This window comes from Streptopelia decaocto (genome assembly GCF_964273445.1).
Source record: "Streptopelia decaocto genome assembly, chromosome: 2".
Taxonomy (NCBI): Eukaryota; Metazoa; Chordata; class Aves; order Columbiformes; family Columbidae; genus Streptopelia; species Streptopelia decaocto.
This window is the reverse complement of record NC_138655.1, coordinates 58707950-58775195: the sequence shown is the minus strand read 5'-3', so window position 1 is coordinate 58775195 and position 67246 is coordinate 58707950. Positions and strand designations below refer to the sequence as shown.

Here is a 67246-nt window from a genome sequence, read left to right as displayed (position 1 = left end):
TTTCATCATTGTACCTTGATACCTGGCTGTGGCTTCACACCTGCATTTAGGGAAAAGAAATTCAAAGCTAGACTTTGAATAGATCATACTTGTACTGAATCCAGTATCTTAAAGCATTTATGCTATGCTCTTTTGCCCATTTTTCCCATGCCTGACTTTGAGGGTTTTTTTCCACTGCCTTCTTGGCTTTTGTACCAGCACTTTTCTCAGTAACTTCTCTCATTAATTGCTGTATGACCCTCTGCTGTGGGGTTCAGCCATCTGAGATCCACAGCCCTAGTTTGCACAGCCTTTCTACCCGCCCTTGGCTCCAGTACACTTAACAACCCTCTTGTTTAGGTTTGAGAAAGCAGGCGAGCCAAAATTAAGCAAGATAAGGAAAGTAAAAACAGATGGAAGTGCAACCATTGAAGCGGGAACAGTTAACAGCTCCAGGACTCTAAGGGAAAAGTACTGACGTAAAACTGTGAGACCTTTCCCTCCTGCCAGCTCCAGGGAGCTGAAAGACAGCAACTCAGCAGCAGCAGCAGGCCATGTCAGCCCATTTGGAGGAGCCTGGACTTTCCCCAGCTGACCAACAGCTTGTCTGGCCTGTGAGGACTCAGCCGCTCCCAAAAGGGTGATGAGTACATTAATATCAAACCCAGGAGCTTGCTAGTTCTCGCCCTCCATCACAAGTATTGTCCCTCCGTACCCTTCAGTAGCACGTATCTTGCTACAGAGCCTCTGCTTGTGGTGAAAGCTGACAAAACAAAGTGAAGTAAGAGGACAGTTTACAGGTTCTAAGAAAGGACACTGTGTCCATCATACAGCTAGCAAAACATTTCCCTGTCCTATGAGAATTTAGAAAAAAAAATAAAATATATTATCTAGAAATTTCTAACAATCAACTGGAAAAAACATAGAGGGAAAATTTAGAAATGATAAAATGAGAGCACTTAGTGGCTTTATGCATTCATCTCAAAATTAAGAATTAGTGACTGAAAAATTAAAGCTATTTATTTTCAAAGTAGTGCCATTTTTAGAATTTAACCCCCCAATTTTCCCACACAATTTTCCTTCCTTGAAACTAAGACACTGAGACACATTGATTGTGATTGCTCAGAAAGAAAGTCTCTGGCATAGCAGGTTATTCAATTCTGTCCTTTAAATCCTACATTGGGTTTTACCTGCAGCACCTGCCTCTCACATTTTCCTTGATATTCATGGATATTTCAAATGAATCCATATTGTATTATGAAGTTTAATGATAAAACTATTCTTATAAAGACAGATGCTACTGCAAATACAAAAAAAAATGTTAAACTATATAAGCAATCACGTCAGGGAAAATTTATACCTGGGATAAAGGAATGACAGAAATTACAAAAGCTGTAATATTTCATGTAATGCATCAACTTCTCCCTTTTCATTGTATAAAAACTTAAAACTACATAATACTTTATTTTTTTCTGTATTGGTATAATGCAGGGAATATTTATGAATCATATGTAATATTGACTTATTTAACTTGAAGTCAAAGTAAATCTTCCCACAGTGAAATTTTTAATTATATGTGTAGTTTATATGTTTATGTTATTCAGAACTAATATTCTGAACAATATGAATTTTCTCTCATGAGACTTCTGAATGGAAGTGATTATAGTGTGCTTTACAAATATTAGATCCCACAACACCCTTATGATAATAATATTTTTATGCATCTTTGCAGATGAAGTAAATGCATACCATGTATGTCACACAGGAAGTAAATGACACAGATGACATGGAATTCAGACTCCTAGACTCTGTCAGATTAGAATCTTTAAAAAAAATGTGCACAAACTCAATTCTTAGATAAGGAGAAAAAGAGAGTGCCAAAACAAGCAAATAAATTTGAAAGACTATAAATAAAAATGTTGGGAGGTTGTGGTCTGGGTTTTTTTTTTTATTCAAACAAGATTGTAAATTTTCTACCAGAACATAATGTTTTCAGATCAATAAGAGCAGAATAATTTCTTGCATGGATGGAGGAATCAGAATGGAATAACAGCAAACTCCCAAAATATTTTTACCAGATATCTCAGTCCCTTATTATATTAGCTCTTCCAGTTTCTGCTGCTGCTAATAATCGCAGGATGCTGACATGTGTACAGCTAGTTTCTACCAGTCCCAGCAAACTGTAGTGAGCATGCTGTAATTTACAGTTCCAAGATGTTGACAGACTGGTTCACATGCCAACAAAACATTACTTTCTTTCATAGCTTCAAAGCCTGAAAGGAGGACATAGAGTTCTGCAAAAATCAGTGGGATGCTGGAAAGCTGAGGCACAAGCTTAGCTGTTTGTTACAAAGATGCTGGCCATCATTCCAGGGGAGATATCACAGATCTGACTTCAACAAAGCATCTGGCAACAGGGTTGCTCTCTACACAGGCTGTAAAAAATAGGCTGAGAAAGTTTTTCTTAGGGGCCTCAGCCTGGCATCCAGCTGTGTATCATTTTTGTGCACTACCAGTTATTTAAAACAGTTATATTTTATACATATTTGAATTAATTTTGTATTGTGTATCTAATTTGCTACTTTGTGCAGGTATTTTTTCTGATAAGTGTGTCCTTTGAAAATTTTGGTATTTCGGGACAGCTTTTAGATAACTGGTCTGTCATTATACTTCTGTCAATTACATGAGGCTGGAATCCTGAAAATCTCTCCAGTTGCTATTGAAACTCTTGTCTGGCAAATATTCAATTTTTGCATGTGCAATTGTGTTTCAAAATCCAAAAAGGAAGGATAATATGTTAATACTTTCAGAGATTAAAGAATAATAAATGTTACTTTTGAACCATGTGAAAATATTAGCCTTAATTCTAAGCCTCTGACCTCCAGACAATAGGAGATTATAAAGTCAGGACAGAGCAAAGGTAATCACAGTGCAGCACTGGATGTCGAGTGACAGAAAATGTCTGGCTCTAGAAGAAAACTTGCAGCATTGTTATGTTCACTTGGATGTTTAAAATACCAAGAATAATCTTTGTAGGTTCTGCTGTATCCTTCTACCCAAACAGAACAATCCCATTTGCACTCTGCAGCCGTCAGCCTCCGCCTCAGTGACACCCCAGCAGGGCTAGTCTCCAGATCCCACAGCCCTGCCCTGACCACCCATGGGCCCAGGGAGGTGCCCAAGGCCTGAGGTTGCTGCACTATCCCCTTGCTACCCTGCTCCTGGCTGGGGGATGGGATGGGCTCTGGCTGCCAGACCCTGCCCTGAGAGACCCTCATGGGGAGTCCCTGCTACTTTCCCTGCTCCCCAGGAGCACCAGCCCTGGCAGTGGCCCTGAAGGTTTCTCCCTTCATGTTGCGCAGTCTCAGAGGCTCAGGATGCTGATGGACACCCTGGTGGTGCTGTCTTCAGCTCTTCTGCAACCAAGGGCAAACATCCTGCATGAAAGATTGTGAATTTTTACATTTACATTTAAGTTCTGCATAACATACTACAGTGTCTCTCTTCCAAAAGAAGACAACTTTTCTTATGCGGAAACTATACGGGTACAATACGGAAATCGTAATAGTTACCAAATAGAGAGATTGGTTTTCTTTAATACAGTGTCTGTTTTTTATCACAGCTATTACATTAACACCACACAATCTGCTTGCATCCTGTTGGCTCTACAAATAGAGCTCTGCAGATGTTTGCTATTATCTATAATTTAGAAACTATTACACCAAAGAAAAAAACCCTGAGAATTAATCACCCTCTTTGTCAAAGGGCCCTTGAAGAAGCAAAAATGTCAGAATCATTGCAAACAAATAAAAAAGTGCTTGCATGTCTGTTTAAAACAATATAACATTGTTCTTAATAAGCAAAAGTTAAATTTTTTTTTTTAATATTTTTTTTCACCACGAAAGCATATTACAGCCCATGCTACACCACATCTATAAAAACCCTCTATGAGAAGAGGGAGAAAGAAAATCCTTAGGTGATACATGGACATGTGCAGATCAACAGTAACAAATTAACTTATTCAAATTCAAGAAGGGTAGTGGTCATCATATGCATAGTGACACACAACTTATGTAAACTAAATAGGATTATGTTTGTGTGGTTAATGAGATACTAAAATTACAGTGATCAGTATTAAGAAGTTATTTTATATTTAATCTTATATGGCACCTTAACCTGAAATTGTAAAGTAATTTTTTATTTTACTGTAGAAAATTTTAACCATGGAGTTTCCAGAGAAACAATAAAGAAGCTACAGAACAACTTATAACTTTGTTTTGTCCCAATTCCTCCTGCAGATGTTGTATAGTGTCTCGTTGACAATACATTTTCCACATATGTGAAATACGGCCTAGTGATGGGTGAAATCAGATTTTTCACAATATCAGGGTAATAATTTATAGTACACCATTTAAATAAAATATTTTTTTCTTTTTCTTTTTTTTTTTTTTTTTGCTTTTGTGTACAGTTGTTTCCTTCAAAATATTTTAGTCTATTTATCCTTTACATAACTGGAAAATTATATCTATGCAATTTCTAGTCTGCATTCTGAGCATACAGTTAACTGTGAATAGTAACTGACTGCTTTGGCTGGTAGGATCAAATAAAATAAAAATCCAAGTTCTAATACAAATGCTTTTTTATTACATTTCATGTCAATAGCTGTGGTATTTATGTAGAGTTGCTTACTGATGACTAGTTATGAAAATTAAATTGGGCACATAAAGCAATTCAAAATTGGTAGAAGTATATTTTAACCAAATTGATTAAAAATGAAAAATATTAGCATCTCATTATTGACCCTACAGTGAATACAATGTTTAGCAACTAAATAATTAGAAAGTTCTGCTAGCTACTGAGCTGTAGAACTAAAGCTCTCTCCTTCATTGCACAGGCAAAAGTTATTTCTTCAGACGCAAATTATATAAAATAACATTATTGGCTGGACACTTCACAAGTGAAATGTCCGTGTTACAGAGTAGATGCAATAAGAGTGAAGCTGTGTATGGCAAACTGTAGTATTTCACACTAGAAAATGGAGTCTTTGTATTTCAAATGTATTTGTCACTAGCCCTAGCACTTGGGAGCATCTCTATGGGTTCTACAGACTTTGTGTCTGGTGTGCCAGCTACTGGAAGGATCAATCAGGGCAGGCAGGGCCATCAACTGGAGTCAGACTGAGGGTGCAGGCACCTCTGGCATGTGGTGTCAGCAGCTGGAATGAATGGGGGTCTCTGCTCAAGCCACTGCGATGAGACTGGTGGGTGTGTTAGGTGCAGCTGCTGCGGTGACTGGGGAGAGCAAAGCAAGTGAGAAGCTCAGTGACAAAAGCTGGAGCAGGACTGTGGGTCACAGTTTGTGTACCTGTTGCTGGCTCCTGGGGGTTGCTGAAGTGTTTGGTATCTAACCCAAACCTGATGTGCATGGGAGCAAACCTCTAGCTGGACCAGCCAGTGGGTAGGAGGCCCCAGGTTTGGACAGAGGGTCTGTACTGGTCTTTGGGGATGACCCACAAGTGTGGGATGTCTGAGATGCCTCTGTGAGTGCATGCACATTTGCTAGTCAGCGTAGAGCTGGACTTCCTGGAAAGTAGGAAACCTCTGGAGTAAGAAAGAGAAGCTGGGATCCAGGCAGTGGTATCGGACAAACTGAGGGGCAGTGCTGATGCTTCAGGGACCTGTGACTGTACATGTGGTTCTGAATCTAGAGTGGTGTGTCCTCTCATTAATGAACTTCCAGCAGCCAAAGAAGAAGAATTGACCTCTATACTCATGTTTTATGAGTCCTGTATGTAGGTGCTGTTGAAGGCAGCACTTTGCTTGTGGCAGTTTGTGTATCTGGCCACGTCAGTGTCCTTTGTGCACCTGTGCATGTTCGTGTGACCCACATTCAGCTTTGCTGCTGGTTTAACATGCAAATTGGAATGTAGTAACTACATTCATTGGCCTGAGATGGAGATCCCTGGCTGTCTAGCACACTGGGCTGGGCTCTGGTGACCAGGCTCAGGAACCCCTGCACCCAGAGCTGATTGAGGTGATGGTCACTTTTAACATCACTTAACAACTGGATCTTCTCCAAGACCCTGCAACTTCAGGAGCCTGAACCTTCAACAGTAATGAAGGGGGTGCAGGTAGAGCCTGTGCTTATCAGGTCGGAAAACGGAGCATCCCATGAACGTGAAGGCTGGAAGGTGACTTCTGGCACTCAGAGGATGGCTCCTGCTCTACCTGCAGACCTGCAACTGTTTTGATATGCATTATACTTACAAGACACTACCCAAACATTGTTTATCAGCAAGGAACCATTGAGTTAGTAACTCTATTATGTCAAATACTGACAGAAAGAAAAGCCTTGAAATGGAAAAGATAACTCTACTTACTAGTGCTAAGAAAATTTTTTTTTTTTTTTTAACTCATAAAACCTAATGGGAAAGTGTATTCTAGTTTAACTTTACATCTTGTGTGAGTGTGTGGGATATTGTCAGTGTCAATAATTGAAGCTTGCTCTTAGATCCTGGATTCTGCAGAGTTCCATCAAGCTAAAGAATAAATTCTTGCCAAACAAGTAAGTGGAAATTCCCAAAGCATTATTTCTTTGGGTGCAACTGTCTTTCTCTGTTAAACAAAACTTGCAAATACCGGCATTTAGTTTTCTAGACCATCGGAAAATCATCAAGATGTACAAGTAATCTTTTAGCTCCTCTGAATTGTGTCCTTAAGAATTCACTAATACCTTTGCTCATGTGTCACTTCAACTTTTTGCCTGTCTCCTGATTCAAACCACAAGGTTCCTATCTGCCAGGCAGCATCTGCTGCACATCAAGAATACTTCTAAATTTATCTGACCATGCTATTTCTAACATGTTTTGACTCAAAAGACATCACCAGCCATGTTAACTACCATTAATTTAAAATATATTTTCTTTTGTTTTCTTGTTCTTTCCTCCTATATACTGAATAGTTTTGCTAGAAAATGACGAGGCTAAGTTGGGAAGAAAATACTGTTGAACAACTCCTTGCCTTTCCTCTAGATCTCCCAAAAATACCACAAATCTGCTCTCATTCCTATAGTCAGATTGATGGGCAACTTCTCTGGCAGCCAGCAGAAGAGTAAATATTAAAGCATAATAAAGCTAAATACAAAGCTTGCATAGGACAGCTCCACAGAGCTTCATGCATTTATTTTGCATGATTTAGTCTCTTGGAATTTCAAACAATATCAAATAAGTGTTGCGACATACAGAAAAATCACTATACTGAGCATAACAAAAATTCAGATGTGAAAATTACTCTTCAGCTGACATGCAATTGAAAGTTTTGCAAAACATCACTTTAATGTGTCTGTAAACTTTTCTTTGGAAAAAAAAAAGACTCAGTTAACTAGCCCTTAAAGACTGTCAAACGACACCATAGGCATAGGTCTAACAACTGCAAAATGAAAAAAAAAGAGAGAAACAAAAAACCCAAACAAACAAATAAAACCCAAACAAAATAAAAACAACCCACAAAGATAATTTCCACTAAAAATACCCACAATGACAATTTTGTTTCACCAAGGTAAAACCGCATTCAAAATTTGGATAAGAATGTTCCTATGTTACTTGTATTCCTTGATGTGAATAGTGTTCATTTTAGCCGCAAAAACCTCAGTTTGACTCCCACCCACCCCCACCCTGACTAAAATACAGATACCTAGCATTTAAAACTTACTTAGCAGTACTTTCCCATGCGGAAAGAGTGGACAGGGATGGTTTCGCCTAAAAGCCAAACCTAGTTGCTTGTTAAGAAGGCCATGGCTGGATGACAGTGCCTGACTGCCTGCCTGCAGCTGCTTATAGCTGTGCCCAGCTGTATTCTGAGGAGGTGATGAATAAACAGGTCCCTAGTGTGGGTGGGTGTCAGGAGCTGCTGTGGCAGGATGGCTACAGGGGTGGGAACTGGAAGAAGCTGTTGCAAGACCAGAGGCATCGTTCCAGGATCTGATTGACTCTGCCTGACAGTCTGGGTGTGGTGTGAGAAGAGATCTAATGTTAATAACCCCTGCAATTACCAATTATGCTGTGTAATTAGCTATAATTGCCTATTATTTATAAAATGCTATATACATAGAGTATTATTAAAACTTTTCTATGGTAGCATAGTGCTGCTCTTGTCAGTGTTTTCAGTGTAGAAAGCACTTCCTTTATGTACTAACAGGTCTATCTGGACATTAAACTGGTTCTGACATAACTTTCTGGTCATCATGTCAATCTCTTATAACAGACAAACCTGAAACAAAACACACAAACTGAATGCTGAAAACATGAAAACTGAATACTGATTACTCTGACATCAAATTTTGGAACAAATGCATTTTTACTCTAATTAGCCTATAATATGCCCAAATCCCTCCTCCATATATTTCTGACAGGGAAGACGTAAGAAAAACACCCGTGATCAACCATGAGAATCAATATTCAGTACATACTGGATACTATGTAAATGTTCTCAATTTAATTTTCAAATTATATAGTACCATAATATAGGATGTTCTAAATATTGTAAGTTATAAAGCAAACTTTAAAGTAAACCCAGACAAAAAAAGGAAAATGATACTTTTATAAATACACTCAAAGACCACCAGGTGTCTCTGTAATAAAAGGAATCTAAAAATGTAATGCTAAAAAAAAAAAAAAAAAAAAAAAATCAATCTCCAATACCACCCCCCCTGAAAACCACATGAAAATAACAACCAAAAAAACCCCTAAGGATCAGTTCAATCTAGTCTAAAAACCTAAAGTTATACAGAAAGGTGAAATGTTAATACAGGATGAGCAAAATTCTACTCCCAGTGTCAACAGTATTAATGTCATCACAATTATGTTTTTTATTCAGATTCTACTTTATGTTGTGCCTTGCAAAAACTGCTAGCATTCTCATGCAAAGCATACATAAAAATCCTCAAAGTGTACCAGAACATGTGTAATTATCTCTTCTTCTAATTAAACATGACATTAGTTCATTGCAAGTTTATCACTACTTCGAATTTAACTTTGATTAATGACAACTCTATTAGTGGTTTAATTCATTTTATGAAACAGATTTAGGCTATTTCTAAAGGGCAGTACTGACACAGGTACAGCGGTACAAACCCACTATAATAGACGCAGTTACTATAGGAAAATACTATGTATCTGTACAGATTATTCCTGTAGTGGAAAAGAATGAACACCACTAATACAAACTATTTACAGCAGCATAACTTTGCATATTGTCTATAATGAAATTCAGTACTGAATGATACAGTTACTGATATTCCTGTTTATAATAGTGCCTACATTACACATGAAGACAAATACTTCTGCAGCTGGCATGTAGTTGTAAGAGTGCATAGATGTGTTTTGTAAAAATGTAACTCCACAAGAAGCATTTGTTCACAAATGTGCACATAACACTTTCAAATTCCCTTTACTTTGTTGTTACAGTCTACCTGGTTTATGTGAAAAGCTACTTGAGTAGTATTTAGATTTTTGTTTTGCTTAACATGTCTTTGACAGCAGTTCTTAACTGTGAGCACTGTAATCTTAACTGTTTGATAAAAAGGTCATTATCAAGGAGATGAACATTCTTAAAGAACAAAACTTCTATACCTTATTAAGTAATAAGAAACACATTTTTCTATATTTTCAAAAACAAGTCTTTTTTAATTTTGAAATTACTAAGTTCATTCTGGGACTACTTCTATTAAAATTAAAATATACATTTTTCCAAACATTCTCAGATTTCACATACGAGCAAGGAAAACATGAATAGCTGTAAACCATTTTGTATAAAATCTTTGTGTATATGTTCAGAAACATCATTTTTTTCATACCTTCTGCTCAGTTCATTTACCAGTCATCCCTTTTCTTCTCTAATTGTCCTTCTTACACTAAACTCCAGTGACTTTAGTAATGTATTAATCCTGTATTTTTTTTCTCAAATGAAATGTTCACAGTAGAAAACAAACTCAAAACCCGCTTGAGATTTCTCTAGACCACATCTATTTCCTTTGCATGTCACATTATTTTACCACAATACTTTGTTACTTGGCTTCAGTGCAAGAGCTTATATATGCATATCACAAATGGCTTTATTCAAATCTACACAAAATTATGTAAAATGTTCCTTGCACTTTAAAAGTTATTTAAAGCCAACCATAAAATAAGTCAGAGAACAGGATTATACTCATTTAACAGTTACTATGCTATTCCCATTTTCCACTGTATGGATTTTCCACTAAGGGATTGATGGGGTAAATTGTTTTCATTATCTCAGTCTAGACAGCAGCTAGATTAGGATCAAAACAGATGCCAACTCTCATTTGGTCAGGCATACAGACACCACTTAGCTAACTGTGGTATACAGAAAGTGAAATGCTGTGGAACAGAAATTATATGTATTCAGTGAATAATTTTCATAGTTTATCCAATACTTACTAGTTTCCCTATTGATGGGGGTGGGAGAAGAAGAAGAAAAAAAAAAAGTGAAATAATCTTATCAAGATGTGTAATGCTACATAATCCTTCAGTGAAACACAAGAAAGAAAAAGATGCATCTCCCATAGGACAATCATATACTTTTGAATTCTTGACCTATTTCTCAACCAAAAAACCTATGCTACAGTATTCGGCTTTTCCAAAGGGCTGGACAACTCTGCAGATTACTTGATGAATTCAACATATTCAGAAAGCATTAAGTGAAGGGGAGGTCCTCACCAGGGCAGGTATGGCCTAGTGATGAAGGTAATGAGTAGCCAGTTCATTTTCACGCTAGAGAAGGAGAACATGTATCTACATACATGTAGATACCCGCAAATGTACATACACACAGAGCAGCCCCAAAGTGAGGCAACTGCAAGGTTAGCTTGTAGACCCCATCATTAAAAGAAGAGACTTGAACACCTAAGTCAGAGGAACTGAATTGTCATTGGAACAATCTATCCTTCTCCAACAAAGACCCCAAACATTTGCAGGTACAGCTTAGGAAAGTAACTCCAGTATAGAAGGGTGTGTCTAAGAACTTATACTGAAGGAGTCAACACTGAAGAGGTCAAGGAATCACACAGTGGTTGAGGTTAGAAGGGACCTCTGGAGGTCATCTGGTGCAAGCCACTGGCTCAAGCAGGGTCACCTAGAGCTGTTCAGGACCATGTCCAGAAGGCTTTTGAATATCTGCGAGGCAGGACTGGTGGACAGTGCCCAGGCACCCTCACAGTCAAAAAGTGCTTTCAACACCCTCACAGTGTTTCCCGGTATTCAGAGAGAACCTCCTGCGTTTCAGGTTGTGCCCATTGCTTCTGGTCCTGTCACTGGGCAGCACTGGAAAGAGCCTGGCTCTGTCCTTTTTGCACCATCCCTTCAGATACTTAAAGACATTGATAAAATCCCCCTGAGCCTTCTCTTCTCCAGGCTCAATAGTCTCAACCTGCTTTAACTGAAGAGGTGTTTCGGCTGGATTAATTGCTCTTCCAGGACCTGCAGAGCGGTACTGGAAAAGACAAGTTAGTTGAAGATAGGGAAGACTATAACAGGCTTGAAGGAATGAGGAGACCTAAAGATAATGACACGGTCATTAAGAAGCAGGTAGCAAGCCGCGACCCGGCACCGCGCCAGTGTGTCACGATCCCTCCCCCCGCCCTCCAACAGCGCCTTTCGGCGGCGCGGAAGACTCGGGAGTCGGCAGGAGAGACGTCGCCCGCGGGCCGGGCCGTCGCTGCCGTTAGTCCCCTCCGCCGAAACCGCCTCCTCACGCAGACCCCGCATGAGCTCGCGCGAAACGGCCTGCATCGGCCACCGCACCCACCCCGCGCGGCCCGCACCGCCCTCCGCGCCTGCGCAGTGAGTAGGAAAGGTCGCCGCCGCCGCGCGCCGCTTCCCCTTCCGGCCGCGCCGGAGCTCCTGTCAACATGGCAGCGGCGGGCGGGCGGTGGCAGTGGCTGGTCTGGGCAGCAGGTAGAACCCGAGCAGCTGCGCCGGGCTGGTGGCTCTGGTCTGGCGGCAGGAGGAGGAGGGGGGAAAGCGGTGGACTCCGGAGACGGGGGAAGGGCCGAGGGCAGCGGCGAGCAGCGCTGCGGCGGCGGACAGCGCGGAGCGCTGGGGCTGTGGGAAAGCACTGAAGGCGTGAGGGGAGAGGAGAGAGTGAGCACAGGGGTGAGCCTGTCAGCTGGCGTGGGTGGGCACCCCCGGTTTTGTTCGGAGATCACTCACGGTGCGCTTTTCCTTTTCTCGCAGTGGTTGCACATGTGGTGGCATCAGGTGCGGGGTTTGTGGAGGATCTAGATGAGTCGTAAGTACTGGGTTGCCTTGCTTGATTATTTAGATGTCGTTTGCCTTTTTGCGGAGGTGGGGGGGTGACCTCAGACTGACAGCTGTGTGTGGAGGGTGGTTGTCAAGAAAGCTACACTGAAAAAGTTTGTACTTAGCAGGAATAGCAGAAGGATTGTGGCCTGTATTCACTAGATGCAATTCATGAAGCTGAAGATCACCATTGTTTCACAATGATATTTAAAGCTGTCATCATGAGTGCTGTTACCAAAAATGTTCTCAGGCTGCCTTGCTCATTCTTTCTTTTTGGTAGAGTAGATGTATTGGTGGACTGATGCCTGCCCTAAATAAAAGCTGGTTGTGTTTAACCGCATTCTTCATTAGAGTTTGCTGCGTAGCTGCTGTAGGGAGTTGAGAGAATGAGTAAAAGTGCATTCATGCATGGCCAGAAACAGTAGAGAAAGGAAGGCCTGCGGGACTAGTTCATGGCTGCTGGGTCTCCCAATTATATTCCAGTGTGAAAATGTGCTTTTACAACAGATTTAGTCCTAAGCTCGTGGAGGTGTTGAAATGGATATTCTTGCCCTTAACTTGGTTGCGTACTGTCATTGTTCTTGTACTGCTTTGCTCTAGCAGTTTGATGGCCATGTACTTGCTGTTCCCAATAAAAACTAGCTTTCCAAAAATTAAAGTAACTTTTTGTTGGTCAGATAAGGAAGTTAATCTGAAGTGCTACAAAGCAGCATGAGTATTACAATTGAAATATAAGGTATAGAAAACACTAGCTGGTAGAAGAGGAGAAGGTGGAATTAAATGGCTGTTTATCGTAAATTTAAGCCAGTCAAAGGTGATGTTTTTTGAGGGTTCATCCATGATAAATTGCATCATAGAACTAAACAGTCAGAAAACCATTCACCTTTTTACCATATTTCTTATTCAGCTAGAGCAGATAATCATAGGATCAAGTAAGGTTCGGTGAAATTATAGGGGAGAGAATGGGAACATATGGAAGGGGTACAGGAGAGAGAGAGAGACAGCTTTTGCTGTCGCTGAAAACTTTGAGTTTTATTTGAATTTTGGTAGTAGCAAGCTATGCCTTCTAGCACGAGGTGCAGGTGCCTTTTCCAAGCTTGCAGGATGTAGGAAGACAAGTAGCAGTGAAGAGCTAACAGGTGCAAATTACGCAGCATCACCCAACTGATCTGTGGACGGGATACAAAATAAGAGCTATGGTTCCTATCGGTGTATGCTGATCTAAGTGCTGCCTGCCTCAGATCAGTGCTCATTCTGCCATATTTGCTGAGTTGTTTCCAATGTGGTAATGAAGCAGATAAGTAACTTGACTAAAAAAGCAAATATTTTTCTGTCTGTGAGGATGCATTGGTGGCTCAACCCAGGATCATAAATGGTGCAAGAGAGGTGAGACACAGACAAATAGAAGCTGGGTTGGTTTAAGGCCCTCGGAATTGTGGCCTTGTTCTTCAGTTTTGCTTTATGCTGGTGTCTTTTAACCATTAATGATTAAGTAGCGTGCATGGAGGTTGAGGCAGCATTTCGTCCTCTAGTTCCAAATGTTGTGAAGTTGTATGTAATTGAGACAAATAATTTTGATTCAAGGGTGCACAATGCTTGTGTCGTGTTTCTACCAGTATGATTGTGTTTGTTTCAGCTGACAGAAGGAGGATTGCATAGGACAGTTAATAAGAGAAACTGAAGTCTTACACTTGGAAATGTGTTTGCAGGGCCTAGAAACAGCACCTTCAGAAAATGCTTAAAAACTCATTTATACAGAGTATTATGTTTTTCTTCAGCAGTATGTTGAACTTCGTTAATATTGTCAAATAATTTAATCATTGATATTACCAAAACTAGAATAAGTTTAGATAGTTGTTTTTTGTCACACTTCAGATTTTTGTTTCTGTTGAAGTTGATATTTTAATTAAATAGGTGCTTGTAAATGAGTGGTACAACTTGAAATTTATTATTGTAAAAACTACAGTATTTTTAATAATATCTTAGGCCAAAGTTATTAAATTCCACTAGAATGCTCTGCTTCCAGAGGTTTCATTTCTTTCCTGCTTTTCCTTGCTGTCTACTGGATTTATAAGATTTCAGTTTACCTTTCTCAGTTCTTTAATGGTCTTTGTAATCTCCTGTAACAGTCATACTGTGGCAGGAGGAGGAGAACATTTCTTTTTAAGTTCCTCTTTAACAAACCAAAGGTGATATTCTAAATTGAAGCATGGCCCAGGATCTGATGATTCAGTAGCTGCTTTCTGCCTCTTGCATCATATCCAATTATTTGACCTCGTAATTGGAAGTTACCTGGAGCTTCATTAGAATCCTCAAGAGATGCTAGATGCTAACTAGTTCTTTCATTAGCTCTTTAGCACTTAAGATGGTGAAGTATATTTTTAGTGAGGTGGTCAGCTAAGCAGTTTTGTGACTTAAAAATGCTGCTTTCCTGTAGCTGTTCTGTATTGGTCACTTCAATCATTACAAACTTGGTATGCCATCAAGAAAACAAAAAAGGCTCAAATTTACCAGTGAAATGCTGCAATTCTAGGTTTCAAACCCTCAGTGCTGTGATTAGATTATAGTAATGATTTCTGATTTTTTTTGTTGTTTTTTTCAAGCAGTAGTCCATCATCAGCATTAATATTTCTTCAAGACTGTTACGGACTGCTACAAATCTATTCAGCTTTAAATATCACAACAAGTCTTCTCTCTCTGCTAACTTCTTCTGAGCCAGTTATAGGAATGCTGCATATTGGCAACTGATGAGTTGGGCTATAACTTCTATTAATTGAATGTTAACTTACAGTGTCGATCTCACACTTACAATGTAATTCCACAGATATTCAGATGCTTTCGCAATAAGAGTGCCACAGTAAGAATTTTGTATAATGTATTTTATAGCATGTGACAGTAGTCCCAGTTCTAGTCACTTTTACAAAGCCTTTTACAAAAATAAACCTTGCATTAAAATTCTGTATTATTTAATTCTCAACATAGAAATATTTAAGTAATCTGATAATTTCTATGATCTTGTAGTGACAACAGTTCAGTGAAGCGTGTAAGCAACGTTTCAAGAAGTACCAAGGAACTTTGATGTATCTTGTTCTATTTTTGTTTTAGAGGTTTTAGCATTTAGTGACAGATATATATTTAATAAATCTAGTCAGTTTATTAAGACACCATTGCTTTAGCATTAAGAGTATTCAGTAGTACCTATATATCTCTGTTTTTTGTCAGTAACTTGAATGTTTTTGTTCCAATAAGTTGGTTTCTTGTGTGCAACTTCGATGAAAACATAAACTGACACACCTATAGTGGAATGTTGAAGGAGGTTGAACTAAAATTGCTTTGCATATTAACTTTGCAGATAATTTAGTTCGCCTACGTTAAGTAAAGCTAAGATTAACAGTGTAAGCCAATCCACCAAGAGTCTGTATTAGTTGATCTATAAAAATGCAACATTTTCTAAACAGTCAACAACAGTATTTTATATAACTAGAACAGCTGCAAAATACTTCTTCCCCTTATATTACATATCCTAATCAAACATCTTTTGTGTGCTTTAGTCTGTTTTCTGATTTCTTAATGTTTTTCTTGTTTGTTTGGGGTTTTTGGTTGTGTGTGGTTGTTTGGTTTGTTTTTCTCTTGGCAAGTGGCTGTAGAGACCTAATTGGTACAACTGTGTATGTGCAAGGGCAATCTTAATATGGAAAAACAACTCTTTCCTCCTTCCCTCCACACACAAGAAACAAAGCAGAATTCTTGTATTTATAGATTTATACCAACTTAATTTTAGACTTTGCCTGTTTCAAACATGCACTTCACTTATTTATTTTTAGATATCTTATATATTGATTTCATTTTTTCTCCCTCTAGATTTAAAGAAAACCGTAAAGATGATATTTGGCTTGTTGATGTAAGTATATGAGAAAAATGGGAAGACCTGCTAGTGGAAATCAAAACAATGCTACACTCTGTAGTAAAGCTGCTTGATCATTCAGAAAATTGTTTGTACATGGTGCAGAAAAAATGACGGTAATTCTTCTGACTGCATGGGTAAGCAATCTGTCTGTATTGTTCACGATGAACCAGGAATTAGACTGAGTACTGGATGCAGACAGACTTCATCCTGTATTTTACAGTCCTTACAAAAGGAAAGCAGATTACCTAACACAGTTAGGAGGTGATAACCTCTGTTCTGAATTTTTACAATTCCAACCTCTAGTTATACCAGTTAATTTGAGTTCAAGACATTTAGCACTACAGCATTGAATATATGAGAGGCTGCTTTTATTTTTTTAACATACTTGGAAAGATTCAGTGCTCTTTATTTCAGAGGCAATGAACTGTTAAAGAGATTGAGCTTGTTTGGGAGTGAGAGAAAATTCTTTTTAGCTCACCCAAATATGAACTGTAATTCCAAAATGGTATAATTCAGATTTGTCATTTTTTTGAGTAAGGAAAACTAGATATGCTGATTCAGAATTGATCAGTAATGTATAGGAAAACAAAATCCAACGTTGTCAAGTTGCATTCTGATCTTGTTATACCAAAACATTGATATCTTCCCTATTTAGTTCACTGAGGTGTTACAGCGAGACATAGGCAGAAAGATGAAATAGAGTCTCAGCTCTGCTTGACCCTGAGAAAATGGGATCAAATTTACAGTGTGCATGTAGAAAAGTAGTTGCTGAAGAACTGAAATCCAGACGGCAGCCTGGGGAAGTATACATATATACATCCTTTCTAATAATAGTGTTCCCTTATTGGCAAATAAATTCATATTCCTGGATAGATTGATTACATGATCTTTTACTTTCAAAAAAGAGGAAAATATTCCAAAAGGGAGTTGTTGTTGGTTTTGTTTTGGTTTTTGTTTTGTTGTTTTTTTTTTTAATGTTAATACACAGTCTCTTTTAAAATAAGAAATCATAAAATAGTACAGCAATTGAATATATTCTTTTCAAACTTGTGCTTTCATATTAAAAGTACCACCAAGTCATAAAAGTACCGTTTGTCACTCCAGCTTTGTAATCAACTTGAAGTTTTATTAAGACTTAAAGAACACCATGACTGGAAAATGATCCTTGCTAATGTATTTGAGGGTTAATAATAGAATCAACTTCTCTTAATTATTTCTTGTCGTTAACTTATTGTTTTTTTTAATCAAATGTGTTTGCTTCTCAGTTTTATGCACCTTGGTGTGGCCACTGTAAGAAACTCGAGCCTGTGTGGAATGAAGTGGGTATAGAAATGAAACACATGGGCTCTCCAGTAAAAGTTGGGAAGATGGATGCAACTTCTTTTTCTAGTAAGTATGGTTTGGTTACAGGTAATTTCATGAAAACTTCCATTTGGAAACTTTTTAAATTTTTTTCATTAGTCATTCTTTTGTATCATAGCAAATGTATACACAGTCGTTGGAGAACAATTTCCTGATCCTTTTATTTCTAGAAGTAACAGCATGCATTTTTTTATCACGCTGTTTTCTGCTCGTGTAGGGAATTCTTCCTGACAAATGAAAGGTAAAAGCTTTTCAAAGATATGCTTTTGATATGCTTCTTAGAGTACTGTTATACAGGCATCTTTGTGTACGTCTCTTGACAGCATCCTGGTTTAGGTTCCTTATATTACTGTTGGACAAGTTCTTGTGTTCTTGCTGTTACTCTTCTCAGGTAGTCAGTCCTTAAGATGTTACACCGAAAGCCTGCTGAAATCGCTGAAGTCATTGCATCAGTATTGAGCCATTTTTTTTCATGTTTCTCTGTAAATTTCTTCTTGAAGAACCAATTTCAGCTATTTTAACACTTGCATTTTTGATGATGACTTTATGTAGTGATCTTTTCAGAGAAAACCCAAAACTTCAGGTATTCAAAGAAGTGGTTTGGGCAGGCATTAGAGGATTGTTGCATGCTTAACAGTATTTTCTTAGTTCTAGTGTGCTTGTTGTCATTTCACTTTGATCTATGTTGAACCATGAGGATAAGAGGGAAGGGATAGGGAGTAGTGGGGCCAAAGTGAGATCTGTACATGATAAAACTCTGTTATACATGTAAAGTTTTTAGTTAATACCCATTAAACACAATTATTCAGGACTGTTAAATTTGTGTAAAATGTGATGTGGAATACTTTTTTCACTGATATTCCATTTTTTTCTGTATTTACATATAGCAGAGTTTGGTCTTTTGAAATTAAAATGATCTTATCTCAAACACCAATTTATCATATGTAGCTTTTCCTGTAAAACCACATAAATTTGGCCTTATGTTTCATCTTAAAAGTAATTATTTGCTAAAGAAAAATAAGTCTGGAGAATTAAGTTTCAAGATCATCTAACCAGATAACTTCAAAATTGGGGATAGATTTGGTGTATCTCTAACGTTTCAGTCATGTATATCACATTCTAAATCATATAAATTGTATAAAATCTTACCCCAAAATATTTGCATCTGTGACTCAGATATGAAATTTTTGCATTTAATATGTAGAACAGAATTGGCACTTTGTTCTAGAATTCAGGTTTGCATATTTAAAAATTACTAAAAACTTCAAGGGTTCCTTTGTGCCCTGAAAATGTTTTTCATGTCAGATTTGTTACCGGTTTTGTGAAGAATAGAGTCCAAAAATATTTTGAAAAATATTTTGCCTTTATTTTGAAAGTGGAAATTTGACAACATCGAGTATGAAGAGCTCAGTCCACTCTACTTAATGTCTTCCCAATATAAAGATTCTCTGAAATCCAAGTAATTCAGTCTTGAGAATACCAGAAGGAAATGCAGCTGGACACACACGTATGACTGGGGAGGAACATAAATAGTTGGCTCTGCATAGTCTGTGTTTCTATTGGGAATGTGAAGCAGTGTGAAAAACCTGAACTTTAGGTTGCTGTCATCAGAGAGCTGAGACCACAGCTGAACATATAAAGCATTCAGTAGTGTTGCCACTGTTAGGTGTGTGGAATGAGGATACAGCAGTTATATCAACAGAACAGTCACCTGGTGGTGCTTGATATCAGTTGAATTTTCATGGATGTTAGCCTCAGAAGTCCACTGAATGTGATAAAAGTAGAAATATGTTGCACCTGGGTCTAGCATAGTTGCTGCTGTTTGCCTATAATGCATTTTTCATATCAACCATTGGAGGCGATGATGTCAATAAGCAAGTAACTTCCATGATGTTGAGAGGACTTTGGTAATCTCCATGGCTGGGATGTTTAAAAAATGTATTAAATAATGTCTGCTTTGTATTTTTTACTGTGCTTGAGAGCTGTGTAAGGAGGAATTAACTGCCTCTTGACAACTCTTATGATTCAGTGTTCTAATTCACATTTCAATGCATTCTACTTCTACGTAGTAGAGCTATGAGAGAAAAAAAAATCAGAATCAACTTGATCCTAGTATGTATATTTCTTGTGTCAGTCTCATTTGACTAAGATGTCCATAGGCGAGCTGCTAGTTTTATTTGTCGTTCTGTGCAATTAGGGTTTTGATCCAGGCAAACAACCTTAGGATCACCATTTCCAAACTGTTATTCGGAGCCCTGCACACAAGTCCTCACACATCTGCTGCTCTGCCTTGTAGTTGGTAGCTTCCAAATGTTTATGTTAAAAGTATTGCATCTGGGTGCATTTGAAGGGAATTGCACAAGCATAGTCAGAATTTTAGACTTACTGTTGCCTTTTTAGAAGAGTACTTAATTTAACTTTTGGAAAATGCTAAATTGGCTGGAAAGTGTAGTTTAAGGTGGCAATTGTTATGTTCACAACTGGAAGGGCAGTTGGAAATTGTACTCTAGTTGATGGGAACAAGGTTTTAAACAAACGTGATGTGGGGGGGGAAGTTTGCAATTGTCTTTTTTACCAGTTTAGTAAGCAGCAGTTAAGTAACTGATAGCTTAGAAAGTGTCTATTTCTGGTGAAGGTGATGACTGTAGACATTTACCTCTGCAGAATATGCTTCAAAAACTGACTTTTTTGTAAATACTACATTGTGATACTGCATTTTTGTTGTTACACATTACTGTAGCACAAGAAGTTTAATTGTCTTTTATATTTTTTTTAAGCAATAGTATTTGCGACTCTACATCCATGATGCTTAATTCTCGCCTCTGGTATTTCCAGCCAATTGTATGTGCATATTAAATGCATTTTACCCTTTGGTGAAAACTGACCAAGCATGTCTATTTATGTCTAATCCCATTTGACTTGTGTCAAATGAATTGAGAGCCTATGCTGGGACTTTACAATATCCCAGAAAGAGGTCAAAAATTTAATGATGTAGCTTCATAACAGCAACTTCGTTAAAGCAAGTAAAATAAATCATATTGAACTAAGTGGTAGGTTGTTTATTTATTTGGTGTGATCTGAATAGTAAACTATGTTTAAAGATTAAGGTAGGAGAGCGAAAATGTCTTGGTTCACTTTGGCATTAACACATTTCTTTCAGGTATTGCATCTGAATTTGGAGTGCGAGGCTATCCAACAATTAAGCTGTAAGTTGATGCTTCCCATTGAATTTCTAACAGTTACCTGACCTACCACTGATTTCATGACGGTAAAAAAAATTAGTGCTCTCCACTTAAAAAACCTGAACCAAAAAACAAACCACAAAAAATCAAACAGAAATACTCCACCTTCTGATTTTGACATTATATTTGATTTCTACTGAACTGTTTTGCATTGAAATTCAGTAATATCAAGGTTCTTGTTTAGAAATTGAACTCTTAAAGACAGGTTAGCAAGTTCGGAATTCATTTAACTGCTCTTTTCTGTGCAACTTTGTAAAAGTGTGCATATATAAATACATACTTCACATTATTGCATTATTATTACTAAAACGAATTTCATGTACCAATTGACTGGACAGTTTAAGTGGGATTCAGTCAGTAGTTGTGTGCCTGAGTCGTCTTGTTAACTTTTCTGAGTTGCTGATTGCATTTTCTTACTTTTAATTCCATTCTATTCACTGCACCTGAAAATCTTATGTAAATGACAGTGGTGGTTCCTATATAGGGTGAAGTGTGAGAGCATTTATTTGACTAGAGAAGTATATGTAGATGATTTTTTTTTTAATTTAATTAAAAAAAACCCACAACACAACAGTGGAGGACAACATATATAGAAAAATGCCAGTCCATAATAGAATACATAGTAGACATAGTAATTTTGAGTATTTTTTACTATGAAGGTATGGGGTTTGGTAGCAGGTTATTGTTTAAGCAAATAGTATTCATAATACATAATAAATGTTGTCAAATCAGTTTTCTCATAAAGGCAGCAGAGATGTTTAACATATTAATCTTCAAGAGTTAAAAACTTTATTGGCATATAGAGGCATAGAAAATATGGTCTGTGATTGGTTTTTTTCTGTGAGTTTCCTAAACCTATATGAATTCAACTAAACCTGTTAAAAATAGTAAAACTTACTTGAATATTCTTATAATCCCTAAGCAGTATAAATGCTGAATATGTAGGGTTTTTTGCATGGTGATAAGGTGCTAAAAAGTGACTGTAATAAACATGTAAAGATTGAGATATAGTTTAGTTGATTTAAGTTCTGTTCTTTTTTTCCTCTTTCCTGTTTATCTAGCTTAAAGGGTGACTTGGCATACAACTATAGAGGACCTAGAACTAAAGATGATATAATTGAATTTGCTAATAGAGTAGCAGGGTAAGTATACTTTTCTGTGAGACTCGTTCTGGTGACTTAAACTTTTGTAGGATTTTGAGGTGGGCCAAAATTTAAATCTATTTTAAAAAGAACAAGATATTGACATGAAGTTAATAACTATATGTACTATACATGTGATTGCATGTGAAACTGGAGGTGAGTGGAATGGAGAAGGTACGTAGAGAGTGGCCAGTCACAATCCATTCTTTACAGTGCAAGAACTTGGGGCTTTTCAAAGTAGTGGAAACTCTGAGCAGATGAAACTCATGGAAGTGGGAAACAAGAATACTGACCTAAATGTTGTCTGATATAGACATCATTACCAAGGCAGAATCTGTTTAATACTCGAAAGTTATCCTAAAAATGTCAGTTTGATATATGCATCTGAAAGGTTCTGGGAATTGGCAACATAATGAAATTGCTTTTACAGAATTGTTCATAACAGTTTCTGTTGGCTTTTTTTTTTCTTCCCTACGGTGACGCGTTACCTCAAAATGTTATAGAGAGTAATCTTTGGGGAGAAAAAAGGATCATATTTCTTTCCTTCATTCTTAGATATAATTAAGAAGCATTAATCTAGGTACATAATATTAATTATTGTTCAGAATTCTGTGGTTTAGGAATTTCAATGGTCTCTGTTAATTTACCAGAATTTTGTAAGATTGTCTATTTCTAAGCACACGTTTTCTATCTGCTCTGCTTACATTCAGAATTTATCTCTCAAATGGTTGAGACTTTATTGTGGCCGGAGAGATATTGTGGCCTTTCGCTATATGAAGAGGGCTTATAAAAAAGACGGAGAGAGACGTTTTGTCAGGGCCTGTAATGTCAGGATAAGGGGCAATGGTTTTAAACCAAAAGAGTAGAATCACATTGGTTATAAGGAAGAGATTTTTTGATAGTAAGGGTGGTGAAACACTGGAATAGGTTGCCCACAGAAGTTGTGGATGCACCATGCCTGGAAACGTCCATGGCTAGGTTGGATTGGGCTTTGAGTAACCTGATCTAGTGGCATGGGGGGTTGATGAGCTTTAAGGTCCCTTCTAATGCAATGCAATCTGTAATCCAGTAAATGGTATGTGTCTTTACATCATAGCAGCATTTTGTACTAAGGTATTAATTTCAAGTGTTCTATTAGAGGAACATAAGTTTACCTGAGGGGGATTTTTAGTAGTTTTGCTTTTAGTTGAAGCTGAAATAAATTGAAAAATTAAATAAATTTGCATTGGGGAATTTAGGTTTAAAACAAACAACCAAAAAAACCCTGTATGTCATTTTCTTGGGGATTTTTATTTGTTTGAGTTTTGCTGCTTGTAGGAACTGAGATTTTTCTTTTTCTTTCTTTTTCTTTTTTTTTTTTTTTTTTTTTTTTCTCCTTTCTCCCAGACCTCTTATCAGGCCACTTCCTAGCCAGCATATGTTCGAGCATGTGCAAAAGAGGCATCGTGTACTTTTTGTGTATGTTGGTGGTGAATCTCCTTTAAAGGTTTGAAGCTTGATTAAATAAAGTTACTTCTTTCAGCTATTCATGGACATAGTTTAAAGTATCTTCTATAAAGTCCAAAGACTCAAATGCATGCTTGTGATAAATTCTCATCTTTTAGTTTATTAAAGTGTTTTTACAATCTTGTGTCATAGCCATATTTTCTAACTACTCCTTGAAGATATGTCACAAAACTTTCATTTGAAGCATACTAAAAGTTCAGAAATTAAAAACCATTGTTTTTATTTTTGCAGGAAAAATACATTGAAGTTGCTTCAGAACTAATAGTTTATACATACTTTTTTTCTGCCTCAGAAGATGTGCTGCCTGAGGTAAGCTGTTTCAGTTCTGACTATGTCCTCAGAAATTGTATAGTTCTCCTATATACAATTTCGCTGCTTTGATGGCACAGAGGTGGCTTCTTACAATGTATTTGGCTTTGATGATTTTTCAAACTGATTACACTCAAACATTTAATTTTTGAGTCTGGTGAAAGAGTACAAACTAAGTTTAAGCCTGTCATTGCTTTGTATTGGCCAAATTACTTGTTCAGCCATGTAAATAAAATTAAACAGAAGATATGCAGAACTCAATGTGGACCTGCTCAAGAAGGTAGATACTTTGATTTTTAGCCAATTAAGACCTCTTGTTGCTCCTTACAGCCATTTCACCAGCTACTTTTGTATTTAGTTTGGGGGTCCGTGGCATGGAGTACCACTGGTACCCTAATAATCAGAGAAATGAAAAGGTAAGTTATTTTCATCTGGTGCAACACAGCTGATGAAAACATTAGTCTGCTCAGGGATCAACTGATCCAGTCTCCTGTCTGCAGAATTCTCATGTGTCTCTTTGGAGAATTCTGTAACAAGGAAATAATTTACAGTTAGTCACAACAGTGGAAAAAATTGCTACTACTGTTGTTAGTCTAAGCATTGTGCCTTATGTGTTGAAACAAAATCAAGAGGCTTTTTAATTTCTTGTTATCTCCAAGTGGGACCTACATCTACTCCAAGCCTGACAATGCATGACTTTGAAATTAGTTTGGGATTAGCAAACTGAGAACTAGCACCATTTATTTCTTTTTAGTCACTCGCATTTTCCAATATTTTATCTCTTTATAAATAGTATATTGTTACATTTCCAGTAGCCTGGTATCGAAAACTATCTCAATTTGAATATTGCTATTTGCATGTCAGCCCTATCTAAGCAAAAGAAGTACTGTTCACTCGTGCAGTGGAAAGAATGTAAAAGGCTGGAACTCTCTGAAATTCTGTGGTCACAGTGATTGATGTAAGCAGTGAGCTGTTTTCCCCACCAAACATAATTTCTCACAAATGTGTTGTAAACTGAAGTAATTATGGTATGCAATAATCTCTGGAGAGAAGCAAAAATGTTATTAAATCACTGGTTGCTAGTTATAATGAGCTTTTGCATGACACTATTCACTGTTGGGCTTTGTTTTGTCACGTTAGGTGGTGGTGTTCCAAGCTTCGGGCATCTTTTGCTAGCAGTAAGCTGTACGTAGGCTGATTGACCCTTTAAAGGTGCTAAACTATGTTTTGGGCAAATAAGTGAATAAAATACCATCTAGAATTACCTTTGTCTTACTCTTTCATATGAGCTGTTACATTATAAACCTACTGCCGTTACATTATAAACCCATTGCTTTTACATTTATTTCCAAGAAGGATAATGCAGAATGGCCTGTCATTTGGAAAAGCACTCATGATGCTGTTTCTCAAACATACTGGTAAATTAGACAATTCAGCCAACATCATCATGAGAACAAAGCTCATGATACAGTCCTTGGTTCCTTTACACTCTAAGAGCTACATCTCAAAAATGTTTTTGTTGTGTTACTTTTTCACATGCAGAATTTGATAAACCTATTTTAGTAAGAGTAGACAGGAAACATTTAAATGTACTTTGAGATTTTCCCCATGGACTAGGTTTCCACACTTTAAGATTTTGTTTGTTTGTTTGTTTAAAAATCTTTCAATCTTCCACGGATTAATTGAAAACCACCTCTCTTTCAGTATGTGACATTACCTGAATTGCCTGCTGTTGTGGTCTTCAAAGATGGAACTTACTTTGTTTATGATGGTAAGTAAAAGTGCACTGTACCTTAGGGCAAGATATTTAACGTACATATAGAGAAAGTGAAATAGTTGAAATTGTTTTGAAGGTTATGTTGAGGTGCTGGGAAATTCCCCAGTTTTATGATAAATAACAGCTCCTTCATGAAGAAGAGAAAAACTGACTAGTTCTTGTGGAACAAAATTCATTTGAGAGGGAATTAGTTTTAGCAAATACTGAAGTAGAAGTGATGACATTTGCTCTGTGCTGTTAGTAAGATGTAGCTTCTAATATTATTGCTTTGCTGTCATTAATGCACTTAGAAAAGTTATCTCCTCACTTACTGTCCAAAATATATGCAAAATAGAAGAAAACTCTTACTGAAGCAGAATCACACATAAGATGAATTTCCAGTTCCAAACAGTTAACCAGATTTTTCTCTAAGTGCTCTTTTGGACAGTCTTATCTCTCTCTGTCTTAAGCGTAACGTGATTTTTTTTTTCAGATGCATACTCTACTCAGAGATTACTTGTAAGAGTCCAGTTTGAGCTTTTTGTGCCTTGGCAAGTGTGCTTTGGCTTTTTGGCCTCTTAGTACAGCAAGTTTTCCTTCAAAAATTGTAAAGGAAGTAGAAGCTGATTTTGCTTTTATTCCAGATATTGAAGTTTGGAGGGCCTTCACTGATAGCTTTGAGCACATTTGTGTTACTTGGATATTGGTAGTGGGAAAGGATCAGACAGCATTAACCTCTCTCCATATAACTGACAGAGTGTACTGTGCATACATAGAATGGTTGACCATTTAGTCTGTTTTTTCCTTCTTGCCTGTGTCCCTCACAAAAAGAGGTTAAGAAGACGTGGACTGTTGTCACTGGAGCAGTTGATAAACAATTCTAGGCTGGATAAACTCCTGTGACTGGCTTGTTCAGTGTATAGACTGTCCACCTGAGACTGGTGGTGTTTAACACCACCACTGCAGCAGTACACCTACCATTTATATTAAAAAATATATATCCATATATATAAAAAGTGTATATCTGTATGTATGGATATCCATATATAAGTGCAGCATTATACAGTACCATAAAACCAATGCTTTCTAGTCTGTAAGAGGCATGCACACACATGCAGTTAAATTGCATCTCATGGGTTGGCTTGGAGGTACATTGCTTCTTTACAAATACATCTACTCTTGATTTAGATTGTTTTAAATGCAAGTTTTTACTTTAAGTTGAAAGCGCATCACTCAGATTATTCCGCTGTTTTAATTTCTGAGGATCAGTAGTACCACAGCGAAATATTCCAGATGGGCTGTCAAGAATATTCTTTGTGATTTCATAAAATGGTTGTACTGGTCTTCCTCTTAAGTCTGTTGCCTTACCAATCATCTTACAGAGCAAAAGTCACTCTACAACCCTTTTGATTTGCTTTTTTTTTTTTTTTTTTTTTTTTTTTTTTTTTTTTGTAATGGGCCTGGAGGATGAAACAAAAGAGAAACACTTCTGAATTGCTTTTTGCTGTGTGACCCACTTGCTTTTTCCACACCTTTCAACACAAACACAAAACTAGCAACAATGTAGACTTCTAAATTACTTTGCAAAAATTTTACTCTTCTATAATGTACTAGCAACATTGTAAATCAGGTTAGGAAGATGCAGTATGAGTCACTGGGTAAGGTTATATGTGCAACTATTATGATTATGCAGAAATTTGAAGAGCTCGCTATAAGAAAAAGGTTGAACAAAATCCATTTCAATACTCTGGCCTTTTCTGGCATTTTTTTTTCTTTCCACATAGTAAGGGAATGGGATACAGATCTATAGTAAGCTTTATGCTTGGAACTGCTTGCTACATTCTCGTGACAATTGTTATCCTGAAGCTATTGATAATTCACTCTATACAATAGGATTTAACACAAATTATTTAATATTCATTTATATGTGTGTGTATATATATGCATCATATATATGTTTATATATGTTATTCTTTTTTGCTTGTGTTTAAGATATAGTATTGCTGGTATGTGTCAGAATTTGATTCTTTACAGATCTAGCATCTGAACCTTTCTTTCAGTATGACTGATTTTGAATCATGTAAATATTTGTTTATTTACGTTCACAATGCTGTTAGTGCATCTACTTTTTCTTGATTTCTTTCTATTTCATTTAAGGACTCTCACAAATACTGCTTGTTTTATTTTTGTATCTCTTGACTTTGTTTTAGACTTGAATGTGTTCCGCCAGCACCGCCACCCCCAAACAGGGACCGAAACTGTTCCTTTCTGCACTGGGTCACAGTTATCTTCTAGAATAGTATTATTAATCCTTGCTTTAGGAACAAATAATAATCAGTTCAACTTTTCATACTTTACTATGATACGCTTACTTTTTGTTCAACATTTGAAAATAGCTTTAGAAGGTTTAAGACTGAAGAGAAGTGTTCAGAAATCTGTGAGATCTTGTCAAACAACAATAAAAGGAAAATAGGGAAAAAATAGTATTTGTCTCTGTAATACTGAAATAAATAAATCTGATTACCTACCTTACCAAATGAAAAAAGATATTTTAATGCATGATGTGTGCTTAATTTTCAGCATTTTTTTTTCCCAGAGTATGAAGATGGTGACTTGTCATCCTGGATAAATCGAGAAAGATTTCAAGGTTATCTTAATGTAGATGGCTTCACGCTGTATGAACTTGGAGATACAGGTGAGATGCTGCTGCCACTGAACTCTTTGACATCTTTTGTACTTAACACTAAGAAAAAAGTAAAAAGCACTAAGAATGTGTTTTTTAAAACTCAAAAACAAATTAATCTCAGAGTTAGTGTTGATAGTGCCAATCTTTTTTTGATGTAGATGAGACCTGTTCTATTGACTAGAGGCTTCATCCAAAGCCTGCACTGGTCCTTTCCTCATAACGTGAAAATTAGGATGTCTAATCCTGTATTAGTCACAAAAAATTAGTAGGACTTTTATTTTAAGAGCAGCTTAAATTTTGCATAAATTATACATTCGCTCTTGGAACACTTAGAAGGAATTTTGTGGCTGGATTTAGAAGTATCAAATCTGGATGTGTTTAGATATATCTTACATCTGATGGATTCAGGTATCTTTAAAGGTGATAAAGTAGGTAAGGAAAGGAGGAGAGCATGTGCCAAAGTGGACCTGTCCTGCAATACTTTGGCTTTTCTCTACTAAAATTTTTTGCAAGCCAAATGAAAACTTTGCAGCCAGGTGACTTCTGGAATAGACAAATGACTTGTACTGCTCTTAATGTATATGTGCTCTGAAGTAGAAGAAGAAATTCTCTTAAGTGTTGATTTTTCTGGGCCAGGATACCTTATAATCTACATTCCCTTTCAAAAAAAGTGAAGTTTATATTTAAATAACATTGAGTTGTTTCAAGTTTTAAAGATTATGAAACATCTAGTTTCTTGCATGTTTGTGAAACTAATATTGTTACACCTACATTTTAAAAGGTAATTTACAGACGTGCTGTTACAAATTGTTTGAATGTAGCATATTTCTTTGTTACATTTTTGTCTAACAATTCCTCAAGTTACCAAGAAGCCATCATTTGCTTTATGTATAAATGCAAAGTACCCGGAATTTATCTCCATCTTCTTTTTTGGTCTGAAAAGTAGTTGTCTCATAGTGTATTCACTAACTAGTGTCTTGGGCTGTGGAAAGAAGTGGGAAAAGTGAGGAATGTGGTATGGCAGAAGCTATTACTGTTTCACAAGAAAGCCTGGGAATGAGTCATTGTACTTGCTCTCAAAACTCCTCAGTATTACTTTAACAAGAGTGAGTTTCTTTTTCTGAGGGGAATGTTTTCTGCAGCGTGATGATAGGTAGGAATTGAGCAATAGATTGGCCTGGTGAGGATGGTTTTTGAGTGAATCACAGCATCTAGAGAGACTTAACAAACCCTTCTTCTGTGCTCTAGAGGCTTTAGTTAATCCTGTTGATGACTATACTCTTAACAGCTCTGGCTCCCTGTCAGAAACTGCTTGATCTGAAGAACGTTTGGCCAGCTTTTTAAACATATTTTGATCTTATTCACCCTAGGAGGCTGTGTGTTTTGTTTTGTTTTGTTTTGTTTCTTTTAATCAGAAATCACAAAAGTGAATCCAGAAAAGATCAGTATATTCTGGTATTTGGTCTTTAAGCTCATCTGACAGAAATCTATGAACTAAGGTTTTTTTCTTTTTTTTTTTGATATAATGAATTCTGGGCTCCATGTTGTTTTTTTTTTTTCTATAAGGACAATTCTCAACATTTTCAATAGTATGAAAAAAGTCAGCACTGAATCCATACTACAGTGATTCAATCAGTTAGAATCAGCTTGTAATTGCAATTATATAATAAAGTTTTTTCACAGCCTCTTATTTCGGTATATGGAAATACACAGCTTAAGAAGGGAATTAATTTTTATCGGTGTTTTTTCCCTTTTCAACTTCTTTCTTTAGATAGGCTTTTCATAGAATGCTAGTGCTGTGGCTTCAAGCCACATCTTAATTTATTTACAGTAGCTTTAAGAAAACCGCAGTTTAATCAGATAGAAGAGGCTGTTTGGCATTGAAGTGGCTTTATACCTCAAGCTAATTCCTGTCCCTGGTCTTCTAGGTTGCAGTATTTTCCATCTAAGAATGAGTGTTTCATTTTAAATGTTTTCAAGTATTTTATTCCTTATTTTAGGAAAACTTGTGGCTATTGCAGTCATTGATGATAAAAACTCTTCAGTGGAACATACCAGGTACAAAATTTAGTATTGGTGACACTATGGGAGAAATGTGCTGGTATGACATAGAGAACTTTGGGAGTTTCTTAAATATTCAGAAATGCTAGGTTACAGTGATGGTTACATTGCATATGTTCTCTAATTTACGACTTCAGCCTACTGAACTTGATTTATGGCTCTGTTGAAGCACATGTGTGTTTGATGAGATGATGGGAGTTCCTGTATCACTCTTCTGCTGCTTGCAATGAGACGACAGGAGCCAACAGTGATTGCATAGCTTTTTAAAGCTGTTGTGTCACCTTTTAAACATAGATGAAAGTACTTGAGGTCAAATGACTTTGAGATGAACTTAGTAAGTTTAAACAAATGACTGTTCTTCAGGTCAGTTACATTAAAAATGAATTTACTAATGCTTGTATCTTAGTTGTCTGTGGAACATGTACTAAGAAGAGACGTTTTCAGTTGGGTTGGGGTTTACTGAAGAGACTGAGAGGAACAAGACCTTCCCCTTCTCTTTCTGATTGCATGCATAATTAGACTAAGAAAATACTGTTCAAATACTGTGTATAGTATTTTCCCAGACCTCTTTGAGTTTTCTTCAGAGGCACAGTACTGCATATTCAGAAGGCAGCAGGTGGAGTGAAGCAGCCTGACTGTCTGTGTTTCTCTCATGTTGAGTTGATGTGGTAGATAGCCTTTCAACCCTCAGAAACCAAGCAAGATGAACAAGGTGCTTTTTGTTAATGGAATAGGGAATCCTTGTTGCTGATGCAGTACTATTTGCTGCTTACTGGGGGAGGTCTCTGCATTTATTGTTTTGTATTTTAACAGAATATATCCTGGATTATCAATGTCACTTTTTTTTTCCCTTGCAGACTAAAATCTATTATTCAGGAAGTTGCTAGAGATTATCGGGATCACTTTCACAGGTAGACACACATGGTACAACAATATCTTAAATGAACTTCTGCATTAACCTTTCTAGGACAGCAGTCTTTCTTTTTTTTTTTCCTACATGAAAAATGTTGTAGTGTCTGCTTCTGTATTCATATACTCATAGGACCAATCCATTAACTGAGTATGTTTTGGGAGGCTGACTGTCTTGTAGAACACTGATTTTTATTTTTATTTTTATTTTTATTTTTATTTTTATTTTTATTTTTATTTTTATTTTTATTTTTATTTTTATTTTTATTTTTATTCTCTTCCTCTCTTCCTCTCTTCCTCTCTTCCTCTCTTCCTCTCTTCCTCTCTTCCTCTCTTCCTCTCTTCCTCTCTTCCTCTCTTCCTCTCTTCCTCTCAAATTATATTGCTCAGTGTGTGCTCTCATCTTCAGTTATAGAAAATGTGTTTATGGAAGAACTTTTCCTGAAACCCATTATTCTGTTTTCTTTTGCATCATTCTGCTTTTCACTGCTTCTCTTACAGAGATTTCCAGTTTGGCCATATGGATGGAAATGATTACATTAATAGTTTACTAATGGAGTAAGTAAATTCTTACATTAATATTCTTTCTTTCATTGTATTTGTTGCTAAGTTTATTTAATTGAAAACAGAATTCTGAAGAATTCAGCATGTAACACAGTATCAGTTGCTTGTTAAATTAAACTGCATAATTTAATGTCAGAAAGCTTGGCTTACTGATGATGCTAACTGACAAAACTTATATTTTAGGTCTACTTGGTTAAATTAATTACCCTGTTAGAACTGTAGGGTTTTTTTCCTTCATTTAATTTACAGGGCACTAGACAAAAGTTATGTCAATTTGTAACAGGAAATGTATGTAATGGTTATGTATTATCTATGTTTTTTATATCTGGAAAGGCACATTTCATTCTTGATGCACTTTTAAGACAGCTGCATAGAAATATGCTTCTGCAGAGAAGTATAAAATGCATGGAAGATGCTGTCTGCACTTGATATGTACATAGTACATTTTGTAATGTTTAAGTAGATGCTTGACATTTGCCCTTATTATGTTTCTTATTTAAAAATGCATAATTAGAGAGTTAAGTTTCTTGTTATTTACAGTTGATTACTTGTTCTCTGGCCTCTTGAGTGAAAAAAAGGAAAAACGGGTCAATATGCTAGTTCTGTGAGTTTTCCAAGCTCCTTTTGTGGGGATCAAAGCATGAACAAAGCACATGTTTGTACCCCTCAAGTTTCTAGGACCTTTTGGGGATTCAGGAGGCACAAGGTCTGTGTTTCTGTGAAATGTCTGTAGATTAACACCCAAATACAATTAATTTAAGAAAAGCTTTCTCTCAGTTCCAGTTAAGTGATGTGATTGATCTTGTCTTTGTAGTTCCGAAAAGTAAGACCTTCCTCACTTCCTTAGTTGCTTCTGTGCAGGCTCTTATGTCTGACTGACTGCTGAGCTGTTTCAACCTGTTTGTGTGGCAGAAAAGTGTTTGCTTTTTTCACCAGGCGAGTAGGGGAGTTATTTTGCTGATGCAGCAAAACTCTTTAATGTCTTCCCATGTATTCTGCTGAGTAACAGAACTGATGTGCAAAGAAGCAGGGTAAGGAGATGAGGTCCCTGGGAGGAAGAAGACAGAAAGAACTGCCACTTAGAGCAGTACTGATCTGTTCAGCTGGATTGTTTAACTTAATCTGCAAAATGCCTGATTTTATAATTTGTAGTATATGAGAAGTTGCTGTTAAAGTACTTACAGACTTTTGTTTTCTGAACAGTGTGTACACATTTCCAGCGTAAGTGGAAAGCGGCAAAAGAATGTAGCAAAATGTGTTCAGTGTTTTAAGTAGCTTCCCTTCACGTGGCTACTTGGGTAATTTAAAACCTTATTGCAAGTGCTTCACTTTTCCTGTAGGTGGCAGCAAGTGGAAATAGAAAAAGCCTCCTGAATAGTGAGAACTCTGTAGCAGAACACTTTTCTGCTGTGCCAGGTGCACATAGGAACAAATTCTGTTTCTTCACGAAGGACAAAATATTGTATGATTTGTGGGGACAGAAGTAGTAGTCCTCGATAGAGGTACACTTATGAACTTGACTTTAACTCCATTAGTAGACATTATAATTTATCTGTCTCTTCAGCACTGGATGAACATGCTTTTGCTGGATTAAAAATACTGTTGTTAAAACCATGCACAAAAGAAGAAAACAGCCTTATGTATTTTACTGAATGCAAAGATACATCTTTGTGTAAGCTAAGGCAAATAGCATCATTGAAATGTCAACCGTAGATGTATATTGAGTATTACTTCCACAGCTCTTGGAAGAAAGATATTAAACATGTTTTTATGAATCTCTGTATAGTGTATGAAGTTTGTATATGGAGTTAATTGTTCAACTGTGCTACAGCCAACTCCAACAACCTCAGTTACCAGACTGTTAAATGACATAGAAGCACCTTTTTTTTTTTTTCCTTTTCTTTTTTTGGGGTGGGGAATTGGGAGGCGTATCTTTTCTGTATTCAAGTAATAAAACTTGTTCTGTTTTGTCTGGGATGAGGTATTTTGGCAGAGGTTGATAACTTGTTACCAGGCTCTTGCAAGAACACCTGGCTTGGTTTGGTTGCCTCCTACTTATATTTCGTATGTTTTCTTAGTAAATAGAGATTAAAAATGTAAAAATGGGAAAAAATGTATTTAGAGAATCTTATGTTACAGGTTGTCACTGTTTACAAAGTTTTGTTGTTTGTTTGTAAAGTTTCTTTGAAAGGATGAAATTTTGTTATCTCTAGTTGGCCTTACATTTTCTGCGGTGTTACTATACTTTCAACTTGATTACTAGGAATGTGATATTTCTCATCTTACTTATTTAATGCATTTTGAATCTTTCTTTTTGAACAATGTACTTGTGCAGTATTACATTTTCCTAAACATGATCTAATTTTGAATTTATGGCTTCTTTGAACATTAGATTATACTAATTTATCTCCAGAGATAATTTCTAACCTTTTTTTTTTCCCTATTCTTTCTGTCTAATTCTGTGATATTAAACAATGCTTATGCAGGTGAAGGTCACCTGCTGAGTAAGAATTGTTTAAAAACTCTGTAGCTCATCTGCCATATCTAAAAGAGATGTATAAAAGCTTTGGTTGGTATGGCTTATTCTTTTGACTCAACAAGTAGGGGTTGATTGATAGAGCTAATCAGTTGGACAATGGCTTTATGGATCTGAATTTTTGGAGTTATACTTCAGCCATTTTGCACTGAAACACTTAATGTGTTGTGCTAATAGTGTATTTCAAAAACACAGCTGCTATTTGTGATCTCTTACTAATTGGCAAGTTGTAAGGCACCTGATTTGCAGTCACTATGGGTATGTAGAATTCAATAAGCCTCAATAGTGTCACTGACACAGATGTGAAGGAAAAAATATTAATGAGAAACATGTTTGTATAATTCAGGTGGTTGTCTTTCCCCTTCCCTCTTGCCTTTAAGGAACTGCTATAAGGAACATACAGGAAGATTAATTATACCCTTTTAAATGATAGAGTAATTATTTGAATTGTAGTATTTTATTCAGAAGTTCTTTAAATGTATAAACAATCTGTTTTATTTTTCCAGTGATGTGACAATCCCTACTATTGTGGTTCTGAATACCTCAAATCAGCAGTATTTTCTACCAGATAGACACATTGAGAACACAGAAGACATGGTTCAGTTTATTAACAATATTTTGGATGGTACAGCTGAAGTAAGTCTTCATTGTGACTTGGAATATGTTGGTTGGTGTAAGTAAGGAAAAAATTTCGTCACTCTGATATGCCATGTGTTTTTAGCTTCCTGTCCTGTCTTTCTTTTTTGGGGTACTGTCAGTGAATATGTGATTCTGAATTCTTGAGGTATGCTGTGGCTGACTGTTCTGACTGTAGAACCTCTTGTAGAAAGCAAGCTTTTTTTTGCTTTTTTTTCTTTTGTGTTTATAGCATGATGTTAGCTGACTTCTCTTGATATTCCTTTTACTGGTAAATTTAGAGCTTTTTATTAATCTCCTGGTGTGCTTTAAATGGGTTAATTTAAAATTTTCTTTTTAGTGCACAATTCAATTCTACCTTTTCTTTTGGTCAGTAAACTAATAAATCCAATAGCTTGATGAATGATAGATACACATTCAAAAATCAGTGGTATACTTGCTTTGCATCTTAGAGAGACACAAGCTCACGCCTCTGCACTCTGAAACTAAAAATGAGCTGTCTTTTGTGAAAACAACAAAATTAATAAATCCCTCTGGAATTGATGGCTTGAACATTTTTTTTTAATGTTGGCAAAACAAACTCAGGTTTGCTTATTCCCTCAGTGTACTGTAAGTTGGCCAGAAGGCTATGTTGTGTGGATGAGGAAAGAGATCATGGATTAGAGGTTTCATTTGTGTTTATGGAGCAAGAAGGCTTTTCCACAAGGAGGGGTATTGCTAAGAAATCATTTGACTGCCTCCTGGGAGAAACCTGTGTTGGTTTAAGCCCTGTTTCACTGTACTTTGCTTACTGTGTTAGCTGAATCCCACTTCATGTTATGCTGACAGTTTTGGGTCATCGGGTGGTAATGGCAAGTAATATGCTGTAGGTTGTTTCAGTCATATGGAGTACTTTAGTTTATTTAATCTGACAAATTGATGTAGCAACATGATATAGGTGGATTTGTTTGCTGTTCTTGACTTTACTGGCCATGCTTCCAGTTGCAAGGTGAGGGACATTCCTAGAACTTACTTGGTAGTTATTTGTTTTTAATTTCTCACCTTTTAAATGCTTTATTAGTTACACTGAATTCTGTTATCAAGAACTATTTGACTCTGTTTAAATATATCCTTTGGGTTGAAACAGCAATTGAAAATGGTTTCTGTCTGTTTTTTAACTTTGAGGACATTCTTTTGGGATGCCTTATGTTTTTTGCTATAGTGTCACTTAGATTTTTTTTTTTTTTTTTACTTTTTGTTTGCACTATTTCAGCAAAAATGATTAAAGGTCTGTCTAAATTCACATCTCTATATAAGAGTGCTAATATAAGACAATACGAGATGTGACTTCATAAGCTAAATGGTGTCTGTAGACATAAAATGGCTATGTTCAGGCCCAAGAAATTGTGCAGCTGTTGGGGGATGACAATCTTTAAATTATGCTGGTAAACAACTAATAGGATGCAGACTTTCTGAACCACAGTGATATTTCTGAGAAGTATAACATTCCCGCCCTCTCCCTTGGGAAGCGTTGGATTATTCACCTTGACTTTCTTGTTACTTTCTGTAAGGCCCTGTAGGTAGCCTATTTAATCTTTATGGAGTTTTTTGTAATTTGAGGGGTTATGGTCAGTGTCAAGTGCTAATTAGTTGACTTCCAAAATGTAGGTTTTCTTCCCATTTGTTTCTCTGGCAACTCAAGACAGGTAAAAACTGGTCCTGTGCAACAGACAAATTGCCTTTGAATTAATGTGATCATTTTGAAGACTGCTAAATTAGGTAGCAATGTAGGTTTAGTATGTCATTACTTGACACAAGTTTTCTTTATTACACCTTTGTACCTTCTTGTTACTTAGTTCTAACTGCTTCTGTCGTAGTCCAGAAATATATATCTGTCAGATGCAGGAAAGTTTAAAAGATCTCTGCGATTTTATAATTGTTAGATGAAGACAGTTGCTAATTTCTACTAGCGTTCCTCTGTGGTAAGAGAGTGGAGTACAGTCCACTGCTAAAGTTTGCACTGATTGTTTAAAACAATTGTGAGAGTTTTCATGAGTCTACTGAAATGTTTGTCCATGCTGGAGAAGTTGGAGTGTCTGGGCCTCGTAAGATGCAAGAATAATTACTTTTCATTTCCTTCTAAAGGGACTTAAGATTGCAAGGTCTGAAGAATGAACTTTTGGAATCATAACTGAAAAGTGTCAGCAGTTTTGACATGGTTCCATTTGAAATTTCAGGCGCAGGGTGGTGATGGAATTCTGCAACGGATCAAGAGAATAATCTATGATGCCAAGTCTACCGTAGTGGTAAGTTTTATTTTTCATTAAATTAGATGGTACTCGTGTCAATCAAGATGCAAAACTTTTCAGAGGGTTTAGAAATATTTTTGTATAGGTTTGTTTGTATTATATGTCTTGTGTATATATTATAGGTGTATATACATTAGGGTTAAGCCAAATGAACTTCTTGATTAAAGTTTTTAATAGTGCTTTTCGGTGTGCAAATATTCAACATACGTTAGTATCTTCATTTTTCACTCCTTTTCTGTATTAGTCTGGCATGTATTTTAAGGAACAGAACAGGGAGAATTCAAAATCTTTTCCTTGACCCTTTTGACATCCTTTCACTGAGATTGATAGCACTTTCAGATTCTGAGAAATGTTGTGGTTTCAGTCTAATTAGTTGGGGCATAAGGGGATTAAATACTACACTTGGTGTGGTTTTAAAGCAAATACATTTATCATCTTATAGGTTAATTATGCTTAACAGAATTGCGTTGGGAAGATGTACACAAATCCATTTCTTATCCTACACAAGCAAAAAAACTGTGCTGTGTATTTAAATTGAAACTCACACGTTTCTGTATGAGTGGCTTCCAGACTTCAGTGAATGTGCAATTTTTAGCCGTCAGTTTCTGAAACCAAAAGTCCTTCCTCCTCTGCCATTAAACTAGTCTTCAGTAGGAAGCTAATAACAGAATGTTTCTGCAGATCCCTCAATCTCAATCCTATTTCTGAGAATGAGACACAAGGAAGTGATGAAAGTGTTTGCTTCAAAGTGTTAACACTATTAGAACAATTGTTTCTCAAGTATCAATTAACAGAATGTACAGTTGACAGGTCAACATTAGCCATCCCATTGCAACATTGTAATATTTGATGTTCTAAGACTTTTAAAATTAACTTCTAGTAGGAGTGGTTAAAATGAGGACTCTTTCTCCTTTCTGGGCAAAACAAAACAATACAAAGAAAGAAACAAACAAACAAAAAACTAACAAAACAAAACACTTTGGATGTCTCTGAATAGATAAACAGAGTAATAAGTAATGCAGTAATTTGTATATTCACTGAAAGTATTTTTTACCTCAAATTTGTGTTTCAACAGTCTGTATTCAAGAGTTCACCGCTGCTGGGATGCTTTCTCTTTGGCTTGCCCTTGGGGGTCATCAGCATTATGTGCTATGGAATCTGCACAGCAGATACAGATGGAGGGATAGATGAACATGAGGCAGCTAAAAAGGAAAACGGTGATCGGGAGCTCACAGATGAAGGTAGTGAGGAAGAACAAGAGGATGAAAAGAATGGAAAATATACGGAACTTTCAGATGGAGAGCTTAAACAGAAAGACATAATGGAAAAGAAAAAAGACTAACTGTTTAGCAAAATTATTCTCTAGAATTTCCAAATAGACTTATATTTATTGAAGGTAGTCATTTATTGATGATCTTCACGAAAGAGGACCATTTTGTCTGCATTATGGTAGTTTTGACTTGCATGTATTCAAATTTTCTCAGAAATTGACAGGAAAAAAAAATGGATGTTCTCTAGATTGTCTTTAATAGATTGACAAAGACCAATTTAAACTGAAGGAATTTGCAGGTACAATTCTACACCATTTTTTTGAAGAGTTTTGAATTTTCAGAACACCGAGATAATGTTACTTGACCTTATTGTATGTGCTCCTAATATAGTCCAGCTAAACACTCATTCATATAAAATTAAGGCTGAAAACTTAGAATGATTGAGATCTGTAATGTCTTGCAGAGCCTGATAGCTAAAGACAAGTTAGAGGTTTCTGGGAAGTCATGTGTTCTACCTGTTGCACATTATTTTGGAAAAAAGAACCCCAAACTTTTCTATTTTCTTAAGTGAAAAGTGAACTTTTAGGAATTAGAGAACTGTTGTACCATGTAATAATATAATTATTGGCAGTCAGGAATGTTTACTTGATATAAGATGTGGGAGTTATATACTAAAATAAGTCTTTATTAGCGCTTTGGCAGCTAAAAAATGCTGGAAAACTATATTAGAAAACTTTTAGAACATGATTGCCTGTTTAATTTTTTTTTTTTGTATGAATGCTTACACAAACTTATAGTGCAAATGATCTTTAAGTTTTCTGAATCCACACTTCAACTTGATAAAGAAAGACTTAAATGTAAACAGCCTCTGACTATTTTGCATAACCTTCTAATGACAAACTTTTTGAATGGTATAAATTTGTTTTACAGTGTTTAATTCAGATTGTTATATAACTTTGAAGTAGTTGATGTTGATAGTTTTGTTTGAGACTGTTACATGCACTCATTAACTCCCTTCTTCAGAGTAATATTAACATTTGTAGAGATTGGTCAGGATAATGCATTTTGGTTACCTATTTAATCATAAAAGTCAGTTTTAATACAACCCTCCGACTGTGAAAAGGACTAATTTGTGTCCAGGGTTAAAATCTTCCAGGGTAAGCTATAAAACACCCTTTGGCATTGTTGTCATGGAGAGTACCACAGAAACGAAACATTATTCTTCCTCTTAGTATTCATGCTGGGGTTTTGTGGTGTGTTTTTTTTTAATTATTTTTTTTTAAAGGCTATATTACTGTATAATATGGATTATAATGTCCTCCTTATAAGAGAGCTTGATCACTTAAGAAGTTACTATGCTATAGCACTGAATTAAGGAATTTAAATAAAAAACATGGTTTAGCTTAAATAGGCATGTTCCATGTTTGAGTAAACCTGATGATGATATAAATCATAACCAGGGAAAATGAATTGCATCCTTTTTCCTTGTAGGAAAGAAACTTGTTTCTTCTATTTAAGTAGCTTGATAACAGGTGGCTTCGTGTTGCAGCACAGAGTACAGTAAATAAATGCCTGACTTCAAAGATTGTTGTTATCAAATCGTATAAATGATGTCTACGGAGATTAGGAAATTTTTCCAGAAAAGATTCCATGTCTGATTTTGAGTCCAACCTTTTTCCTTTCATGAGGACAGAAAAAAAAAAAAAGAATTCAAAGAATGCTGAGTAGCAGGTGTTTAATACTTTTTTTTTTCCTCTTTGTTTTCTTTTTCCTTCTATGAATTGCCTTTTTTCATTTTTTCTAATTATAGCCAGTTGTAAATAGCGACTTGAGTTTTCTTGCTTTTTATCTTATTTTTTTTCTTTCTTTTTTTTTCCTTTTTTTTTGCGGAATCTTTGGAGTAATAGTTTTAGCATAGATTTGAAGAGTGAGATGCTTAACAATGTGCTTAGAAAAAAATTTTAACGTGGTGTAGAGCTCTTAAGTTGTATTTAAAAAAATCACTTAATGACAAGCCTGTAAATTTCTTTGGACAGAGTCAAAATGTAGGACTATTAAGGCAGTAATGTTTTCTTGATTTGTTTCTTAAGATGTGAAATACAGATCTGTTACATATTTAGTTTTGGCTCAGGCTGGAAACCTGAAACTTTTGACTTAATAAAAGAACTGAAGTGGTCAGTGGAACTCTGTCAAGTATAAGCCTTCATTTTTTTTATTTTTTTGTTTATAATCAGAAGTAGCCAAGTAAGTTACCGAGAAATCTGAGATATGGACCTTAATATGATCAATACTGTGTAAAAAAAACAAGTCGAACTAGGATCCATTAAAACTGACATTTCACTGCTCGAGTTAGAAGGAGAGCATGTGTCTCAGTCACTCCAGAACTGTGATATCAAGCAGATGTGTGCTGAACTATTGAAAATTAAACTTGAAATGTACTGCCATTTTCACCAAATCCTTCTCCCAGCTGTATTCAACAAGACACAGGGAGAAGAAAAGCGTATAAGTCATATACTGGGTGTCAGAAGTGATGTGAAATTAAGGGGTTTGCTGTGGTCATGCAAATAAATCTAGACTGCTATCTGAAGGGGTATCTGGCATTTTATTATTTTCTTCAGTCTCTAAAGGTTTCTTAAAGCAACTTCACTGTAATAACTTTGAATTCACAAAATAACGCTGCTTTTTTAAGTCAAGTGTAAGCCTTTTGTTTTTCTGTAATAAAAACATTTAAAAGAGCTTGTTTCCTTTGCTTACTTTACACTGTTAAGCTTAGATAGTACACATTGTGTGGGAGGCCGTGTCTCCTGGGACAATAATTGCAAGAGTACTTTTGGCCCTGAATAACGCAGTACTGGTAGCTTTTAAAACGTCAAATAAGTTAATCCTGTCTGATTACTTCTCTTTGATATTTTGAAAATATTATCTAGATGTAGGAGTTAATATTTATGTGTCTCTTATTTAGTGAACATCCTAGAAGTATAAAACAAATGCATTTCTGAAAAAAAATATAAAATACCAGTTCATTCCATTAGCACACTCTCAGATTCTTACAAGAGTTTCAGTAGCAGAGGGAAGCCTAAGGGTGACTGTCTTAGTATACATCTCTTCCTGGAAGGGCTTTAATTTGGGTAGCCTTGACACTGGGATGTGCAGAATCTCTTACTGCTTTATTTACTTAGGCTGCTTGAACAGATACTGTCCACACTGTGGTGCTCACTGCTTAAAGGATGGAATGGTGACACTCTGGTAGATCTGATGTGTTGAAGGCAGCACAGATGTGATTCATTTTCATGAAGTGTTTAGGTGTAAGGTTTAGCTCACTCTGTTCTGGCCCAGAACTAATTTACCTGTTCCTTTTTTGTCAGCATGTTTGAAGGAGTGGTTGCACTTGAAGGGGTGGGAGGGTGGAGACTTGTTCTGATGACAGCCAAAAGCTCAAGTCGATGAAAAGGGTGCAAAACCAGAATGTACTTCCCTTAAGCTGTTAAAACCTCATGAGACTACAGGTGGCTCAGGTTGTATTATACTGTGACAGAGCAGTTCTGGCTCCCAGATCTTCTCAGGGAGCAAGGCAGCTTCCTGCTGTTTTGTTCTCATGGCTGAGTACGTTGCTAACAGATTGAATCATATGAAGCTGTTGCATGTTATATTGCTGTAACCAACTAAGACAATTTTGACAATATGGTTTTGAATGCTTTGTTGACCTCTTTAACACAGAAGGTTTTCACAGTCTGCCTAGGCAGTGTAGGGCATTCCCGACATATTTTTATCTGGTTTCTGAAGTTTTAAGCATTTTAAAGGATTACTGCTAGTAACCTGTATTTCAATTTACTGACATAAAGCACCATTTAGCAGCTGATGTGAACTTCCCTGTTTCTAGCCAGTTTCCTTCTGATTGTATACCAAAGAGCATAGAAATGTTTGTAGTTGTTAAGCAAGGATGAACTGACTGTCAGTATTTTACATAGATCATTTTTGAATGGAGTATTGTGGTTTTTAACAAAACCTGTAAGATCTAGAAGGTTCTTTGAAGGAGAGCAAGGAAACCTTTAAGGCAATTCTGAAAGGAATAGTATTGCTTTGTAGCTCAGTTTCCCTGTGAGTTTAGATTGGAGAAGGGAGAAAATGTCACTGAACACATATAACTAGACAGCTTATTTGTGCTGAAGATGTTGCTTTTCTCTTGTATGCTTCTCTCACTTCCCTTGCACTGCATCACTGCTAGTACTCAGCAGCCCCTGTTGCTAGGTTGACTTAGTCTTCAGCTGGCTTAATGACTGTCCTGACCAAAATCATGGGTGGTTTTACGCTGTCTTGAGTTCAAAGGTTGAAATTTTGGTAAGCACTGAAGCTGATGCACAAAGGGAATGAAAATGCATAGATGGGAGAGATGGGAATTGGAGAAAGGAATGGAGTAGGGCCATGAGTTCTCATCCATGTCTTACCTTTTGATGTTGATGAGCTACATTTAACATATATGCATAGCTAGTGGGAGTTTAAGTCCTTTCAAATGAAATCTTATCTCTATTTAGTTTATAGAGAGAGCCTTTGGCTGGGTAACTTTGCCTGACACAGCGAGTAGCATTACTAACCAATCAAGATTACTTATGGATGTTTTTGCTGTTTCTCAGCAGAAACATAAGATAAGACTCCAGGTCACTCAAAATAAGATACTTTAATGCTTATCCTTTATTTGAAACAAAAACCAAAAACCAGCTCTCTTTCTGCTTAGGTTGCTACACTGCTACTTTAAAGGAATGATAACTTAGAGTATATTTAAAGGTGGCAACTTGTAGTCTTAATGCTTTCAGGAATTTGAGATCTCATCAATAATGTAGGAGTTTTATTTTCATCTTAAAGAAGTTGGGTTTTAGTTGTTGTGGGGTTTTTTTAATAAGAAAAAAAAATTGCCACAGTCACTTCAGTTTCATTCCTTTTACCTGAATAGTAAGTGTTGACTCTTAATTCAAAGCAGTGTACTGTGAATAGACTGTAAAAACTTCAAGTGACTTAATATTAAAACAAAAATACCAGTACCTAAGTTTTTAATCACCTCCCAAAGTATTTTTTTTCTTTTATCGTTGAGTCATTTTGACTTAGAACTCACTGCTACTTTTTAGCTGATCTTTTTTATTTTTTCCTTTTATTTTTTTCTTAGCATGCTTCTCTAAAAGAATTTCTGACTATCCTGATAGTACATTGTACATTAAAACTTGAAATGCAGACTGGTGTTTTGGGTGGTCACTGGCTAATTTTATTTCCTTGCTTTTGTAAAATGTCATTTTTGATCTTAGCCTTGCACATGGAGCCAGGTGAGCTGCTTCTGCTTAACACTTCTTGCAGGTTCACACAACTCGCTGTTGTCCTCGAGTCTGTGTTAAAATTTATTAAATAACATTTTCTAAAAGCAGACTCTGAAAAAAAAAGGATATCACTTAGAACCTATCAAAATATCAGAGCATTTTGTAAGATATTTTTGAAGATTCTTTTTGTCAACAAACATTTACATCTTCAAGTATCAGGATAACTTTCATGTCTCTAACCATTTGTTAGAAGAGGAGGAATTATAGAAAAAAAGGTGGTCCTATGGTAGATTGCATCTCAAGTAGGAGAAGGCCTGTGGGTGGTCTGTATAGAAATTTGAAGTTTCTAGGAACATAATTGCCCTTTAAAGTAAGATACCTCCTTTTACATGAAGTGGAAGAAAACTCAGGCTTCCTTGTTCTCAGTCATTATGAAAATTAAATTTGAGGGTATTTCCTGGTATACGGAAGATGGGAGAAACACTTTTTGGGCCAGACAAGTCCTTGGCAATGGATTAGTCGCTCTGCAGCTAAAGAAATAGATTGATTGCCTTCACCAGACTTATCATTTAATAGCTGTGCTTGAGTCTCAGTGGAGAAAATAAATTATGCTGTGCATTCACGTAAAATTATGCTTTATGCAAATAAAGACACTTGAGAATTGAATTAAACCTTGAGATGGCAATACTGTGGTACATATCTTACCCCTTTTCCTTGCCCATCTTTTAAAAATATATACTTCAAAAAATGCAAAAGGAATGCGTATTTTTATTCTCCATGGCTTATATATGAAATCTTAAGATGCTTCAATCACATCCCAAATGCCATGGGTTGCAAGAGATGATTCAATATATTGTGATGTTAACTTTTTAAGATTTACTTGATCCTACAGTGAAGTAGGAAGTATAAAAAAGCTTTCAAAGTAAGTTGAAGGAGAAGAGGCAATATTTTCTAAAAGGTAAATAGAAGTATTGTTCTGTGTTGAGTGCCTCTGACAGACAGATGTAACACAATATGAAAAATACTCTTTGGAAGAGATCTTTAAGTAGCTGGGAGCTTCTTGTATCACATTGTCGTGATTTAAAATAGAAGGATTTCTAGTGCTTTGAATCATGTGATGTTGAATTTAACTGTTCTGTCCTCAAGCAGAAAGCTGTTGGTGCATTCCTGTGAATCTGTTGAGTTTTACTTTCTGGAGAGCACCTAGAATTCAAGCATAATGCAGAAGCCTGGGGTTCTTTCACTGGGCTGTAACTCTGTGTCAGCTTCAGTTGTCAGAAAGCTAAATGCTAAGACATGTTAGAAATAGGGCCTTGAGCTTCTTGCTTAGCTTTGCAAAGACTCAGGCTGTGTGTGGAAAATTAATCAAAGGCAGGTGTTGTGTGTTAGCTAATGGAGAGTGATTATCTAAGGCTTAAACAATCCTAAGAAAGAAGTTGCAGGCCTTTTAGTTTTGTAAATAATGGTTATGAGGTGGGAGGAATTTTTCATACTGACATCCTTACCTGTTGCATCCAAAAGGTGCAAGCTTGGCTAGAAACGTGCAGCAAGGCTTGTAGGGGAATGAGGTTCTCAATGAGGACTAAAGGCATGATGATCTTAAAGTAAGACTGTTCTTCATGTTAAGGTACAGTGGAGGCTTGGAAAGAGTTATAACGGAAGTAGATCATAAAATAACAAAGCTTGTAATGTTCGCTTTCGAATACTATACTATTCTATCATGCCAGTCATTTTAAAAGAGTGTTTGTAGACTTGAGGTTTTGTCACAATATGATGCACTATGCTGGTAAGAAAAAATGAAAAGTTTCCATAGCACCGGCAGTTGTTTTAACTTTTTCCCTTTAGAAAAGAAGAATGCCTCAGTGCAGACCCTTGGTGTGAACTAGCACGACTGGTCTCCAACACCAGTTTCTTTTCCCAAGTCGTTTCTCAGAAGCAGGAGCTCAACTGCACAGAGGAGTATCTCTGGTGAGCGGTGGCTCTGGGAGCCCCTGTCACACATGCCCAGGTTAGCTCCAGGCGTATCCAGAAAGAGATGGAAGTTGGCCACAATGAACATGAGGCTGAAAAGTGGCAGTAGCACAGACTTTGGGAGCCTCAGCTTTGACATGCAGTATGTGTGCTGCTGTGGATAGCTTTAATGACCATCTGAAGACATAAGGAAAATAATTCACATTAAACACTTCAAAAAGTCATCTTTGCATCACTGTGATGATGTATCATAAGGCGAGAAAGAATACATGAGGTATGACATTTAGCAGACACAAAAGCCTGTGGGTTATTTCCTCTGCTCAGGCCTGTACAAGCTCGTTTGAAGCCAGGACAAGGCCACTCTGCTTTGGGGACAGTGAGTTGATGACCATAGATGTAGGTTGGCCTGTGCTTGTCCTTGGACAGTGAGTTTGCCCTGTCATGTTTAAATTAGAGTGTAGACATGCCATGGAGCATTAAGTTCAGTTTCTGGCCATCTTCCTTTGACATGAAGTGCAGTTTTAGGCAAGTTACTTAGGCCATAGTTTGATTACACTGCAACTTTAATGACAGTGCTGGCTTAAGGAGTTTCTGTCTTCATGCCTTTGTACGCTGCCCTTGAAATTATGTCCACACAAGCTGTTGGAAAAGCAGTGCTGCAAGTGGATAAATGAACTAGTCCAGGTGAATGTAGCTCTTCAGACAGAATAGCATGCCAGAGTATGAGACAGCAACAAGGGTTTGGAGGCAGCTGCAGAGTGAGAAACTTTTTAAGGATATTTAATGATAAACTGGCTATGCTGGCTTAGGTATTTATTTCATCCTTTGTTTGTTTGATCCAGAAAACAAAGGTGATTTGGCTGAGTCCTTGCTGTAAAGAAGCTGTGGGTTGCTATCCCATGATTCCTCTTTCAGTAATATTATTTGTAATGTATTTTAACCCCTCCTTGCTCGGAGACAGTTAACATGGGAGGGGAAAAATCTTCCGTCTTGTCACATTAGGCAAAATGCATCCACTGGTTGAGAGTGGAAAGGATGCACTTCTCAGAGTATAACTGTGGGCGATCACTGTCATAGTGATAGGGTGGCTCACCAGGTTATACATTTGTAGATGAATTCTGCTTGGCAGTTCTGCATGCACATTTAAAACCACTGAGTCCAGACTCAGCAATCCTTTTCATTTGTGTGTGACTACCTATGTAAATAACTATAATAAGAGAAACTGGAGCTACATAATAGACAGGGACAGGGTTTTCAGACTTGTATTTTAAGAGACAAATTTATTTCATGTATAGTGAAAAATGGCTACATGAATTTTAAACTAATCTGTCAGGTGTGTAGCAGTTGCAATATTTTTTTTGGTAGAATTTTCTGTATCAGAATCTAAGAGCTTTGTGAGGTGGGTAGATTTAAGAACTCTTGCAAGAGAAGGTCAAATGAAAATCTCAAATGTCTGCAATGCTTTTATTTTGGAAGCACTTTTCCCAAGTTAGATGACAACATTGTGGTTGTAGCCTTGGAGAAACAGGATAAAGTATCAAATAATATATATAATGATCCTAGTAACTTGAAAGAAAAGCAAAAGGCACCTTTAACCAGCAGTGGCCAGAGATGTATGCTGATGACTTGGTGACACCCTTGGTCACTCCACTTGGCTGAAAAGTCTACTTTCTTCAACCAGTTGGTCTCTTGGCTATTACATTTGTTGATTTATTCTGGTTTTGTTTTATTTTGTTTTTCCCATCTTTTCCCCCTTTTCTCTAATTTTCATTGTCTCTCTTCTTTCACATTGTACCATTCAACTCTTACCATCTCAGTTTCTCCTGCCCTTTTCCAACCTTTTTTTGATTCTCCTTTCCCTTCCTATATTTTAGCATCCAGAAATACACAGAAAATATCACATAATGATAAAACATTCTGTAGTTTATAATCTTTGTTCAGGCCACTATATGACCTCTCAGGCTGTTTTGTAATGATGTTGTTAGTGGCCCAACATGCTCAGGATTCTGATAACTTACTGTAGATACAAACCTACCTGCTACTCCTGTTGTTCGTATAGTTAATCTTTGGATCAGCAACTGACGTCCAGTTAATTAAAATATAGATGCAAAGCATATATTTTTCAGATTGGAAAAAAAAAATCTTTTTCAGGGTTTTTTTTTCTTTTCTCCTTGGATCCTATTTTTATAGTTTTGAGTGAAATCTAGAGAAAGCAGATAATAGTGTGACCTAGAAATTAGTCATTTTAATGCAATGGCACAACATTTGTGGAAAACACAATTGTTACTGTTGAAGAATAGTTGATATGTTTGTTCTCTTAACAAAACTATTTTAACTGAGCATAACTATTGCTCTTTGTTTTTCCAGAATGCCATAATGGTGCTCTGATTCTTATCCAGCCAAGGTGTATTCATGAAGAATTCTTTCTCTTTTTCCTTCTTTGTTAATGTAAACATAGAAACAAACTACTGGGACCTTTACAACTGATTGGCTGTGTGAGTAGTTCTCATAATGAAAATAACTGATTTTGCTTGTTTTAGATGTAACCAGTGCTTCTGCAATATTCACAAGAATAATTCCCAATTACTCCAAATAATGTATGTTTTAGCAGAACTATAAGATGTATATAGTTCCTTCAAATCTTCCTTCTACTGTAGTTCATTATCTTTTTGCAAGGTAATTTTTTCATGAATTGCTTGTTTGTCAATAACATTATGTTAGCAAACTTCTAGTTGTGCAAATTCTAAATTCCTGTGCAGCCTACGGAAATGAAATGGGAAAAACAATGATTCAGTGAACTCTCTCTCTTGTACAATACAACTCCAAACATTACATATTAAATGTTAATTTGCCTGTGATTATTAAAGCTTAGGCATTAAGACTGCTAGTTAGTGTAATTTCTGGTATCTTTGTCTGCTGCAATGGGCTGAAATATTTGATTTTCACATGATGCTGTTTAGGCTATGCCACAGCGTAGGTCTTCCCCCCAAAAAATAAAAATGTATTAGTCTGATCCTGCAGCACCATAGTTGAGGTCTGGTAAATTGGTTCATTGAAATATTTGAACCATGGTTGTCTCTGGAGATGAAAAGCTAAAGTAATATGTAACTTTAATGTAAGTTGATGCACAGATTGTACAAAGAATAATAACCTCTCCCTGTCAACTCTCTGAAACGCAGCTGTAAGAAACAGAATTTTAATGTAATTTACTTCTGTTTGAATGGTTTTGCATCCCATTGACTAACAGATTGTTCAGCACCTTTATGCTGTTCTAGAGTAACTTGCTGTGTGATGGTAAATAATCTAAAATTATAATTTTATAGGCTCCATGTATCTACACAATTGCTGTGAAACATCTTTAAATGTGGACAGTACGAGTATAGAAATAATTGAACTGTCTCTAAAACTGAGAATCTCAATGAGAGACAATAAAATACTTCAAAATAAATATATCACTAATAAAATAAACTATCACACCTAGATCACATAGGTTTTACTAGATCACACAGGTAACAATGATAATATTCTTATTTAAATTAATATTTACATCTTTTTAGTTTCATATATTCACAAAAGAGCAATATTAAAGGATTGTTTAACTATCCATTCTTTAAGTCTTTGGAGATTCAGGAAAAACACTGAATAAAGAGGAAAAAAATATTATATCTGTCAGTCATGTGTATAATTCAATTTATTAACAGCATGTGACTCAGTTACTGGGGACATTAATAGAGAAAATGTAGATTGTCTTCCCTGAAAAAGAGACTTACAATCCCATGGGTTGTCTGTTCCACAGAAAATTAAAAGAACATCTCTGTAGTTAACACTATGCATTTTTCAGCAAAAATTAAGACAGTTCTGGACAGCTGCTTGTGAAAACAGACCAGGGAATTTAATTTGGATTTCAAGTCTTAATCTTCCAGCAGTGACTCTCTGTTAATATGGTAATATTAGTAAATGCCAAATCTCTAAATCTAACTCTGTGTTAATGTGGGATCTTAATAATTAACAGCCTAATCCAGTCCTCCTAATAGAAGGCCACTGAAAGTCTCTGAAATGTAATTACATATTTAGAAATAATACAATGGGAAAAAAGCACAATGTAAAGTGGCTTTCAAAAGAATTTTCAAAAAATAATGTTTTCAAGTCTCTTCCTTTAATGTTTTCTCTTTACAAATGTTCTAACATGTTCCTCCCTTGTTCGCCACCACTCAGAAAGCACTTCTTGACTCATTAGTTGCGACTGACTAATAAAACCGAGAAGTGGATTTTAATGCTTTAGGTTTGAAAACAGTTGATCAGCACAGTTTAAAATTCTAACATATACATCTGAAAGATGATTGTCAGTCAAAACTCCCTACTCATCAAAAGAGAGACTACATTGCTACAATGAATCATGGGTTTTGTTCAGCTCTAAAATAGTTTGGTACATTCTGTGTTTAACTGTTAGAAGTTTAAGTTAAAATTGTAATATTAAGTGTAGAGCTAAGTTATCTGCTACAAACCCTTTATTTGATTTTTATGAACAATTTTTCTAAACTGGTCTGGTTACCACCTTGAGCTGTTTTTTGAGTAACGTTACTGTAGACATCTAATAAATGCATGCACCTAAAATAGTGAATATTTTTGAAACTAACTTTGCTGTGCTGTTCCAAATGGGCTTACAGAATGTTGAGCAAGATGCCACTTCCAAACTAAAAAACAGAAACCCCAAACCAAGCCTTATCTTTTTTTCTCTCTGGAATGTTTGACTACTGTAACGCAATGCACTTGTTCTTACTCCTGTGGCCCATCCATAAGTATGCTATTTTTCTCCATGCTGGGATACTCTTCAATTGTCTGTCTTTAGGATAGAGGCAGCAAAACAAAGTAAATTATATTTAGACATCTATTAGTTTCAGTACCTTTTTCCTCATACTATTCTATTCAACTGTAGGTTGTGAATGTACACGTTTCTAGAATGAAGATACTCTATCCTGTTCTAGAAACATTTCTAATGTAATCCGTTATCAAATTGTCACATAACAGAATTCCTGGGACTCTTACATCATATTTTCTACTAAAATGCAACTTTTAGAGCTGTCTTCTAACTTTATATATATACATTTCGAGACCACAGAGTGTGAGCTACTTTTTACCTGTTTTTCCAGCAGTATTTTAGGATTCCTTTTCTGAGAACTCAATAGAGCAAGGTCTTTAAGCCAGTTACCTTCACCAAAGAAGGTGGAGCTGGCCAAAGGAAGCTAAGTAACAGTCTCAGCTGCTTAGGTGCTTGAACGCTGTTCATACAACACATTTTATGTCTGTATCATGTTTATAATACGTAAATGTTAGATACTTCAGCAATCTGTCCATGAGCTGTATATGATTTTCCTGTAGGAACTACTGGAAATATAATAAAAACATTCACAGTAGGTCTTCTCCCCCCCAGTATTTTCTATTTTTAATGCTTCTTTTTTGTGCCAGTTTCAGTATTAGAGAAGACAAGACTCCAGAGGTTTGATAATGAGCTTGCTCAATTATGATTACTCTTTGCCTATTTCTTTTGAAATTAATAGTAAATCAACTAATTAATGATGGAAAGATAAATCACCAAAAGATTCTACAATGTTCCAAATAAACCTTACTTGGCCACGGTTTTGCACTTCTGATTATAATGGATACTATTTTTTAAAAAAAAAGCTATTTTTCTCCAGTTTTGTTTAAATTAATTTTTTTTAACTCAGTGTTTTATAGTGAGTGTTAATAAGAAGCGAGAAGTTAGATTCTAACTTAGAGTACAGTTAACAGTAATTTTTTTTTTTTAATTATTAAGGTCATGTACTTTTTTTTTCTGCTTAATGGGAGAGCTTTTATTTTTAAAAAATTGGCCTCTTTTCCTACGTGTGGGAAGGAAAAGTCACAGGTTAATAATAAGTCTGGTAAGGAATAATGCTATTTTCCTGTTATGTTCTGTCATTTTTAATTACTCTTATTACTCCAAGAATTTCTGAATGCATTTTAAAAATATATTCATTTTTTTTAAATGCATTCAGTTTTTTTAAATGAACTTGAAAGTGTGTGAGCTGAATGTTCCAGAAAGTTAAGTGTTTAACATGTTAGATATAGTCAAACTTTTGCAAGTTTTATATTGTACTGATGGATTGTCACAATAGATACTTTCCAAAGGTCAGTACAGTAGCAGAATAAAGATTTTAATAGAGATTTTTTTCATTGTAGAAACAAGGATTGACACATAAGCAAGATTGATATGTATCAATAAACACTGAATCACAGGAAAGCATTATCTAATTTTCAGCAGATTATAAATAACTCCAAAGCAAATGATTCTGGTTCATAACTTCATCATTCTTTCCTCCAAATCATAAATATGAATTGAAAGTGTATAGTGAAAATCATGTGAAGAATGTATTTTGGTCAGGGATATAGTCAGAATTTAAAGAATGTGATGAAGTCTGCTGATTAAAAGATCTAATAAATCTTTGGTCTTCAACGTGGAAAACGTATTTCAGCTTTTTACACAAAGGGGGAAAAAGGTGAGGTGGGCGATTTAGGCATACATTCAGTATCAGAAAAGACTGATAAATTGTATATTTCAGTATAACATGTAGTATTTAATATACGATACATGTTTGTCCATTTAAAAAAAAAGAAAAATGTTTAAAGAAAGATACTGTCATAATGACTAACCAGTTCTTAGATCCAGATCTGCCGTGGTGTTTTCCTACATTGAAAGCTCTTTGATGTCATAATGAAGGCCATGGAATTTCATTATAAATGTGTAACCTGTTCTGCAAGAGTGATTTGTTAACCATGGTAAATGACAAATGTTAGATAGACATTCTCTTTGAGGTGTTGTTGGGCCTGTTCTTTCTGTGCGTGAGGCTTTTATAAAGTGTTCACTATTAGTTACGCACAGCTAAATGGGAACATCCCTATAATTAAACTTTGTATGTCAAATATTGTCTGTTTTAAAAAAAAAAAAAAATCTCTGCTTGTTTTGTTGGGATTAAATCATAAGCTGTGTATTATTAGCTTGCTTGTAGCGCTTTATGCAGGTTGTAACTAAGGTGTTTGTAAATCTTGTAGAATGCCCTAACATGTTATTGTTCTAGTCTTGTGTCCTATCTTTTATAACATTTTACTGAGTTTTTGTTTACATTTTATTGTTTTGCAACATTATCAGTTTTAAAACTTTTTACTTCCTGAGCATGAGTAGCAGCAATCACAGCTTTGGAATTTCTTGAAAGTGAGCAATAACAAGCTGCAAGAATATGTACAAACCTGCTTCATAAGTGAGGTTGATGAAATATAATGTGTTGCTTTGTGTCTTAACATGCCTGTGGTTTGTATGCAGTACATTGGTTAACAAATGCAAAACCTGAAATATATTATTGCTTGGAGGAAGCAAAATAACTATTTGGAAGGGGAATAATTTTTAATAGATTTGGTGTTATCTTCTAGTTCTCAAAAAAATTGTCAAACTATTTGGAAAAGAGGGGAGGATTTTTTTTTAACTAAACAATCGTCTCTCAGTCCTGCTTTGTTTTCTCTTTCTTCACAATTTTTATCAGGCATTCTTTCAATGCTGACATATACTAGGTCCTAAAAAATATTTTTCTGAACAAGTTCAAAATTAATAGTAGATCAACAGAAAACAAAACAAACAAACAAACAAACAGTTTTCATTGGAAAACTTTCCACTGAGGTGGAAATTCACAGAAATTTGCTGTACTTGAGATTAAAAAAAAATGTGGGGGAGGTGGAGGGAAGAAATAAAAAAAAAAAAAAAAAAGAGGGGCTTGTTTAATTAACACTATGATTTTTCCCCTAGTGGTGGAGAGGAGTAAACTTTGCCGTAAGGGCTTTTGGATTAGATCCCATACCATTTGGGAGATAAGAGTTAAAGTCACACCTACACTGTTTGGTTTGAAGAAACTTCTCCTGTATCTCTAAAGCTGGTTCTCCTAAGTCTCAAAAAAATGCTATTGATATTGGTGCATTTTAATATAACAGTTTGGCATGCATCACTCGAAAAACAGCAAAAGGTACCAGTTACGTTTTTAGTGTTAATTGAAAAATAATAAAAACAATACTAAGAGCTGGTAGTAATTACTCTATTTAACTGTTTGTTTCACATTGAGACATTAAATAAGAAGAGCTTCAGTTTCTTGTTCATTAGGTACTTGTTACCCACATATGTAACAGAAATGAATCCTGTTTCCAGAGCAATGAAGCAGTGATAAAGCATGGGAAATTTTTTTCATTCCTTGTGGCAATCAGCCCCCCCTAGTATGTGAGAATTAAAAAGTGGTTTGATTAGAAAAAAGAAAGCTGATGATAATTCTAAGGTTTTAGACAAAGAGGTACTTACATGCCTATACTCTTAAGTGTCAACTTGAATTAGGATAATAATCATGGATACAGGTCTGTTTTTGTATTAAGTGGTCTTTGACTCTCTTTGCCCCATAGTCTAATAAAAAGGTGTTTTCCCAGATCAATAGAGAGAAACCTGTGAGATTTCTCTTTAAGTAGTACCAATGATGAACAACAAGATGAATTACCTGTACTTGTTTTCTTCTCCAAAGAAACACGAAGAATGTCATCTTTTGCATCATCATGCTTTCTCTTCCATGGGAAGATGACAGAGTTTGGAGCTGGTGCACAAGGCTGACAGCCACTATCCACACCCTTTGCCATTTTCCTTTTAATGATTTACTATTTGGATGGTGGTTAGCTGGAAAGAAAAAAATGTTTCCATAAGCATAAAAGACATCCAGGCTCATATCCCTAATTACTATTCTTTGGAAAGATGACAGCACATTTCACTGTAATTATATTCAGCTGGATGTATGCTTATGAAAAAAGTAGTCATTTCAGATTATTGGATAGGATGTTAGGATGGCATTCTCTAATGTGTGGTGTTCAAAACCAGCAAAGAATAGACTTGAGATTGTTATGGATTTCTAAAGATATCAACATTTTTTGCAATAGATCTCATGAATATTCAGTTTCTTTGCACAGAAACTGAGAAACTTAATGTTAAAAGAAATTTTGAAGTGTAGTTGAAAGCAGGATTAGACAAAGACATTATCAAAGACAGCTGGAGTATTTTAAAAGGCAGCAAACCAAGGTTATGGTTACTGTAACTTCAGCACACGGAGAATCCGTGCTTGTATGTAGTAAACTTGCCCTAAGTGTTTTAGTATGTCCTTAAAATATAGTCCTATTTAAAAGCTGACTAGAAAAACTGGAAGGTGCTGCTTGAGATATATGATACCTGGGTGTGTAGATGTCTCCCTGCTTATTTTCATGACATAAATAAATAAATAAATTGTCATTCCATTTTTTTTTTTTCCTGGGTTAAGGAAGTGTTTTTCACTGTTCTGATAGTGAAGTTCCAAGAGGACAGGCTTGAGATGGATTTTCTTTCTGTATATCAGCTGGAATTTGGAAGGTTTTTGCACTTACGAATGTATTAAAACTATAAAAGTAACTGAAAGCAGAATCTTACTCTGGATTCTCTATTGAAAATAAGTCCATATGCAAAAAATTCAACACCATAAGTTTTTGCTCAGATGTGTTAGGTGAAGAAGTTGCAAATGTATAATTGGGAACCGTACTTAGCCAATCATATCTGAATTACTAGTAACCTTTGTATAAAAGGATACATATACAGTCCTATGCTATTTTTTTTCTATGAAGTGTGAGGGAATTTCATTAAGAGTTGTGAAAATAAGTTGTGCATGCCAATTTTCAGGACAAAACAAAGCATGGCTAGATGAAAGTAGCACCCTACACTTGTCTTAACTTAGAGTCTTAACTTTCTTAAAATTCAGTCCAGTGGGCATAATGACATTATGTGCTGCAACCTGCTAAAAACAAAACACCAAAACAATTAAAACAGCCGTCTTCTTTTGAGCTCTCTAATATCTTTTGATAGCATAAATTGATGCTGAATCTCAAATATCTACATAACATTTTGACTAAATGTTTGGACTGTGTGTACTAAAGCTTTTCTATGTCTCATGCTTACTTGAATAAAAGCTGTATATTGAATCTGAATTAAGCTAAGGTAGTTCCTTTTTTTAGGGTATCTTTTAGTTTTGAAGACAGTAGCACCTACATAGCTTTTATAAGATATGTTAATGGGTATTTTGCTTAGTATAAAAGCTTAATAAATATAAACTGAACTGTGTATCAGAAACCATTGCAGAAAAGATAAAATACAATTAAATGGTCTTGTTAAAAATCTGATCATGGCCACTATATATTAAGGTACTAAATGACACATCAAAGATCATCTTGCCAAAAGACAGAGATGTCAAAGCAAGCCAAGAATGTTTACTGAAGTAAAAAAAAGCCTACTGACTCAGGAACTTCTAGTAAATGGAGACTAGAGCCTTCAAATAAAGGTGTCAGTATTTATACCTGTGTTTGTACAGCTGTGTTTATAAAAGAGTTGGAAGAATTTGCTGCATCATTCTGAGATTGTTTGTACACCATGATTATGCAGGAGCTGGAAATATTTACTGCTTCATATTGAGCGACATCAACTCTATTTGTGCTAGTCCTGGCTTTTGTTTTGACCTCCTTTCACACATTCCCATTAGTGTTTGAGTACAACTGCCTGTCCCTTCTGATACAATAATGAACTAGAGGTAAAATTCTATTGAAGGAACAGAGTTCGAGTTGGATGAGCAATCAGAAGTGGAATGGAACATATTACACATCTAAAATCAATCCAACAGTAGCTATCATTTTGACTTGCACTACTACATGTCTCTAAAACAGTGCTTCCAGGTCCCTATCCCTCTTTAACACTTTTCATTCTCTGCCTTGTTTTGTATTTGTACTGCTGAATTTAGAGCTCCATGTTTCACTAAAATCAATTGCTAATCCTCTGCTATTGGTGAGGCTCTGAAAGCTGAGGAAAATGTGATTAGAGCATTGTCATTGCCTGACGTTCCAAAAAATGTGCTAGTTTGGCCAAACCTGCCGTTTAATCATTCCTGAATGAGCAGAGAAATCACCAGCTGTCAGTTTTGATAGCCTAAACAAAAAAAAAAAAAAAATCAAAGTTTGCAAATGAGTTGAAATGTATTTGGTTCTTTTGCCCTCCAAAAATCTTCAAGACAGTGAAGCCTACAAGTGAGTTACTATGCTATTTCTCACTGAAGGAAGACTGTGTCTGTATATTAAGAAAGAATAAAAATTAGGGTTTGCATCTCTGGTACATGAGGTCTTAATTACTCTTTGTACACAATACTCTCTTCTATATATACAGTGTTTTGTATATGTGTGAGATATCCACTACAGAGATCTGAAACAGCCAAGAATTTTAAGAATCTGTCCTTACTACGTGTTTTCAAACTTCAAAATAAGCCATGCACAGGAAATTTTAGAAATAATGGAAAAAAGTCACCTCAGGCAGGTATTGAAATCAGTTTGTCAGAACCAAAATATTTCCTTGTCTCTGTTTTTAACATTTGATAGCTCCCAGGTAAAAGAAGAACACTTTTTATTGTAAGAGTTAGTACTCAAGACTCTTACTTTTTTGCTGCGATGGAGATTTCTGTTTTAGCCCTATGCCTCAAGATGCTGAGGTCTACTCTTCTATACAGAAATTTTAAATGAACAGTTACAAAAAAGCATTAGAAGACAAGTGTGGTTTTTTTGTTTGTGTTTTTTTTTTTTTGTTATTTTTTTAAACAACAAGCAGGCTTCAATAAAAGTTGAAGCTTTAAATAAAGGAACAGAATAAGAGCCAACTCCATTATTCTAGAGAGCCTCAAACCTCCTGTAGTCCAACTCAGTAAATGTCTCTCCTTGTTTAATTCTTGCAACTCGCATCACTCAGATTGAATCTCTCCAATTAGTGTTGCCTGTCCAGTTAACGATCCATGTTACCTACTCCATTTCTTGGGCTGTTAGATGGGTGGGTTATGGTCACAGGCCTGGTGATTTATGGCTTTCTTTGGGAAAGTTACTGCTCAGTGAGCTGAGGTTTGAATTTTCAGTACTGCTTGCTTATTCCACTTCTGTTTTTAAATACTGTTGTGAACAAGCTCACTTGAAAGTGAACTTAAAGTACACAGAGTAGGTTACCTGGAAAATTACTCAGTGATGAATTGTAGGTTCATTTTGTGAAAAGGGATTAGGTTTTTGTTGTTGTTGTTTTTGTTTGCTTGTTTTTGTTGTTGTGGGTTTTTTTAGACAAATCAATTTTTTCTTTTTATTAAAACTTATTAATTGCAATTTATGCAACATTTAGAGTTTTATTCTATTAACTTAACCCAGTGATCATTGGTACTGTTATTAAGGTACGTGAAAAAAAACAATTAAAAAAAAAAATGCTATGGAAGTGCTACAGGGCAAAGGTGAGGTATAGAAGTACAGCCTACAGTATGACTCAGGTTAGCATTTTGCCTGGATTATGTTCTAAATATGATGACAATATGCCTTAAGTACAAATGATGTTGTTGCTTGCTCTTATGAGGTACATATCCTATAATTGACCTTTCTGCATTCTGTATATAGTGCAACATTATAGGTGTGTGTCTTTCTCATAGGTACGGTGGGTGTTGGGAAAAATTCATCCTATTAAATGGAGGAAAAAAAGTGAATTACACAGTGAATGTAAACCCAGTAAAAGGCTGAGAGACAAGAGAGCAAGTAGCTCTATCAGAACACAGAGCAAGTCCTATGGACCCACTTGGATGGGAGCTGCCTTGAAGGAGTTTTTGGTTTCTTTATATTAAGGCTGGTGGTTTTGTTGCATCAGAAACCACCTATAATTATTTAATGCTACTAATTTCCTCCACCTTCTAGAAAGACAAAGCTGCAATGTACTAGTTAAAACATACAGGCTTCTCATTTAATATTTCATTTCAAGCATTTCTTTGTCCTAATTCTTCTGTAAATAGGGTGTTGTAATACTTGCTTACACTCAACAGAGTATCTACCTGTGCTTTAAGGTTCTTTAATGAAAGGCACCCTCACTGCAAATTAATTTATGAATTTTAAGAAACTTCTGGGTGTGATCTGTGACAGGGTTCCTGTTAGTTTGCCAGCCTATTGCCCTTGTCATATGAAGCTTGTAAATGTTGGATGTGGATTCCTAACAAACATGTGCTTATTTTAGAGCTAACCTATGGCATCTGTTTTTTTTTTTTTCTTCTCTATCACCTTTCCTTGTCAGACATGAATATCCTCAAACTCTTGGGATCAGACAGTGATGCCAGTTAATGACTAAATTATCCTGACTTGACAGGTAACTTTTTACTCCATCACTCATTTCTATTTCTATAAAATTGTAAGTTCATTAATAAGGTAAACTACATGTACAGGGATCAAAGGAATACAATAATATGACCAAACGCATAAGCAAAGTTTAGGGCTTTTATGCTTGAGTAGCTAAAATGTTTTTTAAGTACCATACTTACCCCAGCTTTCCACTAGATGACACTTTCACCAAAACACTTTAATCACAGTTCTCATATTTTCTGATTCTTTCCTTTATTGCTTGTTGTGCTGTTGTTTCGTGTTTTTTTTTCTTGAAAGGATTCCTTGGATGCTTGATTACTGTGACTGCTCTATTGTTCCTGAATATACTAGTGATGCTGTGGAACTGTGTCTGTGCTATTCACAGGTGTTCCTTCTGCCATTGCGATGCCCTGTTCTTCAATCCTTGCCCTTTCCTAGCAGCATAATGGGCAATTGAAAGCTATGAAGATTTCAGAGCCTTAGCAGGCACACCACTTCACTTTGTCAATGCACATCATGTGTTAGTCTATTGTAATGCAAGTAATATTAAAAAAAAAAATCAAAACCAAAAGCCTGTTGTAAAAAGTAAAGGTAGTCTGTACAGTTGTAAGTACCAATTAATTACTCCAGAAACCAAAAATTCCTCTCTAACTACTGTTGCATAGGTGCTTGTGCAGTAAGGGCCAAATCAAGGTCCTCGAGGAAACTTAATATAATAACCTAAATAGCTTACATTCTGGAAGTGCCTAAATCCTCCTAAATGTGCTGTTCTGCAGAATTTTCAGGCCTGCATCAGGCATATCAGCTTCTTTGTAAATTTGAGGGACTGTTGGCTGTCTAAGATACCACACTAATGTGGAGAGGACAGCTTGGGTGACCAATGAGCCAAATGTTAGGGAAAAAGGTGGAGGTGGAGAGGAAAAGCACCCCCAGCTGGCACCAAGGGACTGTCAGCCTCAGCTTGGAGTACTTTACTGTCAGGCAGGTTTCAATCCATGGGGAGATTTCTTGGACAGAGGGCAGCAACCTACCTTGGAGGTCAGCAATCAGGACACATCAGGCCATAGGCTGGGAGGCAAAACTTTTCTTTTAACCATATCTGGTTTTAGCGTGGAGAAAAGGAGGCAGAGAGGAGACCTTATCGCCCTCTGCAACTATCCAAAAGGAGGTTGTAGCATGGAGGGTGTTGGTCTCTTCTCCCAAGTAGCAAGTGATAAGACGAGAAGAAATGGCCTCAAATTGTGCCAGGGAAGGTTCAGATTGGATATTAGGAAACATTTCTTCACAGAAAGGGCTGCAAAGCAATGGAACAGGCTGCCCAGGAAAGTGGTGGAGTCACCATCCCTAGAGACGTTTAAGAGACATGTAGATGAGACTCTTAGGGACATAGTTTAGTGCTAGATTTAGGTTATAGTTGGACTCAAGGATCTTAAGGGTCTCTTCCAACCAAAATGACTCTATGATTCTATCTCTATTTCCTGTTCTGCTCTGATGCACATTTCTTAAGAGTAGTGGCCCTGTTGCATGGACTACCTGAGTCCAACTCATCTGACACAAGACTTAGAAGGCAAGAGGGATAAGAATAGACTGAGTGCACCTAGAGAGCTAGCATGCTATGATTTTCTGCCTTGTTAAAGATTCTTACTTTAGGCACTTGGGGTTGAGTGAGAGGACCAACCAGTCTGATAGCTATGAGCTGGCAACAGCAAGGATGGCTTTGCAGACTCTGATAGGCAAGAACTTGGGAATCTGAGAGACTTTGCTTTGGGCCTGGGTATATAAATAGTGACCCTGCAAAGACAGATGGGCACCAGAGTAACTTCAAGGATCTAAGCAAGCATACTTACTGATGTCAGTGACTCATCCACGCAGAAAGTGTTCCATTCCTGATTCAGACCCTTATTATTTTAAACTCTCAATTAAGTCTCTTTGAACCCACAGGTGCAGCCACTTATTGATGCTTATTTATTTTGTTTTATTTGTCACAGGCTTTCATTTACTAAAATATTTTAGACAGGTGATTGAATTAAAGGTGTTTGAGGGTATTTTATTCTATTATTGGAAACTGTGACCAACTTTGGTACTTTTCTGTTCTCTGGACATTAGTATGGGTATATGTTTATAGACAAGTCTCCAATGGGTGACCAGACCACTACAATTCATGTTTTACAGGTTGATTTAAAGTTGATTATGTGTTTATGGCTGCTAAATTATTTCTTATGGAATAGTTTGGTTTATAATTTTCCATTTTTCAATGAGTTGAAGTTTTATAGTAAAATGACAAATATTAAGAAAAAGAAAGTTTTCAGGTATATGACAAATGAGTGAAATATTTAGGATTCACTTATTTTTTCATGTCTGCCTATTGACTAGCCAAATATTTACACATTTCAAATATGAAAACATTGATTATTATGTTCACTTTCATATGCATCAGTCATAAAATTATTTTAGCCACTCTTCCAAACCTACTGTTGATGTGCTGATTTTTTTGTTTCCTTTAATTTCTGTGAAGTTATTTCACAATACCTGAGTTGCTAAGTTATGCTTACTAGGTTATTTCACTGTTAGTTAAGGTGTTTCCTTTTATGATATATTAAAGCACTGTCTAGAATCCAGGGAGTTATGCAAATCACTGAACTTCAGTCATTGTGTTCTTTCTATATCAATTAATTTTTTTTTTTTTTTAGTCTTGGGTTTGTTTGTTGTTTTTTGTTTGTTTGTTTGGTGTTTTGTGTGTGTGGTTTTTTTTGTTTTTGTTTTTGTTTTTTTTACCTTTAGGGTTTGGGTTGTTTTGTTTGTTTGAGGTTCCCCCCCTTTTTTTTTTTTTCTTTTGTTTAATCCTAAATAGAAGAACTTGGAGGGATTCAAAAGATATCTTTTGAAGTAAAGCCTGACTTAGAGCCATGAGAATGATAGAAAGCAACAGTAGCAAATGTTCATTCTGGGTTCGGCAAAGGAAATCTCAGTCCATCTCTCCTGTGTGCAGGCCAATGTCCTCATGACTGAGTGTGCAGAGAGAACACTGTTGTAGTTGTTTTTTTTTTTTTTTTTTTTGTTTTATTAAAAATGCCTGGAACCTAAATAAAATAACACATTTTTGTGTCAAAATGTTTAAATGTTTTCTGTTTTCAGAAATTATTGGAAAAATCTAATTTTGGGGGAAGGAAGGTGAAGTAAGCTAGGAAAATGAAAAACTAGTTGAATGCTAGGACATAAATACACATGAACTATAAATGAATTCTGTAATTTTTAGATCAGATTTTACTGTCAACTTCAAAAAATATTTAATGCATCTCCTCTGCTTATTTTATAATTTAGCTGGAAAAGTTTCTGACCATTTTATTCTGACCTCCACCTGAAGGGAGTGCCACGTAGACTTTCTGAAAGCTGGGATTTCTGCTTATATTATAAAAAAATGCCCATTGGTGATCATATTCATTGAGTCTAAATTCAGTCTACTGTTCTTTATTGTTTTCCTACAGGTGACTGAAGATGTCTAGACAGAAAGGAACAGTAGCTGCTGGAATTTATGGGAATTTCAAATGGCTAAAAATAATGGCTTATGATAAAATACATTTAGATTTTTCCTGGTCCTAAAATATTGTTGAGACATGGCAAGTTGTGGGACATTGAGTACTATGCAATAGGTGAGGTACCAAGATCTCTCCCTCCCTTCAGCCGCAGGACTCTCCCTAATAATGCTGGAAGTTAAAATGAATCATGTATGAGCATCAGTAGACATATGGGTGGGGCCTCTTTGTAAACTGGTATTTTGTTGATGCAATATGTGTGACAGCCTTTTGGTTCTGAATATAAATGTTACTGAGAGGAAATTAGGCTGGTTCTTTGAGGAGATCAGCCAGACCTTGCAGTGAATCTCACTGAGGAGCAGATACTTGCAGCAGCACTGTGCTTCAGATACTAGTACATGTAGAAGAAAAATGGAAGGTAAGTGTCTTGAAACTTTGCTATTACTTGACTCAGTACTGGAAGCAGAAATAATTAAATGGTCAGGAGTAAGGGCAAAAAAAAAAAACAAACCAACAAACCGCATGTATTGCTGTGTGGAATCAAGTCTAGGGATTACTTCTGTATTTTAGATTTTATTTGTGGACTTAGTGATAAAAAAAAAAACTTTTGAAAAAAACCTTTCCTTTCATGAAGGAAAAAGAGAGCTACCAAGAAGAACTCTTGAAACAACAGCCAATCCTGAGAATAAGAAAGGGCATGGAAAGAATATTTCTTTCCTGTATAAACTACAAAGTACTGGTTCTCAGTATTCTCATGCTAGAAGCAATTATTTCATAATAGATACCTGAAGTAGTCTCTCTTCAATGAAGGCAATATGTGAAGTGATAGAGAGCTCTTGACTGATATTGGAGGTTGGGTTTCTACCAGAGAGATGTGAAATTGATTAACCTTTAGGATTCTCTGCACTACCTTTGGTTAAGAAGGTAATTGTTAGCTCCTTTATGATCTAGCTATGATAATTAACTTTGATAAGCAAACTGTTGACTGACTTTTGAGAACTTTCTTAGCTAACATGTAGTATCTCAACTCCCTGATGTTCCGGTTCAGCTGGATTCATGAGTGGATGAAGTGTAGTCGTCTTGGCTTATAAACGCCTCCAGAGGATGGGCGAGGATCTACCAGGTTCTTTCAGTTCTCTTGACCACAGGAATTTGTCATGTGTTTTATAAGCTCTTCTAGTCCTTTTTGTTCAGACAGAATGCTTTGCATTATGGTTGACGACTCTCATTAAATAGGAGATTTTCAGTTCAATTCTTTTATTCTTTTTTGTCAGCAGGTATGATGCCTTCATGAGCAATAATGATGTAATGCACTGCTGTATTTTTTGGTTTTTGCTGATAGTGCACATGTTTTTAACGTGGATAATGCCCAGGTCTGATTTATTTGCTGATCTTTGCTGAAGAGCTGAATAACCAGTTCATTACCCAGTTTAAATGGTGAAATGAAAAATGAAATTGTTTGGGTTCAAGCAAACATATCAGAAAAAGCCACCTTTTTATTTTTTCTTCTTATTTTATTTTATTTTATTTTATTTTATTTTATTTTATTTTATTTTATTTTATTTTATTTTATTTTATTTTATTTTATTTTATTTTATTTTATTTTATTTTATTTTATTTTATTTTATTTTATTTTATTTTTTAATTTTTTTTTTATTCCTCCCTCCCATCCCCTTTCCCCTTGCAATTAATTTCAATTAGGATTTACTTCAGGATGTGATCCTGGGAAGCTTAACTGTTTTTTGTTAAAAGTGTCCCAGTCCCATGGGCTTAGCTATGAGTCTGCTTTTATGTGGATACACCCTTGTTTCTGGATGGGAAAGATTAGTTTCCCATAAATACCAACTCTGTATTCAACTTAGTGCCAATATAGTTAGAGGAGTTGTGTTGTTTGGTTGTTCTGCAGGTTTAGCAGGGCAAAACTTAACCCTTTAGAATTAAAATAATATACAAGACTTTGTAGTTCAGTAAGCTCAATTTCCAAAACTGCTGAGACTCTGTGGCTCCCATTGTCTTCAATTAGAGTGAAGCACTTTTCAAAATAAGAAGTTGTATGCAAATAAGTAAAAATGAGTGTTGCCACCCATCCTTCTGGCACCAGAATCATAATTACCCTTATGAAATGGCTGATATCCAGGTAGGATGCCTAAGGGAGCATCAGCCAAGATTTTTGTCAAGCTAATCATAGCACTTAGCATAGATTGTCAGCATTTTTTAAGATGTCACAATTTGTGAATATTTCCTTCTGCATTTAGTTCCTCAAAAATGTCTGAAAACCTTTTATGACTTTGGGAAGTGCAGGTTGAGATATTTGCATGTATATTTAAGAGTATTTACAATTTTGGGGAGATATTTATTAATATCTATTTTTTTCATAACTCATTTGGAGTGCCACAGAAGCTTTCAAATACCTACATTTACTTTCAAATCTTTTATTTATTCAATTTACTTGATTATTTTATTACTTGCATAAAAAGAAAAAAACTCCTCTCAACTCACAGTGTGTGCAAAACATTTGCTGTCTAGCTGTGGTTGAAAAGTAACCATCTACAGACAGCGTGTTGTAACATGGAGAGAATATTCCAACGCTAAATCAATTTTTCAAGTAGGGATAATAACTTCGTCCCTCCAAATCAGGTATTTATAAATCAAGACGACGCTATATAAAAGATGTGAAATATGTAGCATAGCTTTATAAATCAAAGTGTTATACAAGTTTCCACCTGCAAGCTAGGGAAGTGGCAAACTCGTAAGGATACTTTCATGGATGTATGTCTCAGTCTCAATGTTGCTGAATTTTGAATGAACTCTTGAATGATTTTTTCTGTCTTTCATCATTATCTCTTCCTTCATTTAATCTTGACCTCAGCCAATGATGGGGATACCATTATCTGTTGTTTTGTTTTTTTTTTTTTTCCTTTGAATTTCATCCTACAGTCATCGAACTGGGAGAAGTTGACCTGAACTGTCCTTCCAACTGCCAAATTCATAATACTCATTTCTTCGGAACTGACAGACAGATAATAAGGAGAGGCCAAGCCTTCAGCTTCTATGCTCACTTCCAGAATCGAGAATGGGATGACGCTGTGGACCAGGCTGTTTTCACAGTGGAGACAGGTAGTCACTCCCAAACTCTGTCTAGTCTTTCCCAGTCCTTTGCTGGTAAGTGATATTTCCCACAGTCATCAGTGGCAAATAGTATCTACTTATTCATCTTCTGTATGAAGAGAATACCTTCCCGTAACTCAGGCAGTTCTGCTAATATGTAAAGTTTTCTCACTCTGCTAAAGAAGTGACAAGTGAAAAAAAAAAAAAAAAATCCACCCTTGGGAGCTTTGCATTGCAAATGATGGCTAAACAAATTACTCGCCTTTTACGTGTGCCTCGTTTAGTCTGATTGAAGTTGTATTTCTTTTCCTGAAAAGGCCTCAGACCCTGTGAATCAAATGAGACAAAATGTACCTTCCCAATGGGCAGATGTCTAGATCAAACCTGCTGGAGTGCTTCCTACAAAGTTCATCAGCCAAAATGCATCAATATCAGCATGTTTCCTCCCTCCAGTGCCTGCATTGGCCGTTATATTCTCAATATGCAAGTCACATCTTGTGGTCACACATATCAGCGATGTCTTGGAGATTTTTATGTCCTTTTTAACCCTTGGTGTGCAGGTAAGAACTCTGGTAATGATCAGACAGTTTTAAGAAAAATGCTAGTGATGGGTAAAAATGTTGAACATATTTATTACTTAGCTGGCAAATAAAGGATGGAGTCACAGAAATAATGAGCAACAGGGAAGGATTTAGTTTTTTTGTTTTTTTTTTTTTTCCTGCAAGTTCAAGACTGTCTCAAGCTAATGTTTTGGTTTGGTTTCTTAATGGTAGTAGAGATATAGTGTAGTTTTTCCCCTCCACTTTCAAAATGACTTGAAAGGACAAGAAGTAACAGACACAAACTGAAATACAGGAGGTTTCCTTCGAACACCAGGAAACACTTTTTTTACCATGGGAGTGACTGAGGACTAGCAAAGGTAGCCAACAGAATCTGTAGAGTCTCCCTCCTTGGAGATATTCAAAAGCCATCTGGACGGGGTTTTGGGCAGCTGGTTCCTTGTGTCCCTGTTTGAGCAGGGTGGTTGGACCAGATAACCTGCAGAGGTCCCTTCCAACCTCAACCATTCTGTGATTCTGTGAATTCTGTGGTATCACTATGAAGTAATATAGTACAAATGTAAATGAAATTTTGTAGATCTGGTTCTGGTAGCAAGCAATTCTGGAATCTGTAGGAACTTGCCAAAATCATTACCTGACAAATATTCATGTTGTTTATGCTTTTGATCTGATCAAAATCAGATACCCAACTCTAAGTGCACTGTGTTTGACTACTAGAACAAATTAGTGTGAAGATAAATTGCAAGGTCTGTAATTCAGGTGTACAATAACAGGGAGAGACTAAATAAAACTAATATCTAGCTGTAAACAGAAATGGATTGCCTGTGAATGTTTAAAGAGTCTGCACCCTTGAACATGTTTACAAACATAAAACAAAAACAGGTGGGAAAAGAAAGGGATACAATGAAGTAGAAGATATAGAAATGCTAGAAATGTATGTATTGTCTGACTGATAGCTCTACATCTTTTCCAGATGACCCTGTGTATATGGACAATCAGGCCCATAGAGAAGAATATGTTCTGAATGAACATGGG

At 36.0% G+C, this 67246-nt stretch overlaps 2 protein-coding genes across 2 annotated transcripts in view; both read left to right on the top strand.

The window, feature by feature from the left end:
- The first annotated feature begins 11895 nt into the window (after window positions 1-11895).
- Window positions 11896-41205, top strand: TMX3 (thioredoxin related transmembrane protein 3). Its single transcript, XM_082046028.1, has 16 exons — window positions 11896-11950; window positions 12230-12284; window positions 16157-16196; window positions 17468-17591; window positions 20725-20770; window positions 21868-21948; window positions 23335-23434; window positions 23686-23763; window positions 25468-25534; window positions 28116-28214; window positions 30206-30263; window positions 31124-31177; window positions 31677-31733; window positions 34782-34911; window positions 37128-37196; window positions 38275-41205. Exons 1-16 carry the CDS (start codon window positions 11905-11907, stop codon window positions 38539-38541), a joined length of 1371 nt encoding a protein of 456 aa, XP_081902154.1. The 5' UTR covers window positions 11896-11904; the 3' UTR covers window positions 38542-41205.
- Window positions 41206-62954: 21749 nt separating this feature from the next.
- LOC309435821 (protein-glutamine gamma-glutamyltransferase 5-like) overlaps window positions 62955-67246 on the top strand; it is a gene marked incomplete at both ends in the record, with an annotated part of 13595 nt that continues 9303 nt past the window's right edge. The window contains 4 exons of the mRNA XM_082044566.1: window positions 62955-62961; window positions 65481-65660; window positions 65969-66211; window positions 67185-67246. The exon at window positions 67185-67246 is cut by the window's right edge and continues 57 nt beyond it. Coding sequence (XP_081900692.1) covers window positions 62955-62961; window positions 65481-65660; window positions 65969-66211; window positions 67185-67246 — 492 coding nt within the window. The remainder of the gene's footprint in view (window positions 62962-65480; window positions 65661-65968; window positions 66212-67184) is intronic.

Excerpts from the sequence above, each read along its gene's own strand:
- TMX3 (XM_082046028.1), top strand. The coding sequence starts at position 11,905 with ATGGCAGCGGCGGGCGGGCGGTGGCAGTGGCTGGTCTGGGCAGCAG. Across the intron at positions 17,592-20,724 it reads GGATGCAACTTCTTTTTCTA|GTATTGCATCTGAATTTGGA; the intron begins GTAAGTATGGTT and ends CATTTCTTTCAG. Across the intron at positions 30,264-31,123 it reads TCTTCAGTGGAACATACCAG|ACTAAAATCTATTATTCAGG; the intron begins GTACAAAATTTA and ends TTTCCCTTGCAG.